The 72,089-nt window shown below is 43.2% G+C and overlaps 3 protein-coding genes and 1 long non-coding RNA gene across 7 annotated transcripts in view; 2 read left to right on the top strand and 2 right to left on the bottom strand.

Moving 5' to 3' along the window:
* Nucleotides 1-562: 562 nt before the first annotated feature.
* Nucleotides 563-9,523, bottom strand: LOC106578007 (uncharacterized). 2 transcript variants are annotated; one of them, XM_014156525.3, is made up of 7 exons: nucleotides 9,188-9,523; nucleotides 8,235-8,332; nucleotides 5,822-7,711; nucleotides 5,429-5,665; nucleotides 5,020-5,244; nucleotides 4,756-4,822; nucleotides 563-4,660 (listed from the first exon to the last, which is right to left on the bottom strand). In XM_014156525.3, exons 1-7 carry the CDS (start codon nucleotides 9,357-9,359, stop codon nucleotides 3,741-3,743), a joined length of 3,609 nt encoding a protein of 1,202 aa, XP_014012000.2. In that variant the 5' UTR covers nucleotides 9,360-9,523; the 3' UTR covers nucleotides 563-3,740. The 2 variants fall into 2 exon arrangements, with proteins under 2 accessions (XP_014012000.2, XP_014011998.2); XM_014156523.3 differs by having other exon boundaries at nucleotides 8,220-8,332.
* Nucleotides 9,524-9,962: 439 nt separating this feature from the next.
* On the top strand, nucleotides 9,963-17,595 carry LOC106578010 (uncharacterized). Of its 3 annotated transcripts, XR_014381433.1 has the most exons (7): nucleotides 9,965-10,626; nucleotides 13,822-13,945; nucleotides 14,051-14,295; nucleotides 15,230-15,553; nucleotides 15,692-15,761; nucleotides 15,872-16,039; nucleotides 16,326-17,595. It is a non-coding gene; the product is annotated as an uncharacterized LOC106578010 (long non-coding RNA). The 3 variants fall into 3 exon arrangements; XR_014381431.1 differs by having other exon boundaries at nucleotides 9,963-10,626; nucleotides 14,051-15,553; XR_014381432.1 differs by having other exon boundaries at nucleotides 9,963-10,437; nucleotides 14,051-15,553.
* A 23,305-nt stretch (nucleotides 17,596-40,900) lies between these two features.
* Nucleotides 40,901-53,933, bottom strand: LOC106578006 (uncharacterized). The gene is given in 8 exon segments (XM_082964584.1): nucleotides 40,901-43,236; nucleotides 43,238-43,649; nucleotides 43,745-43,810; nucleotides 43,978-44,206; nucleotides 44,369-44,605; nucleotides 44,868-46,754; nucleotides 48,789-48,913; nucleotides 53,620-53,933. Coding segments are annotated over 8 exon segments (3,570 nt in total). The 5' UTR covers nucleotides 53,792-53,933; the 3' UTR covers nucleotides 40,901-42,794.
* A 14,403-nt stretch (nucleotides 53,934-68,336) lies between these two features.
* The window catches only part of LOC106577829 (protein mono-ADP-ribosyltransferase PARP14), a 21,270-nt gene continuing 17,517 nt past the window's right edge, over nucleotides 68,337-72,089 (top strand). Inside the window, exon 1 of the mRNA XM_082965232.1 lies at nucleotides 68,337-68,698. Within this exon, the coding sequence (XP_082821358.1) occupies nucleotides 68,527-68,698 (172 nt within the window). The 5' untranslated portion in view covers nucleotides 68,337-68,526. The remainder of the gene's footprint in view (nucleotides 68,699-72,089) is intronic.

The following is a 72,089-nucleotide window of genomic DNA, read 5'->3' on the forward strand; positions in this document are numbered from 1 at the left end:
ACATGTGTACACACAAAAACCCAAACCAACACGCACGCGCACGCACACACACACACCCTTCCACCCAGCATCCTAATACATGGAGTATGAAGCAAGATGCATTTACACAGTCTTGACTTGTTTCAGTGAAGTGTCTTCCTCTCTCCAAAGTCGGCCTGTGTGTGTCTCTTCTTCTTCTGTTTACTTTATGGATGAACCTACTCGTCACTTCAGTTTATGTTGCCTTAGCAACATGTAAATCATAGGGAACATGGTGCAATTTTGGAGGCACTTCCTAGTCTGCCATCACATTGCATTACGTCACGTCAGCCTCGTTTGCCAATTAAACACAACAGGGACATTTCACTATTCTAAGTACAATATAATGACAGATATCCACTAACTAATCTGGTGCCATACTCATGGTCTACGCCCCAAATTGTACCCTATTCCCTATTTAGTGACTACTTTTGACCAGGGCCCATAGAGTTATGTTAAAAAGTAATGTACTATATAGGGAATACGGTGCAATATGAGACACAGACGTGTTGATCTCATTGTTAAAGGAAAAGAGCCAGAGTCATTTTGAAATAAGTTGCTTTTATTCATTCTGATAGAAAATCTTCATATAATATGTTCCGACTTATGTTTGATTAGTGTAAATACATAATCATGATTGTGAACAGACATGTACCTAATGTGCAAAGTATGTGAAAATTAAATTTAAGCGATAAATACATTGGAATAACTCATTTTCTATATGAAAATATAAATCGTTCAATAAGGATAGTTTGAAAGGTTTGATTGTTGATTGTCCAGTAAATAAAATACATTCACCCTATTTAAATATGCATATATTATTATATCAAGCGCTTTTTCTAAATGAAAAGGTTCAATGTTTCAGAGGTAACACAATAAATTATTCTCATACGGTCCTGATTGAAGGCAGTGATATCTTGGATCAACATAACAGCCATGACTATTCAAATAGCCATGTCCATTATGATACTAACTCTGTGAAGTACCACATTGTCTGCAAAACTCTGAATAAAGTGTATACTATGGCTGGGATTATATCAAAGGTGTATGATCTACAACCACACTGCACTGTCGTCAATGCACCTTTCAACACAACTTCCCTGACATTCATGGAGATCACATCCATGGTAAACCCTGTGATGTCAGCCCAAGCGTCAATTCATTGTACCTAAACTGTATGTGTAAACATGTATACGCAGGGCCCAGCTGTATAAGAGACCTTGGTCTCAGTCTGTGTTCCTTGTAGAAATAAAGGTATAATTTCTTTTTTTTATTACCTTTAAAGTCAAGTTCAGTGCTAGAAGATTTCATATACACTGCCTTCAGAAAGTATTCATACCCCTTGACTTATTCCACATTTTGTTGTTACTGCCTGAATTCAAAATGGATTAAATTGATGTTTTTATTCACCCATCTACACACAATTCCACATAATGACATGTTTTAGAAATGTTTGACAATTAATTGAAAATTCAATACAGAAATATCTCATTTACATAAGTATTCACATCCCTGAGTCAATACTTTGTAGAAGCACTTTTTGCTGCAATTACAGCTGTGAGTCTTTCTGGGTAAGTCTCTAAGAGCTTTTCACACTCATTTGCCCATTATTCTTTTCAAAAATTCTTCAAGCTCTGTCAAAATGGTTGTTGATCATTGCTAGACAACCATTTTCAGGCCTTGCCATAGATGTTCAAGTAGATTTAAGTAAATTCTGTAACTCGGTCACTTGGTAAGCAACTCCAGTGTAGATTTGGCCTTGTCTTTTAGGTTATTGTCCTGCTGAAAGGTTAATCCATCTCCCAGTGTCTAGTGGGAAGCAGACTGAACCAGATTTTCCGCTAGGATTTTGCCTGTGCTTAGCTCCATTCAGTTTTTTTTGTTATCCTGAAAAACTCCCCAGTCCTTATCAATTACAAGAATACCCATAACATGATACAGACACCATTATACTTGAAAATATGGAGAGTGGTACTCAGTAATATGTTGTATTGGATTTGTCCCAAACATAACACAATGTATTCAGGACAAAAGTGAACTCCTTTGCCACATTTTTATAGTGTTACTTTATGGCCTTATGAGAAAATAGGATGCATATTTTTATTCTGTACAGGCGTCCTTCTTTTCACTCTGTCAATTAGGTTAGTATTGTGGGGTAACTACAATGTTAGTGATTTATCCTCAATTTTCTTCTATCACAACCAATAAATTATGTAACTGATTTAAAGTCACCATTAACCTCATCGTGAAATCCCTGAGGGGTTTCCTTCCTCTCCGGAAATTCAGTTAGTAAGGATGCCTGTATCTTTGTAGTGACTGGGTGAATTGGTACACCATCCAAAGTGTAGTTAATAACTTCACCATGCTCAAACTGAGTCCATGCAACTTATGTGACTTGTTAAGCAAATTTGTACTCCTGAACCTATTTAGGCTTGCCATAAGAAAGGGGTTAAATACTTATTGACTCAGGACATTTAATCTTTGCATTTTTCATTAATACAAAATAATAAAAAATTAACAACATATCTCCATTTTGATAATTTGGGGTGTGGTGTGTAGGCCAGTGAAAATAAATATACATTTAATCAATTTTAAATTCAAATTGTAACACAACTAAATCTGTCAAAATTCAAGGGGTGTGAATACTTTCTGAAAGCACTGTACATGTGTATATAAATGTGTGCTTGTCAACAATGTGCCATTGAAAGGTATTCAGACCCTTTGACTTTTTCCACATTGTTTGACTGAGGGACCTTACAGATAATTCTATGTGTGGGGTACAGAGAGGAGATAGTCATAAAAAAATTACGTTAAACACTACTATTGCCCACAGTGTGAGTCCATGCAACTTATTATGTGACTTGTTAAGCACATTTTTACTCCTGAACTTATTTAGGCTTGTCATAACAAAGGGGTTGAATACTTATTGAAAACATAGCAAAACACCTGATTTCACATGTGGAAAATCACATGATTTTACGTGAAAATTCCACGATTTGCTAATTTTAATTCACATGTGAAATTTCACAATTGAAATCATGTGAAACTTATGCGTTTTTGGATCACTTCACATGTGAATTTTCATGTGATTACATGTGGATAACAATGTTCACATTAAATTTCACATGTGATGCTCTGCAATTAGCTGTTAGGAGACACACAGTGCTTTCAACATACAGTGTTTTTCTCAGCTCAATATACTCTCTATCTCTGCTTGTAATAATCTTTCTGCCTCTTGGAGCATCTCGTTGGTGTAGAACCCTCCTCCGTTATCTCTCACCATCTTCTCTATGGTGTTGAGTAACTCTGCTACTTGGCATTGGTTCCTGTAATGACCCTGCTGATTGGTGTTCCAGTATTTGTTGTCGATCACGTGACAGCGGCCTCCACATTTCTCCATTTCCCCTACCCCTTTGGACTAATAAACATTGTAAGACTCCAACCATCTGCCTCCTGTGTCTGCATTTGGGTCTCGCCCTGTGCCTTGATATGTTCAGCTGATGAATTCAATGATTCAATTTCTGCATTAAATTAAAAAAATATCTGCTTTTTACAAAACAGAAGAAAAAAACAAGGGACAAAAAGCTATTCCACAGTGGAATTTAACTGACTGATGTCTACATAGTTAGTCAGATGTTGAAACATACTTTTCCATCATTTATTTCAATGATTCCAAGTTTATCTGTTACTGTAACATTTCAAAAGGTTATCTTCTTGGTCATTCAGAACCTTCGCTTATAGCAGACAGCACTAGCTGCTTTTTTTGCAGCCTCCAGTACTGTCTCTGCCTCCTCTGCTGCAGTAGCTCCTACTATCCCTCCTCTTATTGCTCCTGCTGTTGTAGACGTCCCAAAGACAACTCCTGCAGCTATGCCTATCACTGTACCTATTAGTATACCTGTAATTTTGATCTGAAGTTTCTTCCTCACTTTTTCTTTAGCCTGTTTTCTCATCTCTTCCTCAGACATCTTTCCCTTTGACTCCTTCCTAAGACACTCTATCTCTGCTTGTATTAATCTCTCTGCCTCTTGTAGCATCTCGTTGGTGTAGAACCCTCCTCCGTTATCTCTCACCATCTTCTCTATGGTGTTGAGTAACTCTGCTACTTGGCACTGATTGTCCCTGTACTGACCCTGCTGATTGGTGTTCCAGTATTTGTTGTCGATGACGTGATAGCGGCCTCCACATTTCTCCACAAGCTTGTTCAGTTCAGCATTCTGTTGGACAAACTTCTCAATGGTCAAACCATTGAGCTGGTCTCCATGAGTGAAGAGGACTGTGGCATATTTGAAGGCCTCTGGTGAAAAATATGTCTCGATTTTCGCTACGGCTTCATTTTCGTGGACTGTGTACCGTTCCACTTTCAGTACAATGAGAAAGGCATGTGGCCCCGGAGCACACTCTGTTATACATTTGACTATTTTAGGTTTCAGCTCCTCTTCAGGGATGTCAGTGTCAAAGAATCCAGGTGTGTCAATCAGGGTGATGTTTCTTCCTTTGATGTTCTTGGTATGAGCTTTACATATCTGTGTTGAGGAGGTGGAGGAACTGTCTGAGAGGAACACATCATCTTGTCCGAAGATGGTGTTTCCAGCACTGCTTTTACCTCCTCCGGTTTTGCCCAGCAGCACAATCCTGATATCTATAGGGAGGGTTCATAATTATAACTTAAAATGGACAAATCATATACTAATAATGTCTTTGATTTAAAGGTGGTGGTGAAGTGTTGTAACTCACTTTGTAACTCACCAGCGCCCAATACGAATCCTCTGAGATGCAAAGCATTCTGGGCAGTCTGAAATGCCTGTAGATTAGAACGAGCAATACAACTGCAATGAAAGACTGTAATTGTTATTATTTAAAAAATATGTAATTATGGATGCTTTACACAGTATTATATAACAGCGTCAGAGAATCTGCAATGTGATTGGCTTAAACATATTGAAGTTAATGGACATTTTGTGTAATTCTATGATACCTTCTTTAAAAGTCTCTCCTCACCTTGGTAGAATTTCTGTCATTGGGATGGACGACAATGCGGACAAGGAAAGGGGTTCTGCTCGCTCGGTTCTGCTCGTACCCATGGATCTCTTCTAGCAAAACCTGCGTTGCCACATTCTTAGGGAACTGGAGAACCTCACCAGTTCCAACAACAGGGAAGGCAACGGAACGGAAGCCTCGGTTCTCACAAGAGGTCAGGATTTTCCTCACACCCTGCCTCAGAGCCTGAGACAGGACCAGAGGTCAAGGGTTAATGGAGGATCAAAGGTCACAACACACACACACACACACACACACACACACACACACACACACACACACACACACACACACACACACACACACACACACACACACACACACACACACACACACACACACACACACACACACACACACACACACACACCTGTACTGCTGGTCCTTGGGGGTTGTTGTCCCAGTGTGCACAGCTGAGGAAGAAGACACGGCCAGAGCTGAGACCAGACAGTCCCTCCACCAGAACGTTGTCACCAGGTGCAGTCCGTCCCCCTGATCCCCTCAGAAACGCTGTTCTCAGCGCCGGTCCAGCTGCATCCAACAAGACATTACCCACTCGGGAGGAGAGAGGGTCACTACCAACCATGGGGGACACCAGCGCATCCACCTAGAGAGAGAGAGAGAGAGAGAGAGAGAGGAGAGAGAGAGAGAGAGAGAGAGAGAGAGAGAGAGAGAGAGACCATTGAGTCAGTATGAAGTCAACATCATTCACAGAATGTTGTTGAATCAAGGCTGTGGCCATGTCAGTGTGTCTCTCTCTCACCTGCTGCTTCTCTATGGTTCCCTGGATGACCTCCACCTGGACACAGACCTCTGGAGCAGCTGTTCCCCTGGCGGAGGCAGCAGTGGTGTCTCTCTGAGGAGCATGTGTAGTGGTGGTGCTGGACTCTACCTCCCACCCAGAAAACTCCCTCTTACCCTGTAACAGCCTATCACAGGCCTCCTGCATGGCTCTCACTGCCTCTCCACTCACATCAATCAGAGTGACCTTGGTAAGGATGCGCTGTTCCCTCCCAAAGTCCCTCACTGCAGAGACTATGGCATCAGAGCACACCTTCAGAGGAACGCCAAATATACCCGAGCTGATGCAGGGCATGGCCAGGGTCTGGAGCTCCAAGGTCTCTGCCAGATCCAGGGCTGCCTTTACTGTCTTCTCCAGCAGAGGACGCTCATTCCCACCTACGCTGCCCCCTACTGGTCCCACTGCATGCAGCAGCATCTTACAAGGCAGATTCCCTCCTGTGGTCTCTACCACTGTACCTGTGGGCACTCTCCCTATCTGCCTAACCATATCCCTGCTGGCCCGCTGTACCTCAGGCCCCCCCGCCTGGCTCAGAGCTGCAGCCACGCCCCCAGCGTGATCCAGATCCTCATTGGCTGCATTCACCAGTGCGTCTGCCCATTCCTTGGTGATGTCACCCTGACAAACAACTACCTGCAGCCCCCCCTGGAGGTGATAGCTGGTGGCTGTGACGGTCTCCTTACGTCTTGGTCCGGCGCCTGCTTCACCGACTACGCCACCATGGTTCATTTGAGGGCGTCCCATGTCTCTTACACTGGACTGGTCTATCAGAAAGGCCCCGATCTCCTCCCTCAGCTCCTGAACCTCCTTCATGTGGCCCAGCAGCTGCACTCTACACCCAGGACCATACCTGGCTACCACCCTGCGTCTGCTCTGGTTCATCTCCTTTACCTTCGTCTCAAGCTTGGACATCAGTTCAGCCGGGGGGGCAGCACAGTTGGGCAAGTCGATCGTCTCCTCCCCAAACTCCCCCAGCAGATCCTTCTCAGCCTGGTCCAGTTTCCCAGAGGAGAGGGAGAACAGACGGAGCTCTGTGTCCCCCAACTCTACCTCCACATGGAGTCCCAACCCCAGCAGACTACTCAGGTTCCCAGGCCTCCCATACTCATCTCTCAGGAAGGACAGGAGGTGGGGGGGCACCTCAGGCACCACCTTCTCCAGCACCAGAGAGATCTTATCTGTAACCAACTGTCTGGCAGTCCGGACTTCACTTGCTGAACCCTCCAGCACCAGCTGAGCTGAGTCACCTCGTGTCACCTTCACCCCTGGAACAACCTCACCTAGATCCTTCTTTATCACTTTCCATAGAAGACAGAGCTTGGACTGTCCCAGACGACATGTGGTGCTGGTCTTCTCCTGCTTCCCTGAGCTCAAACTCTGAACCTGGAAGGCCTCCAGCTCCTTCAGCTTGGCCTGGACCTTGGCCACCTCCCCAACCACCACCGCAAACCCTTCCCCTGCCTCGCAGTAAACCCTCACATCCTTCAAACCTTGGGTACTTCTCTGCAGCAGAGACTGGAGCTTACGTGGGTCTACCTCATAGTGACATTGGTACCGCTCATGGAGATGTTTGAACAGTCTCTCTACCTGTACCTTCCATGGTTCCACCCCAACCCCATCTCCACATAACCCAGCTTGGTCTGAATCTCTGACCACTGCCCTCCCGTCCTCTGGATAGAGGTGGACAGAGCAGCCCAGAGAGGACAGCTGCTGTTGCAGGTCTCTTCCAGCCCCAGGGCTCTCCATCAGGTATCGCAGGAGGTAGGAGTCTAGATGGAGTTCATGCTCTAGGACACCAGGTGGCGATGTCTGGACAGGGAGGGAGGGATGGAATGGGAGGGACTGGTGACTCTAGAGTCAGAGAAAAAAGATGTAAGTCCTGGGGAATTCCACTGTTAATGATTATTATTATGTCTCTCTTTATCTACGTTTATTATTCATTTATTATTGTAGGTCGACCGTACAGCTGCGTCTGGATTATCTAATAAATCTAGCAACTGGTTTGGCATTTTTCCATTCAGTTTAATACAGCTGTTTTTAGTTAGAATGTATGCTCGTCATTCCTCATATTTTAAATTATTATGTTATGCTCATTATAATATCACATAAATCAAACATGCAATAAAATCAGTGCAGACTTTTTTGACCTCATTTGAAGGGATAATAAAGTTATTACCTGACAGACAGATCCATGATATATGACTAAACTTTATGTTTACTGGGATGTAAATACAACAACAGTACATTGATGTCTGTGTGTTTTGACCTCATGTTATGGAACAGAAATGTCGTATCTAACAGGTTATGTCACTCAGCTTGTAATCTATACTGTAGTTGTGTCTGTATAGTCTGGGCTCACCGCCTGACTGCTTACTGGGGAGCTTGTCTCCAGGCTGTCTCTCAGAGTGAGGGAGAGAGGTCCTCCAGGCATCTCCAACACATGATGAGCTTTCTGAAGTACCCTCTCCTGGACTGGAAGAGTTACACAGTCATAATGAGTTGTTGTTGTTGTTTTTGTTGTTGTCATGTTGTAGTAGTAGTAGTAAGAACAATAACAAGAACAACAATAATAATAAGTTGCACTATTTATTAAGCCTTTTGCATTCACTCCAGGACTTGAAGAGTTAAAGGCTACATAGGCTGGAGGAGTTGTGCTATAACCTATTAAGTAATATACTGTATGTATAGTACATCTATAAAGTTATGAAATAATCTTAAACATTATTAAAACAACAAGTTTCTTCCTTTTAAGATTGAAAAAGTAATGTAGAGTTAATCAATATAATGAAAAGCCAAAGTAATGCATTTGTGCATGCCTGTCTGCATACCTGTAGCCTGACTATATGAAAGTGAAACTTAAGCCTATACCAGATGTATTTGTTGCATATGTCAGCCATCCCTAGTTTCCACAGCCACGAAGTCATAAACCCTGCCTGTTTCTACAATGAATTTCCTTAATTTAAACCTGATTTCAAACCTAACCCTAACCTTAACCCTAACCTGAACCACACTGTTAACCTTAAACCAACACCAAAAAGCTATTTTTTATTTTTTAGGATTGACCATTTTGACTTTGTGGCTGTGGTAACTAGTGTAAACTGCATGTCTAACAAACATTCTGATTTGACAAATCCTCCTAGAAAGTTTAAATATTGTTTTAGCAAAATGTTGGCCTATTCAAATAATAACTAGTAATCAAATGGGCCATAGAATAAAACATATATATTGAAGAAAAATACTTTTACTTATGAACCGACATTGGCAAGAGTATATGTTAAAATAAAAAGACACTTAATATCCTATCACTTTGCCTTAACATTTTCATACCTTTCCGGTAAGTAAACGCAACCTTGTAAACTTTGTCACCAACTGATTGTACTGGTCCACAATCTCCGCCACCGGATTTACGTCGAATTTCAAAATACTTTTTTATCTTCTCTTTCTGTGATGTGTCCAGAGTCTGGCACTCGAAGAAAACAGGGTATTTGTAAACGTCCATATTATAAAGTAGCCTGGCTATTAGTCAGTCGATCGAGGAGAATAACTACATTGCTGCCACCACATACACCCACGCTTGGGCACGAATTCATATTCTTTGATCAGATTTGCATAACTTGATGAACTATAGAGATCGCCTAGTCGTCTATTATTGGTTCAGATTTAGTCCGCCCGGCCCGTACGGAAAATCAACGTCTGTGTTCACGCGCTGCTCGTTGTGGGGATTCGGTTGATCTGGCCCGGTCGCCCAGGTTTGCCGATTTTGCACCGGTTGAAACTGATTGCATTCGTTTTGGAACAGGGCTGCCTCCTGGCCCGGTTCAAAGCCCACAGTGATGTCGGCTCAAATCAAAAGTGGTGTAATTAAACATGCGGGGTAATGAGTAGGATTCTTTGGTTTCACATGTGAAAGTGATTGCTTTTTATAAAAAATAAAAGTTATCTGCCTTCCCAATTAAAACTAGTTTGAATATTCGAATATATTTTTATGGAAAAGAGATGTTGTATGTTTCTGGATGATGCAGCATGTTGCATTGTTGACAACATGACCAAGTGACAGACTTGAACCACTCTTGCCGGTTCAAGTCGGCTCAGCATAATCGAATCCGCCCAATGGTAGAGGGAAAAGCCACAGACAGTGAAGATCTGAAAGTACTTTTAAATCAGCTGTAAATCAGGAGGAGAATGCCTGTAGAAAGGTCGGTGACAACGCACGCACACACAAAACCCTCAGGCAGCCTAGCGGTTCAGAGTGTTGTAACCGAAAGGTCGCTGGTTTGAATCGCCCACCTGGCAAGGTGCACAATCTGCCGCTCTGCCTTTGAATACGGCAGTTAACCACCAACAACTGCGCCGGTGACAACTCCCTGTTTTATCCATGAACATTATAATGTTGTAGATTGCAATGCATCTTGGATCGCCGAACGATTAGTTTGTAACAGTAAATGTTAAGCAAACAAAATACAGGCATGATGATTTACAGCTAATAACGGTTCATCCTAGGCCCATTGGATTATGGGATTGCGCTGTCTTTCCGGGTGAATTCTTGTACAAGACCTCTACACCGAAGCAGCCATCAAGTGGGTTAAATCATCATTTACATTCATCAGCCATACAATGAGAAGACAATGTCTCGCTACATTACGTCTCCCAACGTAAAATAGCCTACAGAATCACATCGCTTATCGTAAAGAATTGGCCATTTGGGCACATTGCGCTTTCCACATGCCCCGGTAGCCTAGCGATGGAAGCGGACATCTGCAATTGCGGTCAGTAGACAACATGAAATGTGTTGAATTTTGAGGGACATTTTTGCATCGGGAGCCCGTGAATCGGTTTAAAAACGTCAATTGTGTCCTGCGAGCTTTCAGTCTAAAACCGTTATAATGAATAGCCTATTCCATGTTCTATTTTACCAAAATATTTTTGTACGTGAGCTAATAGCTAGCTGTGCTCTCCCTTAGTTAAATATTGGACATTTGTTTGAAACAAGATGGAATAGATTCTATATGTATTTTCGTTATGTCCGGTATGGCTCGAATGTGTAATCAGTCTGTCGGTTGGCGAGCCAGCTGCGTTATAGCTGTCATTTGAGGTGAATTTAGGTGAACTATTCTCAGTCACAAACGTTAGCTTGCTATTCTGAATTGAATTGTTTATATTTTGGGGATTTGGATTCTAGAAATAAATACAGGCTGCAGCTTGAACTGCGACAGCTGATTTGTTTCGTTTTTTTTTAATGATCCAGAATCAACCTTAGACAGTTAAAATGTTTCGGTGCAAATCGTGTAGGCATGCGTGTGCTTTCTCATACTGTGTCTTGAATGTCGCTGACTCAAAAAGGGCACCTAGTGTTGTATTTATAGGGACATACTTACTTTGCCTGAAGCTTTAAATAAAACAGTTACCTTCACTGTTTTAAAAGAGAGCTTCATCAACACTGTCCAAGGGGCCGCCTGCCTCTAGGTTCTCTGAAAAGTCATTCTCTGTAGACACACCATGGGTCTCAATAACATTTTCAGTTTGTGTTTCCAACACTGTCTCATATGCATGTTTGACAGAGCTGTTTTTGTGTGTTCTGGATATATTAGTTGCAAATGTAGATGTTTTTTCACACCCCCATAACAGGGCAACTCATTCCTCTGCCCTCTTGCAAATGTTCCTTCAAATGAGAAATAAATTCAGTCAAATGTAAACATCTCAACTGACAAATGTCTATTGGGCAAAATAAAATAAATTGTCTGCTGGTTGAAATGGAGCACTTTTCACAGATCTTTGATATCCCTTGTGGTCTCTGTATAAGTGAGACTTAAAGTCAGTAAATTGCCTGAATGCATGTGAACATTTGGGCACGCCGCAATTAAAAGAGCAATTGGGTGCATTTCTATGAAGTTTCATGTGCTGTACGAATGTTACTTGTTATTGTTACTTGTCTCTGCCATTCAGGCTATTATTGAAGACTTTCAAAATATTCATGACTTTGGTCAATCACATCTTCTTTCAATGCTCGAGGAGAAATTGGGTGTATTTGGCATGATGAAGGATATAAAACATGTAATTGAAGAGCTCCAAAAGGAGGATCTTCTCAAGGCCTGTAATGTTTCTTTACGAACAGATTCAATTATGTTGACCCTGTACCCTTGTATTTAGGCACTAATGAATCTGGGAAAGACTGCTTTGCCCAGTATGTCCCTATAAATAAAACACTAGGTGCCCTTTTGGAGTCAGAGACATCCAAGACACAGTATGAGAGAGCGCACGCTCACATTTCTGATAAGGAAATCTTTCAAGATATTTGGGATGGACAGAATATTGCAGACAATGCTTTATTTAAAACAGAAGCGTCGTCTTTAGTCCTTTTGGGATCAGGGAAAAAGAAACACGAGGTGCTTGCTCTCTATCTTACTCTAGGTGACATGTTGTCTCATAACAGGTCACATATTGATCTCATGCAACTAGTCCTTCTGTGCAGGGAGCAAGATTTGAATCATGTTGGACAGGAATGAGTTGTTAACCCAGTGCTAAGAGATCATAAGGCAAGAGGATGGTGGTGGTGTTTTAGCAGATGGACGGGTTTTGAGAGGTGCTTGATGTGCCATAGCTGGAGATAATCTGGGATCTCACAGTATTGGGGGCTTTGTGGAACATTTCAGCCGGAGTACATATTTTTGTCGATATTGTGATATTGACAGAGCAACATTTGAGTCTAATCCACTGTCAACTGGTTCAACAGGAACTGCCCAGTCCTATAAAGAACATGTACAGTACATAGAATCTAATGACAAAGACAGTGCAGGGGGTGTCAAATTTGATTATCTATTTAGTGAGCTTACTTACTTCCATGTTTGCCAGCCTGGACTGCCTCCTTGCCTTGGTCATGACCTCTCCGAGGGCATTGTCTCTTTTGACCTTGCAATGTTCGTTAATCATTTGGTCAATCAAGAGAAACATTTTACATATTTAGAATTGAACAGATGCATCAGCCAATTGAAATACCTTAGGAGTGATGGTAATGAAAAGCCTCCTGAGATAAGCCCTGGCAGTGAGAAGCTAAGTGGACATGCTGTACAAAACTAGTGTCTGTTGTAGGAGATCGGATCAAAAATCCACTAGATGGTTGTGTATGGCAGTTGATTTTACTCCTAAGACAAATGGTCGGATATATATGTGCATCAGCCATTACCGCTGGCCAGGTTGTATATCTTCAAGTCCTTATTGATGAATATATCCATTTCAGAACTGAGAATTTTCATGACAAACCCCTCAAACCAAAGCACCATCATCTCTGCCATTACCCCGAGCTTATCGTTAGGTTCGGGACACTTATTTGTCTCTGGACGTTGAGGTTCGAGCATACTTACTTCAAGCAGTGTGCATGGAAAATGCACAACTTTAAGAATCTACGTGGGACTCTAGCAGAGAGACACCAACTGTTCCAAGCCTATTTAAGTGCTGGCACTTTATTTCCGCCTCTCATTCAGGTAGACTTTTATGCCAGGGATTACAAGAAGAAGATTGAGGATTCAGTCGCTGCATTTCACTTCAAATCTGGCAACGCAGTTGTTTCAAATGATATCACTGTCAAAGGCACAAAGTACAGAAAGGGAATGTATGTTGTGGTGGGGAAAGATGAAGATGGATTGCAAATGGGTGAGATGAAGTTGATCCTGGTCCATTGCCACTCTTCTGTTTAAAACAAATGAGAGGCAGCAGGCTGGGCAGCTAGTTGATTTAGGTATTCACTGTCTAACACGAGTAGCCCAGGAATCAAACTTGATCTGCATTATGCATGAAGACCTTGTTCATTATTACCCCTTAGTAGAGTACAAGATATTTGGCAAATCAATAATAATCCTTCATCATTCTTCTTTGTTGTAGTCATGACAGAGCTAGGAGAGGAGATAAGAGAGGCAGTATTGTCAGTGCTACCATATTTGCCTGAGCAGACACTTTCATCTCTCCAGGACAAGCTAGCAAGTGTGGGAATAGAGGGAAAGCCAGACCTTCAATTTCTTAAAGAAGAAGCCCTACAGGATCACATCAGACCAATACAATGCCAGAAGCTGCTAAATGCATGGAGATTTGAAGGTATTGCATTTTGCTATAAGATTTAAAAGTACGGTACAGTTGAGAGGAAATATTTGGAATTGTATTACTTTAGATTTCTTAGTTTAGCAACTATTTTACTTTCAGGACAAGCAAGGTGTGACACAGCTGGTGCCATCGAGGATGCATCAACATTTGAGCCATCAAGCCCTTCCCCTTCACAGTCATCCTCCACATCCAGCACAACCCGGTCAACAACCAGTACGACCAGTACTGTAGACCTGGACATCTGGCCGGAGAACTTCACTGTCTGTTGGTGCAAAATGTCCATGAACCTGAGATCAGCCATCGCCAGAGGCACACAGCCAACCTCAGGAGAACAAAGAGAGATGGTGAGAATTACAGTAGATGCAATGACAGTACCCGAAAAGCGTTACTGATACAATGAAAGATGGCACTACAATTGGGAGTGGCTATGAATCCCTCTTAAAAATGAAGAGGAAAACATGCGTTGAGCATAAGAATTGTGATTATCCTCTAGTACGCCTAAGAAGGAGAAAAACACTCTCAGGCTCATCGACTGTAGTCAGTGCAAGAGGGCCAACTGACAAATACGGCTGTGTGAGATGGCAGCCTGACTTTCCCACAGAGGAAAATACAGCGGGGCTCCTGAGTGGCACAGCGGTCTAAGGCACTGCATCTCAGTATTAGAGGTGTCACTACAGACACCCTGGTTCGATTCCAGGCTGTATCACAACCGGCCGTCATCCGGGTATCAGAACTCAGGATAAGACCCAGGTGCAGACAGCTAGAGTCACAGATGTTTATTGACCTGAACAGGGGTTAGGCAAAAGACAGGTCAAAGGCAGGCAGAGGTCCATAATCTAGGGCAGAGTCAATAAGGTACAGGACAGCAGGCAGGCTCGGGGTCAGGACAGGCAGAGGTCAGAACCGGGGAAACAAGAAAACAGACTGGTAAGACGAGACAAGACAAGACGAACTGGCAACCAACAAACAGAGAACACAGATATATAAATACACTGGGGACAGTGAGGAAGATGGGTGACACCTGGAGGGGGGTGGAGACAAGCACAAAGACAGGTGAAACAGATCGGAGTGTGACGCCGGTGTAGGCAGTCATTGTAAATAAGAATTTGTTCTTAACTGACTTGCCTAGTTAAATAAAGTTTAAATTAAAAAAAATGTACAGAAGAAACTTTGGAGGCAAAGAGTAAGGAAAAGGAGCAGCTTTATTCCAGAGAAGGGCCGGCATGAGGTGACTGAGGACAACTCTCGCAGCTCACGCAAGCAACATTTTATTTACAGCGCTGTGCCATCAACGCTAGCCCAGCACCTAAGATAGCCGAGCTGAGGAGTAAGTGGTCGTACCTTTTCACACAGAAGGAACTCTACAACCACTTCAAGTTACTGATACATGTCTCAATCCTGGGAAAAAAAACTGATGCAACAATGGTAGAAAAACGAAAGATTATCATACAATACTTCCTCTACAATCCAACAAATGAAGAGGTTCGGCACATCCTGTCAATGTTTGAAAAGGGTGGAGCGACTGCAGTTGGCCCTTATGTTGTCCTCCTGCTGATGGCCCATTTCCAAGAAAGGACGGATGCATTCCTTCTACAGGCCGATGTGAGTTTTACATTCATCTGCATCTTATGCATGAGATAATACTTTTATATGTATTTTAGAAGTTTAACATGATGATGTGCCAAATGTTCAAAATATGTGAATTAAAAGTCATAGAATTTGTTGTTTTATGTCTTTCAGGTGTCAGACACAGCTACAGATGTGGAGGGATCAATTCCCCTTCCGGACTCACCAAGACTGATTCTTCAAGGTAGTGTATCCAATAAGACTTTCTGTGTGAGTAATTGTTTTTAGACAGGGCCTTAGAAGAGCAATGTTTCGCAGAGGTAATTGTGAGACATAAATGTGATCTGATTTCAGGAGACACAATGACTGCTGCCAAATGGATGATGAGCATTGAGAAGGAGGTCGTGATGCCAGTCCACTCCAACTTTGTGGCAGCGCTGGCAGCTTTTTTTTTGCCTCATTCTACACCTTCAATCTTCAGTACCAAACGGAGGCTTCACGCACCCTGGAGTTCATCCAAAGGTACACAAAAAATACAATTCTTCCTGGGGAGAATTCCATTTGGTGGGGGGCTTTAAACCGAGGCGTTTTGTATCACAGCAAGGTTTGGCAGGTTCATTTAATCAAGATATGTTGATAAGTTTGAAAGGCTCATTTGTCAGAGCATGAACACACAATGCAAAGCCATTGTTTGAACTGGGGACAATGTACAGAGGTAATGCAGAACACTTCAGACACCATTGAAGACATCAGGGTACATAATCATCTTTCAAAAAATTGGGTCTGGATGTGCTCTTTGTTTTCACAGATGTTTTGCTGGAATCAGTCCATCCACTGCCTCGAAGACCGCCACAGCAGAGGACATCAGCAAGAAAAGCTGAAAGGTAGTGGAGAAGACAATGGACTTTGAACAGCTATAGGCAAGCTCCTCTTGGGCATACATTTCATTTATTTTTGTCAATTGTGACCTACTCAAGTAAGTTTGGTTTGTCACTAGGTTTGACTCTTTTTTTGTGTTTTACAACTTAAGTGTTTGAAAATGATCCAGTATGCACTGAAATTGACACATTGTTGAGGAAGTAATGCTACTTTGGATGTTTGGAAATGTCTGGCATTTACTCAGAACTTGAGTAGGCAACCCTTATTAAAGCTTGAGTATGTCATTTTGGGAAGGGCATAATTAGAAATCTGGGAATAGGACAAAATATCCATTGACATTTTTTATAACCATTGTCTCACATAATTAAGAAGTCCAATTACCCTTCCCAAAACGACATACTGTGTTTAACCTGGGAGTGAAGGTAATAACAAGCCTCCTAAGATAAGGCCAAGCAGACATGTTGCACACAACTTTGTCGAGAGTAGGCTTACTACCTCTCTTAGTAGGAAACAAGATACATTAAAAAAAATAAAAAATGAGCTCAAAGCGAGCCAATGCAATTTTTGAGTTACCTGTGTCCGAAAGGTTACTTTTATTTCAAAAGCTAAGATACATACAGCAAACCAGGGCCTTTCTTTTCTGTAATTCTGTCACTTTCTATGCTGAACCAGTTATAAACATGCACCTTATTTAGGATGTTGATCTATTTTGAAGATTGATATATTTGAAACCTTTTTGTTGAAAAAAAATGTCTTTGCATCTGAATGAAGAATAGCCTTGTGACAAACTATCATTATTTTTTATGTCACATACAAGCTAGAATATCATTAAACATCATTTTGTGCAATTTTTCAATTTGTAAAGGAAGATGCTTCTCAGTTGTGTAGATGGAGTGGTTGCATCCATCCTAACTAATGATATAATGGAAACCCTTAATTTGGTGAAGTTATGTCATACCAATACTGTTCAGATTAACAATTGTATTCTATCCTGATGAATCATTTTCAGATGTACACTTTTTGATAGGTGCTAAGGGAAAAGTGTAGGTTTGTAATTGAGGCGTTTGTGATGCAGCCCATTTGGCTACGGTTTATTGGCATTTCCCACCGAGCATCGGTGAAGTTGTACTCTGGGCGTTTATTGATTGTGTTTATTGTCACTTTTTTGGTTTGTTTACATTAAACCATGCTTAAGAACATATTATTTGTATTGTGTTTACTTGTTTTTGTAATGCAAGTGTTTTAGAAGTTTACAGTACTATTGGCATATTTTATCTGTAAATGTCATATGCTACTGTAAAAGCACATACAAAAGATAACTAGTTTTACAGCAAAACACTGTAAAATAAATTTCAGTAATTTCACAGCCATTCGAGTTGCCAAGTAAATCCTGTACATTTTGTAGATACAAGTAATTACTGTGAAATAGAAACACAATAATTTTTGTAATTAGAAAGGTGTACAGGAACTGTAAAAATAATACAGCAAATTGCTGTTGTTATGAACAGTACGTTATTGTAGTACATCTACAGCAACATGTTGTAATTCTAATTTACAGTACTTTTTGATATTAATTTACTGTAATTTCTACAGTACATTTTTTACAGTGCAGCTCATCAGCAGCCTGCAGGAGGATAAATATGAATGGTCTTCTTGCCCAAGGAATGAGCCACCCAGCATGGCTGCCAATGTGATAAGGATGCAACCAGGGCCGACGAGGATGGTGGTTACTCATATGCAGGACATACATTTTTCTTTTGACTGTTCATCCCAGACACCATCCAGAAAATTATTCTGGACTGCACTACTTTGAAGGGAAGGCATGTTTTTGGAGAGAGATGGAAGGAGACGGACCAAACTCATTTACATGCATACTTTGGGGTTTTTATCCTTGCTGGTGTTATCAGAATCCCTGTGGGATGCAGAAACTGAAAGATAACTTATCCGTGGAACAATGTCCCTGAAAAACCGAGACACCAGACCAGCTCGGCGGCAGAGAGACAAGCTAGCTGCAATCAGGTCAGTCTGGGACAAGTAGGTGGACCACCTTCCCCTGTTTTACAACCCTGGGCCCAACGTTAATGTTGATGAACAGATTATGCCATTTAGGGGCCGCTGCCCCTTCAGGCAGTACATACCGTCTAAACCCCAAAAATATGGAATCAAGATCTGGGCTGCCTGTGATGTTGCTTCATCTTATGCGTGGAACTTGCGAGTGCATACGGGGAAACCAGATGGAGGAGCCCCTGAGAAGAACCAAGGTATGCAGGTTATCCTGGATGTGACACAGGGACTCTGTGGCCACAACATCACATGCAATAACTTTTTTACTTCCCACAAGCTGGGACAGGAGACGATGGTAGGAACAGTACGAAAAAACAAGCCAGAGCTCCCACCTCAGCTGTTGAATACACAGAACAGGCCTATCAATTCCTCTAAGTTTGTGTTCACTGCCGACACGTCCCTAGTGTACTACGTGCCCAAGAAAGGCAAAAATGTGTTCGCTGCCTAGGGATGGGAGAATCTGTGGCCAGGAACATCAAAAATCTGAAATCATAATGGATTACAATGCCACAAAAGGAGGGGTGGACAATTTAGACAAGCTGGTGACTGACTACATCTGCAAAAGAAGAACCCTACGCTGGCCACTTGTGATATTCTTCAACATCTTGGTGTTCAACGCCTTTGTCATCTGGATGGCGTTGAACCCAGATTGGAAGAGAGGGAAGCTTGAGAGAAGACAGCCAAATCCAAAGGAGGCAACATATCCCAAGGACCTCAGCTTCTGCAGTCATCATGAGGATGCTGATGCCCCATCCACCCGACCCACAGAACCAACAACTCCAATACCGGAAGTAAGTGTGAGTAATATTGTTGCATGTGTGTGAGTCTGACTCTCCTACCTTGGCCTGCTGTAACTATATATGCGAGTGAGTGAGATGTTAGTAAAATTCTTGAACTAAGTGTTTTCATCCTTCTAGATTGCAGCCGGTAGCAACAAGAAGAAGCGCTGCGGTGTGTGTGGGCTCAAGAAGGACAGGAAGACACAGTACAGTACACATGCATCAAGTGCAAGATATACATTGGCAAAGCACAGACACAGTAAAACTCTGTCCCTCGTGTGTAGACCGACCTTAATTTGTGTTCAATGGTGCTCATTTAGCATTTCCATAAAATACTGTATGTAAAATTTGTCCTTCCAATTTGTTCAATTCAAAGCAATAAACATCAATAGTGATGGAAACCTTGTTTCATTTATATTTGTTCAAGATAAACATGACTTATTCCACCCATGTCTTGATTCTAATAGATTTTTGTTTACAAATATCAAATGTTATTTAAAAAAAAAATGTATAGTGCTTTTATTGATAAATGTGATCTAGCAGAGGTAAATGGCGAATATTAACCATGTACGGTGTCTATATTGCTTGTAATTGATATAAGTCAACATCTAAGTATTAAGTATTTTTACGTAAGTTGTTATGGCTGTATTGTTTAAAAAACCCAATAATGTTGTGGCTCCATCAGACCCGTGAACACTGGGTGAATAACAAAAAACATGAACACCAAACAAGGATTAAACTGCATACTGTGCACTAATCATACTAATCAAGCATACTATTTACTACTGTTTAGTAAAAACTAATGCAGTAGGCTAATCATATCAGCATAGTGGGCTCATCCTACTGCGAATGCGCCATCTAATGCATAATTGTAACACCAGCCTTTGCTTTGGCTCCCCCTCCTGTCCAGCTCAGGCATTCGGCGTTGCATCAAACCTAGCCCTAACAAGTAGATGAAAGCTGAAATGAGTATGACATCCTGACATTTAAAGCATAGTAAATGTTCGAAATTTTACATACTTTAAAACTGTATTTTTTCCTCATACTCAAAATGTCTACTATTTAGAAAGCAAGAACGGTTATTCGGAAACGACCACAATCTCTGCTCTACTGTTTCATCTGCCCACTGAACAGACTACTCTGGCGAATTTCAGTGATGAATGGAGAATGGTGCTGGTTTAATACATTTAGATGAAAGGTACATCAAGACCATAAGCCAATCTCAAATAGGGCCATTGGACTAGTTAGCTGATTGTTGAGTTGCGGCTGTCAGTGAAAATAATCTAAAATAGTTATAGGCCTATCGTAATATTAAAAAAATAATAATTGCGGTTACAACACAAAAGAGAAAAGGAGACACAAAAAAACTATAATCAGTCTTTAGTTATCAAAGTTCTCACCACCCAATACTGGTACAGCAGTAGGCGTAGACTAGGCCTAGTCTATCTTGGCGCTAGCGATGAGCATTGGACATATTCTTGGCGAGTGCTCATATTCACCGTCTTTATTATTGGGTGAGTCAGTGCCACTGGAAAGTAGATTTTTTGTCTTCCAGGCCAGATGGACATCATATTGAACAATATGTGTCTCCCCTTTTCATAGGCCTACATTCGATGGTTGCGTTCAAGACAAGGGCATTTTTATTGATCTTTCTCAGTGTCAGCATTATTGCTGTGTTATTAAAGTCACTTTCCAGTGAAAACCTCACTTTTAAAAGTTCATATTCTGTTAAGTCATAGCCAAATAATGTTGTTGACTCATCCTATACTCATGTGACATGCGTCACCTAGATGCGATTGCCCCCAGGTGCGTCTCATTGTTGGGGTGTGGGGTTTGCCTTTTAAAATGCCAGTGTTTCCAGGTGCCAGCAGATATATTTAGACGTGTACAGGTTGGCGTACCTGGGGAGGATGAGAGCGGTGAATGTGTCTTCAGTCCAAATTCCAGTGTGGCAACCTGGTTGCCTAATCTTAAGTATGTGCTGTTCAGCCGATCTGCTCTCCTCCCTACGGCACACATCCCTCAACAATGCACTTTGTTTGTATGCTCTTGTTATATCAAGCTAATAACTGTGATCGAATGACTCACATTGTGACCAGATATCCTGGTCCCTCCCTGTATGCAAGTTATTTGAGGATATTCTTTCAAAATATTTTTAATTCACTTGGTGGTACCGCCTGTCAAGGATTTTAAAAGATGGGACAATGATTATTTAAGTGGTTTCTATGTCAATATCCGTCTACACTTGTGAGATATCCAGGTTCAATGTGTACCTGACTACCTCCGGAGATGGTCTGGAAGATTGGATCACAATCGGATCATAATGTATCTGCACAATCAGGATGCAGACACAATCAGGACAAAGGATGTAGGATGGAACCACGTATAAATGGGGCTTGAATGACTGTCAGTGAGTGACACTGAATGTACAACACATTATGAACACCTGCTCTTTCCATGGCATAGACTGACCAGGTGAATCCAGCTGAAAGCTATGATCCCTTATTGATGTCACTTGTTAAATCCACTTCAATCAGTGTAGTTGAAGGGGAGGAGACAGGTTAAATAATAATTTTTAAGCCTTGAGACATGGATTGTGTATGTGTGCCATTCAGAGGGTGAGTTGGCAAGACAAAATATTTGAATGCTGTATGGTAGTAAGTGACAGGCACACCGGTTTGTGTGAAGAACTACAATGCTGCTGGATTTTTCACGCTCAACAGTTTCCTGTGTGTATCAAAAATGGTCCACCACCCAAAGGACATCCAACCAGCTTGACACAACTGTGGGAAGCATTGGAGTCAACATGGGCCAGCATCCCTGTGGAATGCTTTGGACACCTTGTAGCGTCCACGCCCCTGATAGACTGAGGCTGTTCTGAGGGGAAAAGGGGGAAACTCAATATTAGGAAGATGTTCTTACTGTTTTGTACACTCAGTGTATAACAAGGGGAAAACTGCTGATACACAACCAAGTTTCCTCATATGTATCTATGTATGTACGGCACTGAGTAGAACATGTCCTGTACAAAGTATACAAATATGCCTCTAATAATACATGCAAGACTGCTAATAAAGTGGCAATAATTGTATTATATTCTCAAATATCGACAGTAGTTCTTTCTGACATACATTTCAATTTCAAGTTTTACTGTTACGGTAATACCACCCTGCATCCAACTGCTGGCTTGCTTCTGAAGCTAAGCAGGGTTGGTCCTGGATGGGAGATCAGATGCTGCTGGAAGTGGTGTTGGAGGGCCAGTAGGAGGCAGTCTTTCTTCTTGTCTAAAAAAAAGATCCCAGGGCAGTTATTGGTGACATTGCCCTGTGTAGGGTGCTGTCTTTCAGGTGGTATGTTAAATGGGTGTCATGAGTCTCTGTGGTCACTAAAGATCCCATGGCACATATTCTAAGAGTAGTGGTGTTAACCCTGGTATCCTGGCTAAATTCCCAATCTGGCCCTCATACCATCACAGTCACCTAATCATCCCCAGCTTACAATTGGCTCATTCATCTCCTCTCCCATGTAACTATTCCCCAGGTTGTTGCTGTTCTCAGCCAACTTACCTGGTAAAAAAAAGTATTTAATAACTACGGTGGTGGTTGATGCCATTTAACGTGAGGGAGGATGATAAAAAAATGTAAGAGCATGTCCTTATTTCTTTAACAGCATATTGGATCACTGTCATTCATATTCTATTCACCCAGCTCAATGTAACATCGATAGGTTTAGCCTACTACATGATACTGGACATTTCCCTATACCCATCATGAGGTTGCTACAACCTAGCCTATGAATGAACGTTTACAATGTGGGTGCACAGCTCGAGAGAAAATTTGAGTAATCAAGGTGACAGACATTGACACATTCAATACCACCTTGCACAGTCTTGCCTGTATCTAGCTGATGTAGGGTGTAATCATTAGTCCAACAGATGCAAGCCAGAGTTTCTATTGAACAAATTCAGGTATGTTTATCCCGTCCTGTTTGCTTCCGTATAAGAAATGCTTTTCAACAGAATTGGTGGAATGAATACACCCCTGATCACAAGCAAAGACAGTTCACTTTCACGCGCTCTCCTCCTCTCACCCTTTCCCTTTCTTTGGTGGACTTCAGAGCACATATCAGCTATCTGTGACCATGCGAACAAACATTTACATGCCAAACCTTCATATCATAACCACTAACCGGTACACACAGCCTACATCGTTGTAACCATATTAACTTCATAGTCAACATCGCTACTAGAACTAATGTGTAAGTAAACACCCTACAAGCATGCAGTGCAGTCAGCAGCAAGCAGTTTAGCAGTTACACTGGCAGGCCCCTGTGGCAATAAATTAATAAAACATAAAGTTTACCTTGACTTTGAAGAGTTCCAGTGTTGGATAGCCATAGCCAGCTAGCTAACAAGTAAGTCTGCCACTTCAGCTACATAAGAATTATAGTTCCTACGGCCTTCTAGAATAATGCTAATATTGTTTCTGTAACAGAACAAAATCAGGACAAACCTAAAAACCTATTTGAAATCCAGACCGGCTACAACCTACAAAGTAAAATGGGTGAGATTGTAAGAGGTACAGAGTAGTATTTCATTTACGTACATGCCTACATTCAAAGATACATTCTCTAATTAATATTACACTTTTGTGTCAAATAACCTGCATAAACTGAAAATATACTTAAATTATTGCCACCTTGAACAGTATGTATATATACAGTTCTATGATAATCATTACTGTATTGTTATAATACTGTACAAAACATTCCCAATCTGTTCATGGTTGTAATCAACTACAGCTTGTTTACATTTTATTTTAACCTGTCTTTGAGTAAATAACATACATTTTATGTTATGTATGTACTGTACGTAGCAAAATATATTGGTCCCACTTTACAGTATATTAAGTATCCAGAACTCTATGTATTTACATGGTATTGTAGCTAAGTCAGCAGGTACAGTCTAATTAAACAGTCTAGGTACACATCCTGAAATGCAGTCTGTTTGTGCTAACATTACACTCTTTGCCACTCCTTGCCATGTCAAACATAAACAAAATTGTTGGCATGACAACTGGTGGAAAGGAATGGAATGCTAGCACAGAACAGACTGAACATTTCTATTGTACACAGTGGTTTGCGAAAGTGTTCACCCCCATGGCATTGTTCCTATTTTGTTGCCTTACAACCTGGAATTAAAATAGATTTTTGGGGGGTTTGTATCATTTGATTTACACAACATGCCTACCACTTTGAAGATGCAAAATGTGTTTATTGTGAAGCAAACAAGAAATAAGACAAATTAACAGAAAACTTGAGCATGCATAACTATTCACCCTCCCAAAGTCAATACTTTGTAGAGCCACCTTTTGCAGCAGTTACAGCTGCAATTCTCTTGGGGTATTTCTCTGTAAGCTTGTCACATCTAGCCACTGGGATTTTTCCCCGTTCTTCAAGCCAAAACTGCTCCAGCTCCTTCCAGTTGGATGGGTTCCGCTGGTGTACAGCAATCTTTTAGTCATACCACAGATTCTCAATTGGATTGAGGTCTGGGCTTTGACTAGGCCATTCCAAGAAATGTAAATGTTTCCCCTTAAACCACTCAAGTGTTGCTTTAGCAGTATGCTTAGAGTCATTGTCCTGCTGGAAGGTGAACCTCCATCCCAGTCTCAAATCTCTGGAAGACAAACAGGTTTCCCTCAAGAATTTCCCTGTGTTTAGAGCCATCCATCATTCCTTCAATTGTGACCAGTTTCCCAGTCCCTGCCAATGAAAAACATCCCCACAGCATGATGCTGTCACCACCATGCTTCACTGTGGGGATGGTTTCTCGGGGTGATGAGAGGTGTTGGGTTTGCACCAGACATAGCGTTTTCCTTGATGGCCAAAAAGCTAAATTTTAGTCTCATCTGACCAGAGTACCTTCTTCCATATGTTTGGGGAGTCTCCCACATGCCTTTTCGCAAACACCAAACGTATTTGCCTATTTTTTTCTTTAAGCAATGGCTTTTTTTCTGGCCACTCTTCCGTGAAGCCCAGCTCTGTGGAGTGTATGGCTTAAAGTGGTCCTATGGACAGATACACCAATTTCCACTGTGGATCTTTGCAGCTCCTTTGGGTTATCTTTGGTCTCTTTGTTGTCTCTCTGATTAATGTTCTCCTTGCCTAGTCCATGAATTTTGGTGGGTGGCCCCCTCTTGGCAGGTTTGTTGTGGTGCCATATTCTTTCCGGTTTTTATAATGGATTTAATGGTGCTCTGTGGGATTTTATAAGTTTCGGATATTTTTGTACTTTTCCACAACTTTGTCCCTGACCTATTTGGAGAGCTCCTTGGTCTTCATGGTGCCGCTTGCTTGGTGGTGCCGCTTGCTTAGTGGTGTTGCAGACTCTGGGGCCTTTCAGAACAAGTGTATATATACTGAGATCATGTGACAGATCATGTGACACTTAGACTACACACAGGTGGACTGTATTTAACTAATTATGTGACTTCTGAAGGTAATTGGTTGCACCAGATCTTATTTAGGGGCTTCATAGCAAAGGGGGTGAATACATACTGTATGCACGCACCACTTTTCCGTTTATAATTTTTTTGAATAGTTTTAAACAAGTTATTTATTTAATTTCACTTCACCGATTTGAACTATTTTGTGTACTTCCATTACTTGCAATCCAAATAAAAATCTATTTAAATTACAGGTTGTAATGTAACAAAATAGGAAAAACGCCAAGGGGGTGAATACTTTTACAAGGCACTGTACAGGTAACTGCCAAAATAATGGAAACACAGGTGTGGTTCCTGAGTTAATTATGCAATTAACATCCCATCATACTTAGGGTCTTGTTTAAAAATGCTTGTCAGGCCATTATGTTGGCTACATAACTATGCCACCTTAGGATGAGTGGTCAATTAATGGTTTGATGAGCATGAAAATTACGTAAACCATATGCCATGGCCGTCTCAGTCACCAGATCTTAACCCTATGGAACACTAATAGGAGAGTCTAGAGCGGCACTGGAGACAGTGTTTTCCACCACCATCACCAAAACACCAAGTGATTGAATTATCTTGGAAGAATGGTGTCGCATCCCTCCAATAGAGTTCCAGACAATTGTAGAATCTATGTGACGGTGCATTGAATCTGTTCTGGCTTGTGGTGGCCCAATGCCCTATTAAGACACTTTATGTTGGTGTTTCCTTTATTTTGGCAGTTACCTGTAGTTTTCGTTATACCTGTATATCTACAAGGTGTTGAACTGTAATAACTCTTCAGTCACACACTTGGCCCAAAACAGTACACACACGCACACACACACACGCACACAAGATCTATTCTAATCCATCACATCAATTCAATTCTGATTAAATAATAGACCTAGAGATGAACACATGCATGTGTAGGCAAGGGCAATTTCAGTGTAGGAAAGGATGAAACAGTGTGCCACCAGTAAGTACAGATAGTAACGTTAGTATAAACCCCCTCGCACGGTCCTCGCATCCGGACAACTTTCTCATGGCTTCTGGAGGGAAACGCTGTAGGAATGCTCAACCGGTGTCTCTTATTCAGCCGACAGAAACTTTCAACCGGTTCTCCCCATTAAGCGAGTCGGAGTCGGAGGCCGAGACTTCTCTGGTCTCTACTCCTCCCGTTGTGGGGTCTGAGACGCCGACGGCTCCCACCATTAGCTCTGACAAATTGAAAACCCTAGTCATTGGCGACTCCATTACCCGCAGTATTAGACTTAAAACTAATGATCCAGCGATCATACACTGTTTACCAGGGGGCAGGGCTACCGACGTTAAGGCTAATCTAAAGACGGTGCTGGCTAAAGCTGAAACTGGCGAGTGTAGAGAGTATAGAGATATTGTTATCCACGTCGGCACCAACGATGTTAGGATGAAACAGTCAGAGGTCACCAAGCGCAACATAGCTTCAGCGTGTAAATCAGCTAGAAAGATGTGTCGGCATTGATTAATTGTCTCTGGCCCCCTCCCAGTTAGGGGGAGTGATGAGCTCTACAGCAGAGTCTCACAACTCAATCGCTGGTTGAAAACTGTTTTCTGCCCCTCCCAAAAGATAGAATTTGTAGATAATTGGCCCTCTTTCTGGGACTCACCCACAAACAGGACCAAGCCTGGCCTGTTGAGGAGTGACGGACTCCATCCTAGCTGGAGGGGTGCTCTCATCTTATCTACGAACATAGACAGGGCTCTAACTCCTCTAGCTCCACAATGAAATAGGGTGCAGGCCAGGCAGCAGGCTGTTAGCCAGCCTGCCAGCTTAGTGGAGTCTGCCACTAGCACAGTCAGCGTAGTCAGCTCAGCTTTCCCCATTGAGACCGTGTCTGTGCCTCGATCTAGGTTGGGCAAAATTAAAAATGGCGGTGTTCGCTTTAGCAATCTCACTAGTATAAAGACCTCCTCCATTCCTGCCATTATTGAAAGAGATTGTGATACCTTACATCTCAAAATTGGGTTACTTAATGTTAGATCCCTCACTTCCAAGGCAGTTATAGTCAATGAACTAATCACTGATCATAATCTTGATGTGATTGGCCTGACTGAAACATGGCTTAAGCCTGATGAATTTACTGTGTTAAATGAGGCCTCACCCCCTGGTTACACTAGTGACCATACCCCCCGTGCATCCGGCAAAGGCGGAGGTGTTGCTAACATTTACGATAGCAAATTTCAATTTACAAAAAAAAAACAATGATGTTTTCGTCTTTTGAGCTTCTAGTCATGAAATCTATGCAGCCTACTCACTCACTTTTTATAGCTACTGTTTACAGGCCTCCTGGGCAATATGCAGTGTTCCTCACTGAGTTCCCTGAATTCCTATCGGATCTTGTAGTCATAGCAGATAATATTCAAATTTTTGGTGACTTTAACATTCACATGGAAAAGTCCACAGACCCACTCCAAAAGGCTTTCGGAGCCATCATCGACTCAGTGGGTTTTGTCCAACATGTCTCTGGACCTACTCACTGCCACAGTCATACTCTGGACCTAGTTTTGTCCCATGGAATAAATGTTGTGGATCTTAATGTTTTTCCTCATAATCCTGGATTATCGGACCACCATTTTATTGCGTTCGCAATCGCAACAAATAATCTGCTCAGACCCCAACCAAGGAGCATTAAAAGTCGTGCTATAAATTCTCAGACAACCCAAAGATTCCTTGATGCCATTCCAGACTCCCTCTGCCTACCCAAGGACGTCAGAGGACAAAAATCAGTTAACCACCTAACCGAGGAACTCAATTTAACCTTGCGCAATACCCTAGATGCAGTTGCACCCCTAAAAATTTAAAACATCTGTCATAAGAAACTAGCTCCCTGGTATACAGAAAATACACGAGCTCTGAAGCAAGCTTCCAGAAAATTGTAACGGAAATGGCGCCACACCAAACTGGAAGTCTTCCGACTAGCTTGGAAAGACAGTACCGTGCAGTATCGAAGAGCCCTCACTGCTGCTCGATCATCCTATTTTTCCAACTTAATTGAGGAAAATAAGAACAATCCGAAATTTCTTTTTGATACTGTCGCAAAGCTAACTAAAAAGCAGCCTTCACAAATGGAGGATGGCTTTCACTTCAGCAGTAATAAATTTATGAACTTCTTTGAGGAAAAGATCATGATCATTAGAAAGCAAATTACGGACTCCTCTTTAAATCTGGGTATTCCTCCAAAGCTCCATTGTCCTGAGTCTACACAACTCTGCCAGGACCTAGGATCAAGGGAGATACTAAAGTGTTTTAGTACTATATCTCTTGACACAATTATGAAAATAATCATGGCCTCCAAACCCTCAAGCTGCATACTGGACCCTATTCCAACTAAACTACTGAAAGAGCTGCTTCCTGTGCTTGGCCCTCCTATGTTGAACATAATAAACGGCTCTCTATCCACCGGATGTGTACCAAGCTCACTAAAAGTGGCAGTAATAAAGCCTCTCTTGAAAAAGCCGAATCTTGACCCAGAAATTATAAAAAACTATCGGCCTATATCGAATCTTCCATTCCTCTCAAAAATTTTAGAAAAAGCTGTTGCACAGCAACTCACTGCCTTACTGAAGACAAACAATGTATACGAAACGCTTCAGTCTGGTTTTAGACCCCATCATAGCACTGAGACTGCACTTGTGAAGGTGGTAAATGACCTTTTAATGACGTCAGACCGAGGCTCTGCATCTGTCCTCGTGCTCCTAGATCTTAGTGCCGCTTTTGATACCATCGATCACCACATTCTTTTGGAGAGATTGGAAACCCAAATTGGTCTACATGGACAAGTTCTGGCCTGGTTTAGATCTTATCTGTCGGAAAGATATCAGTTTGTCTCTGTGAATGGTTTGTCCTCTGACAATTCAATTGTAAATTTCGGTGTTCCTCAAGGTTCCGTTTTAGGAACACTATTGTTTTCACTATATATTTTACCTCTTGGGGATGTCATTCGAAAACATAATGTTAAATTTCACTGCTATGCGGATGACACACAGCTGTACATTTCAATGAAACATGGTGAAGCCCCAAAATTGCCCTCGCTAGAAGCCTGTGTTTCAGACATAAAGAAGTGGATGGCTGCAAACTTTCTACTTTTAAACTCGGACAAAACAGAGATGCTTGTTCTAGGTCCCAAGAAACAAAGAGATCTTCTGTTGAATCTGACAATTAATCTGGATGGTTGTACAGTCGTCTCAAATAAAACTGTGAAGGACCTCGGCGTTACTCTGGACCCTGATCTCTCTTTTGAAGAACATATCAAGACTGTTTCAAGGACAGCTTTTTTCCATCTACGTAACATTGCAAAAATCAGAAACTTTTTGTCAAAAAATGACGCAGAAAAATGTATCCATGCCTTTGTTACTTCTAGGCTGGACTACTGCAATGCTCTACTTTCCGGCTACCCGGATAAAGCACTAAACAAACTTCAGTTAGTGCTAAATACGGCTGCTAGAATCCTGACTAGAACCAAAAAAATGTATCATATTACTCCAGTGCTAGCCTCCCTACACTGGCTTCCTGTTAAGGCAAGGGCTGATTTCAAGGTTTTACTGCTAACCTACAAAGCATTACATGGGCTTGCTCCTACCTATCTTTCCGATTTGGTCCTGCCGTACATACCTACACGTACGCTACGGTCACAAGACGCAGGCCTCCTAATTGTCCCTAGAATTTCTAAGCAAACGGCTGGAGGTAGGGCTTTCTCCTATAGAGCTCAATTTTTATGGAATGGTCTGCCTACCAATGTGAGAGACGCAGACTCAGTCTCAACCTTTAAGTCTTTACTGAAGATTTATCTCTTCAGTAGGTCCTATGATTAAGTATAGTCTGGCCCAGGAGTGTGAAGGTGAATGGAAAGGCTGGAGCAACGAACCGCCCTTGCTGTCTCTGCCTTGCCAGTTCCCCTCTTTCCACTGGGATTCTCTGCCTCTAACCCTTTTACAGGGGCTGAGTCACTGGCTTACTGGTGTTCTTCCATGCCATCCATGTGAGGGGTGCGTCACTTGAGTGGGTTGAGTCACTGACGTGGTCTTCCTGTCTGGGTTGGCGCCCCCCCTTGGCTTGTGCCATGGCGGAGATCGTTGTGGGCTATACTCGGCCTTGTCTTAGGACGGTAAGTTGGTGGTTGGAGACATCCCTCTAGTGGTGTGGGGGCTGTGCTTTGGCAAAGTGGGTGGGGTTATATCCTGCCTGTTTGGCCCTGTCCGGGGGTATCATCGGATGGGGCCACAGTGTCTTCTGATCCCTCCTGTCTCAGCCTCCAGTATTTATGCTGCAGTAGTTTATGTGTCGAGGGGCTAGGGTCAGTCTGTTACATCTGGAGTATTTCTCTTGTCTTATCCGGTGTCCTGTGTGAATTTAAATATGCTCTCTCTAATTCTCTCTTTCTGTCTTTCTCTCGGAGGACCTGAGCCCTAGGACCATGCCTCAGGACTACCTGGTATGATGACTCCTTGCTGTCCCCAGTCCACCTGGCCGTGCTGCTGCTCCAGTTTCAACTGTTCTGCCTGCGGCTATGGAACCTTGACCTGTTCACTGGACGTGCTTGTTGCACCCTCGACAACTACTATGATTATTATTATTTGACCATGCTGGTCATTTATGAACATTTTAACATCTTGACCATGTTCTGTTATAATATCCACCCTGCACAGCCAGAAGAGGACTGGCCACCCCTCATAGCCTGGTTCCTCTCTAGGTTTCCTCCTAGGTTTTTGGCCTTTCTAGGGAGTTTTTCCTAGGGAGTTTTTCCTAGCCACCGTGCTTCTTTCACATACATTGCTTGCTGTTTGGGGTTTTAGGCTGGGTTTCTGTACAGCACTTTGAGATATCAGCTGATGTACGAAGGGCTATATAAATACATTTGATTTGATTTGATTTAGTGCCTCCTACCACAGAAGTTATGGTAATTTTGAGGTAAACTTGGCACAGTGGCAGTCTAGTGTAATAATGGGTCGATCAGCTAACTTGAAGTCAGTGACTTGCTCCGTGTCTTTAGGCTAAAAACCTTACCTTATAACATGGAAGTTTACACATACCCTATTTTGTTCGAGGGCTAGAATTTGGACCCATCACAAAAACGGAAAATAAAAAATTACTTTGAAATTCGCCGTAAATCCAGCAGAGATTGCGTACCAGTAGAATCAATTGGTGACAATGTTTACAGGATGACATTTATTGACCGGACTGGTATAAACATATTTACGCTAAGTGATCAGGTACTGAGGTCCTTATTTTTACTATATAGCCTACTCTTAACGAAGTCGGTACAAAAGTTAGTCATTTTTTTCACTATATTCTATACTATATGGATACAATTTCAATATTTATTATTTTAATATACTTCAGTAAAACAATAACATTTAAACCAATGAGGATTTGTTAAATCAGAATGTTTTGGCTGAAGTTTCACTTTTACATAACCACATTGCACATAAGCAGACAGGCATGCAGGAATGCATTACTCATCAATACATTTATAAAGTCTACAGTATAAGGAAACATGTCGTTTTAATATCTTTTAAGATGAATTAAGGACTTTAAAGTTGTACATAGTTTACTTTACATACTGCTACAACTCCTCTAGCCTCATTATGCATAACATTTCCAGTCCAGGAGAGGGTAGTTCAGAACCTTAATCATGTGTTGGTGATGCATGCAGGGACATTTCTTTGAGAGGTAGCCTGGAGACTCCACCCACAACATCCTCCACAGACACAACTTTACATTTAGCTCTTATCCAGAGCAACTTCCAGGAGCAATTAAGGTTGAGTGCCATGCTCAAGGGCACATTGACAGATTGATCACTTATTCGGCTCGGGATTCAAACCAGCGACATTTCAGTTACTGGCCCAATGCTCTTAACTGCTAGGCTACCTGCTGCCAAAACAGCACATACAGTACATACTGCCATGACAACAACAACAACTCATTATGATGCTGTAACTCTTCCAGTCCAGGAGAGGGTACTTCAGAAAGCTCATCATGTGTTGGAGATGCCTGGAGGGCCTCTCTCCCTCACTCTGAGAGACAGCCTGGAGCCTCCACCCACAACAACCTCCCCAGGCAGCAGTCAGTCGGTGAGGCCAGACTATACAGACACACCTATACAGTACATGCAGAGTCACATAACCTGTTAGATAAGACTTTTATGTTCCATAACATGAGGTCAAAACACACAGACGTCAATGCACTGTTGTTGTATTTACATACCAGTAAACACAAAGTTTAGTCATATATCATGGATCTGTCTGTCAGGTAATAACTTTATTATCCCTTCAAATGACGTCAAAATAGTCTGATTTTATTGCATGTTTGATTTATGTGATATTATAATAAGTAACATAATTTAAAATATGAGGAATGACAAGAACATACAGTCTAACCTAAAACAGCTGTATTAAACTAAATGGACAAATGCCAAACCAGTTGCTAGATTTATCAGATAATCTAGACACAGCTGTACATTCAACCTACAATAATAAATAAATAATAAACGTAGATAAAGAGAGACATAATAATCATGAATTATTGAATTTGAATGGAATTCCCCAGGACTTACATCTTTTTTCTCTGACTCTAGAGTCACCAGTCCCTCCCATTCCATCCCTCCCTCCCTGTCCAGACATCGCCACCTGGTGTCCTAGAGCATGAACTCCATCTAGACTCCTACCTCCTACGATACCTGAAGGAGAGCCCTGGGGCTGGAAGAGACCTGCAACAGCAGCTGTCCTCTCTGGGCTGCTCTGTCCACCTCTATCCAGAGGATGGGAGGGCAGTGGTCAGAGATTCAGGCCAAGCTGGGTCATGTGGAGATGAGATCCGGTTTAGGGTGGGACCATGGAAGGTACAGGTAGAGAGACTGTTCAAACAGCTCCAGGAGCAGTACAAATGCCACTATGAGGTAGACCCACGTAAGCTCCAGACTCTGCTGCAGAGCAGTATCCTGGGTTCGGAGGATGGGAGGGTTTACTGCGAGGCAGGGGAAGTGTTTGCGGTGGTGGTTAGAGATGGGGCCGAGGTTCAGGCCAAGCTGAAGGAGCTGGAGGCCTTCAAGGTCAGGGTCTGAGCTTAGCGAAGCAGGAGAAGATCAGCATCACCTGTTAAGCTCCGTCTTCTAGGGGAAGTGATAGAGAAGGATCTAGCTGAAGTTGTTGTTCCAGGGGTGAGGGTGACGTGGGGATTCAGTTTAGCTGGTACTGGAGGGTTCAATAAGTGAAATCCGGAAAGCCAGACAGTTGGTTACAGATGAAATCTCTCTGGTGCTAGAGCGGGTGGTGCCTGAGGTTTCCCTCCACCTCCTGTACTTCCTGAGGGAGGAGTATGGGAGGCCTGGGGCCCTGGGCAGCCTTCTGGGGTTGGAAGACCAAGTAGAGGTGGAGCTTTGGAACAAAGAGCTCCATCTGTTCGCCCTCCTGGAAAATGGACCAGGCTGAGAGGGATCTGCTAGGGGGAGTTTGGGGAAGAGAAGATCGACGTGCCCAACTGTGCCCCTTGCTGGCTGAACTGAAGTCGAAGCTTGAGAAGAAGGTGATGGAGATGAACCAAAGCCAGGTACGGTCCTGGGTGTAGAGTGCAGTTGCTGGGCCACATGAAGGAGGTTCAGGAGCTGAGGGAGGAGATCGGGGCCTTTCTGATAGTCCAGTCCAGTGTGGAGGAGACAGTGTGTCTACCTTACCCGGAGATATCTGACCACCTACCAGAACTGCTGGAGAGGATTGGTGTGGAACACACTGGGGTGACCCTCTACCCCTCAGCCTCAGCCATCCACCCCACTGTGGTGCTCTGTGGACCCTCTGTCCGGGTGGCCCAGGTTAGGGACAGGTTGGGCCCCGCTCTGGCCTCCCTGGTACACTAGACAGTGACCATAGATCAGCGGGGCGCGCCACGCTACTTCCAGGGCCTGGGAAAGGTGTACATGGGGGTAGTGAGCGGTTCGCAACAGCTGCACAACCACGGTGGCATTGCCGGTGAAGTGGTTTGATTGTTGATTGTCCAGTAAAAAAATACATTCACCCTATTTCAATATGCATATATTATCATATCAAGCTCTTATTCCAAATTAAAAGGTTGAATGGTTCAGAGGTAACACAATAAATTATTCTAAAACGGTCCTGATTGAAGGCAGTCATATCAGTAACTCTGTGAAAGCAACAAATTGCTGCAAAACTCTGAATAAAGTGTATACTATGGCTGCGATTCAATCAAAGGTGTATGATCTACAACCACACTGCACTATCGTCAATGCACCTTTCAACACAACTTCCCTGACATTCATGGAGATCCATGGTAAACCCTGTGATGTCGGCCCAAGTGTCAATTATCTTTAAAGTCAAGTTCAGTGCGCTTTTCATCAATGAGCCATTGATTATATCCCGGCCAATGCTAGAAGATGTCATATTGTCACGCCTGCTTCCGCTCCCCCTCTATGGCGCTTGAGGGTGCCAGGCTGCCCTTCATTACGCACACTTGTCACCATCATTATGTGCATCTGCGCTCATTGGACACACCTGGACTCCTTCACATTTGTTGATTGCCCCTATATATCTGTCTGTTCCTCAGTTGGTTCCTCATGTCAGCATTACTGTCGAAATGTCATTTTGTTCCCCCTGTCCAGACGATTTTCAATTAGATTTAAGTAAAAACTGTAACTCAGCCACTCAGGAACATTCACTTTCTTCTTGGTAAGCAACTCCAGTGAAAATTTGGCCTTGTGTTTTAAGTTTTTGTCCTGCTGAAAGGTTAATTAATCTCCCAGTGTCTGGTGGAAAGCAGACTGAACCAGGTTTTCCTTTAGGATTTTGCATGTGCTTGGCCCCATTCCTATTTATTTTTTATCCTGAAAAACTCCCCAGTCCATTTCAATTGCATCCATGCCCATAACATGATGCTGCCACCACTATACTTGAAAATATGGAGAGTGGTACTCAGTAATAATTTATGTTGTATTGGATTTGCACCAAACATAACAATTTCTATTCAGGACAAAAAGTTAATTTCTTTGCCAAATGTTTTGCAGTATTACTTCAGTGCCTTATAGCAAACAGGATGCATATTTGTATTCTGTACAGGCGTCCTTCTTTTCACTCTGTCAATTAGGTTATATTTTGGAGTAACTACAATGTTGTTGATCCATCATCAGTTTTCTCCAATCACAGCCATTAAATTCTGTAACTGTTTTAAAGTCCCCATTAGCCTCATGATGAAATCCCTGAGCGGTTTCCTTCCTCTCCGGAAACTGAGTTAGGAAGGACGTCTGTATCTTTGAAGTGACTGGGTGTATTGATACACCATCCAAAGTGTAATTAATAACTTCACCATACGCAAAGGGATAAAAATATATATATATATTTTTTTACCAATCTACCTATAGGTACCCATCTTTGCGAGGCATTGGAAAACCTCCCTGATCTTTGTGGTTGAATTTGTTTGAAATTCACTAAACAATATTATTGCACACAGAGTAAGACCATGCAACTTATTATGTGACTTGTTAAGCAACATTTTACTGCTGAACTTATTTAGGTTTTCCTTTCGAGGTGGCTGGTAGCCTAGTCATTAGAGCATTGGGCCAGTAACTGAAAGGTTGTTAGGTCAAATCCTTGTGCTGACAAGGTAAAACAGTTCAGCTTAGACATTTTTATTAATAATACAAATTTAAAAAAAACATACCTGGACTTTGAGATTGTGGGGTATTGTGTGTAGTCCAGTGAAAATAATTCTCAATTTTATACATTTTCAATTCAGGCTGTAACAACAAAAATCTGGAATAAGTCAACTGGTGTGAATACTTTCTAAAAGCACTGTACAGTGCTTTCAGAAAGTATTCAAAATGTGTATCTAAATGTACGCTTCTCAACAAATGTGCCATTGATGAAGTCCCGACCTATGTAATAAGATGTCATATACAGTGCATTCGGAAAGTATTCAGACCCATTCCACACTTTGTTACATTACAGACTTATTCTAAAATGTATTAAAACAAAAAGGTCCTCATCAATCTACACACAATACCAGGAATGAACAAGCAGAAACAGATTTTTAGAAATGTTTGCTAATTTATAAAAAAAATAAAACAGAAATACCTTATTTACATAAGTATTCAGACCCTTTGCTATGACACTCAAAATTGAGCAGAGATGCATCCTGTTTCTATTGATCATCTTTGAGATGTTTCTACAACTTGATTGGAGTCCACCTGTGGTAAATGAAATTGATTGGACATGATTTGGAAAGGCACACACCTGTCTATATAAGGTCCCACAGTTGACAGTACATGTCAGAGCAAAAACCAAGCCATGAGGTTGAAGGAATTGTCCGTAGAGCTCCGAGACAGGATGTGTCGAGGCACAGATCTGGAAAAGGGTACCAGAAAATGTCTGCAGCATTGAAGGTCCCTAAGAACACAGTGGCCTCCATCATTCTTAAATGGAAGAAGTTTGGAACCACCACGACTTCCTAGAGCTGGCCACCCAGCCAAACGGAGCAATCAGGGGAGAAAGGCCTTGGTCAGGGAGGTGACCAAAAACCCAATGGTCACTCTCACAGAGCTCCAGAGTTCCTCTGTGGAGATGGGAGAACCTTCCAGAAGGACAACCATCTCTGCAGCACTCCACCAATCAGGCCTTTATGGTAGAGTGGCCAGACGGAAGCTACTCCTCAGTAAAAGGCACATGAAATCCCGCTTGGAGTTTGCCAAAAGGCACCTAAAGACCATGAAAATCAAGATTATCTGATCAGATGAAACCAAGATTGAACTCTTTGGACTGAATGCCAAGCATCACGTCTGGAGGAAACCTGGCACCATCCCAACGGTGAAGCATGGTGGTGGCAGCATCATGCTGTGGGGATGTTTTTCAGCGGCAGGGACTGGGAGACTAGTCAGGATTGAGGGAAAGTTGAACGGAGCAAAGTACAGAGAGATCCTTGATGGAAACCTGCTCCAGAGTGCTCAGGACCTCAGACTGGGGTGAAGGTTCACCTTCCAACAAGACAATGCAGGAGTGGCTTCAGGACAAGTCTCTGAATGTCCTTGAGTGGACCAGCCAGAGCCCGGACTTGAACATGTCAAACATCTCTGGAGAGACGTGCAAGTAGCTGTGCTGCGACGCTCCCCATCCAACCTGACAGAGCTTGAGAGGATCTGCAGAGAGCAATGGGAGAAACTCCCCAAATACAGGTGTGCCAAGCTTGTAGCCTCATACCCAAGAAGGCTCGAGGCTGTAATTGTTGCCAAAGGTGCTTCAACAAAGTACTGAGTAAAGGGTCTGAATACTTATGTAAAGGTGATATTTCAGTTTTGGATTTTGAATAAATGTGCAAACATTTATAAAAACAGTTTTTGCTTTGTCATTATGGGGTATTGTGTGTAGATGGATGAGGGAAAAAAACTATTTAATACATTTTAGAATAAGGCTGTAATGTAACAAAATGTGGGAAAAGTAAAGGGGTCTGAACACTTTCTGAAGGCACTGTATATGTGTATCTAAATGTGTGTGATCTGATACACAACACCACAGTGCAGTGGTTCTCAAACCACCCCCAGACATTTCACAATGTTGTTGTAGCACTGAACTATTGATTTGAAACTGAATTGAATGAATATTGCATTCAGTTTTAAAATTCAATTGCTATTTAATAAAAAACATTCAATATTTATATATTCAACCACCTGTTGTTTACCTATATGCATAGGCCCACTCCCCATGCCTTACCAGAGGCTGCTGTTCTATCCTGCTGATACAGTGTATAACCCACGACTCGGTGAAACATAAGATATTACAGTTTTTAATGTCCCCGTTGGTAGGATATGCGTGCTTTCAGTTCCAGCGACTGAACGTTACCTAGCAGGACGGAAAGCAAAGGCAGATTAGCCACTCATCGCCTGATCCTCACCACGCACCCTGATCTCTTTCCACAAAACCTATGTTTCCTTCTCCAGCGAATGACGGGGATCTGGACCTTGTCGGATGTCTGTAGTATATCCCTTCCGTCCGACTCATTGAAGAAAAACTTTTAGTCTAATCTGAGGTCATTAAACCCCTTCAACTCATCCAGAACGCCGCAGCCCGTCTGGTGTTCAACCTTCCCAAGTTCTCTCACATCACCCCGCTCCTCCGCACACTCCACTGGCTTCCAGTTGAAGCTCGCATCTGCTGCAAGACCATGGTGCTTGCCTACGGAGCTGTGAGGGGAACGGCATCTCCGTACCTTCAGGCTCTGATCAGTCCCTACACCCAAACAAGGGCACTGCGTTCATCCACCTCTGGCCTGCTGGCCCCCCTACCTCTGCGGAAGCACAGTTCCCGTTCAGCCCAGTCAAAACTGTTCGCTGTTCTGGCACCCCAATGGTGGAACAAGCTCCCTCACGCCAGGACAGCGGAGTCAATCACCACCTTCCGGAGACACCTGAAACCCCACCACTTTAAGGAATACCTGGGATAGGATAAAGTAATCCTTCTAACCCCCCCCCCCCCCCCACCTAACCCCCCCCCCCCAATTTGTAAGTCGCTCTGGATAAGAGCGTCTGCTAAATGACGTAAACGTAAAATGTAAGGTCAGTAACCGCAGTTCTGATGTCCAGAAGCTCTTTTCGGTCATAAGAGACGGTAGCAGCAACATTATCTTCAAAACAAGTTCAGAACAACGAAAAAAATATATAAAAATATCATGGTTGGTTAAGAGCCTTCTCTTGCCGTAAGCATCAACATCGACAACACGGAAATAGTAGATAGCATCTACTACAGCCAAGAGTAAAACTGAATATCATTTTACATTTAAGTCATTTAGCAGACGCTCTTATCCAGAGCGACTTACAGTAGTGAATGCATACATTTCATAAATTTTTCCCCTGTACTGGTCCCCCGTGGGAATCGAACCCACAACCCTGGCGTCGCAAACACCATGCTCTACCAACATGCTCTACCAACTGAGCCACACGGGACCTACCCTTGTAGTTGTAGAATTTCGAACCTGAGCACGGTGGAGCCTGGATTACTACATGTTTCCCATCAATGGAGCCAAGACAGTTGGGGAAATTCCACCTATCCAGGAACTCAGCAGCGATGGCCCTCCAGTCGTCCTCCTTGGGGACAGGCATGTATTCACCAACCAGACAGTCCCAAATGGCTTGTGCCACAGAGGGGACAATGCCTGCCACCGTGGACTGTCCAACACCGAAGCTGAATCCAATGGTCATGTAGGAGTCCCCTGTCGCCAAGAATCTAAAATATAATACAAAATAATTATCAATATTGTGTGTAACTTGAATTCCACCCACATATTATATGTACTCATATAGCTACCTCATTACTGTTTATTCTGCTCTACTAATTATGGGTTATCCTATGTTGAAAGCAGGACACCTTTGGAACCTTTTTCTCTAAGAGTGTATATGAGTCCAATAAGAATGTAATGAATGACTGTAACTATCTTGAACAACAATGGGTCCTGGAGAAGACTAGCCTACCTTCATCAGGGCAGAAGGCACCTCAACGTTCTTTTCATTTGGTAACATTGCATAATTAAACAAGGATTACAAACCAACTTTGGGAAAAGTTATAGTCCTAATTAACATTCTGTAAAAGTACATCTGATGTCAAATAGGGACTTTTAACTAGAGAGCCCTTTAGCTAGCTAGGTTGCACATAAAAACAATGTATCAAATATCAATCAATTATGGTATCAAAGGCTTTAAAAATGTACTTGAATTTAGCTTACCTGAGACAAATCGCCAGGCGTTCAACTGGGCTGATGGACTCCCGGTAGTTGGTATCCATCCGGGCGATCCTGGCTCCAACCACCTGGAGCAGGTGATCGAACTGGCTTCGGTCCAGACAAAAGTAACTTCGGGATTTCCTCTCCAAACAGTCGAAGCTTTTGAATGAGACAGTGGAACTCCCCTGCCTGCTTTCGGGACTTTAACCACCTCTGGACCCACACAGACCTGGGCTTTCGGCAGGGCTGGTCCCGGCCCAACAGCGCGATCAAGACCACCTTCCTCAACGTTGGTCTCATTGTTGAAAGAGCCTACTCTGCTATCTTGACTATTTATTATTGCATTTCGCTCCAAAACTGCATTTTAGAGGGAAATTATATTGTAAGTGTTGATGATTAGTTATTTGAGAAGGAGACCAAGTCAAGACGTTGGACCGGGTGATTCAGTTTATAGTAAGGCAGTTTATTATGAGACAAAGATATTTGGCAAAGCATGCACGGACTCCTTCGTTTAGCTCATAGGGAACTAACAGAAGAGAGCCCCGAAACATAGTGTGCATCTAATTTATACAATGAAATGACAGTGTGTTGACGTTGAGTCTAGTAGGTCCGCTCTCCTGACTGGTCGATGAGTGGAGGGACGGTCCATTCTCCAGGTGGTGTCGACTTCCCATTGGCCGTTGGCAGTGTCCTTTGTCCTCGGAGTCCAACACACCTAAGTGTGTGTGTGTGTGTGTGTGTGTATTTCTGGTAATTCGTGTCTGGGTGCTTGCGATATTCATGGAATGTTGTTCTTTACACCAGTGGTCAGTTCGTGTGGCTAGGGTGCTTTCATGTCTTGACATTTTTGTGTGAGTGCTTAGTCCGCCATCAGTCTCTGGGTGTGGTCGTGATTGGTATCAGTTGGTTGCTTAATATGTCTCTGGAGTTTTGTTGTGTGCTGTTGTGAAACATGTTGTGCAAATGCCCTCCTTATATATCATTAGGTAAAACGTTAGATTATCTTTATTACAAATGCTCTCATAATTAATTTGTGGATGTCACCGAATAAATAATATACTTGGCAAATAAATGAATAAAAAATGTAAAGAAATTCTACAGTCAATCTGTTTTATTATGTTATCCCACTTTTTTTTTTACTGGATATGTGTGCAACAAAAATTCAACATTCACATGTTGCTACTTTCTGTCAAGTTTACGCATACCATTTGATGGATACGTTCGATAAATCCAACATATGCACCACACAGAACGCACTGCAACTGCCTCTGAAACACAATGCTGCAAGGCAAACGCAGCGTTCCATCGGAAATGAATGTACTTCTGGTGTTTCAAAACGCAATGATACAGTCGGTGTGTTCGAACCGTTAGGCTGGGTTTCTAGATAACACTTGTGACATCGACTGACGTAAAAATGGCTTTATAAATACATTTGATTGATGGATTGATGTTCTGAATTCTGTCGCTGTAGATTTCAAAAGTGCTGATTTTTTTTTTTATATTGACTACATCCATCCTAATTCGCTCATTGTTTTAATCGAAATTACGGATTGCATCTTATCCGCTCGTCGTACCCTTATGCCATAGTTTGTACATCTCAATTGTCAGTAGAAACCACTGGTAAGGATTCACTCCATGGTGCTGAAAAGAAAGCTCTGCTGTTGGGACAGCTTTATGTAGGCCTCAACCGTTTGTGGGCACCGTTTGTCATAGTGCTATGAATCTATTGTTTAGTGTTGTGTTGTGGCTTTGCTGGCATGCATCAAAACATTTTTTGGTTTGTTTGCCCCACCAAGATTGACATGCTAAAACGGCACTGATTTGGAGAACTGAACTTGAAAACAGAATCTAAATGCATCTGTGAAGTTGAATATATTAAACTTTGATTAACTTGAAATGATTGTTTATAAACTTGATACACAGACAATGAATGCAATAATTACCAGATTGAAACTGAAAATATAAATATTGAACTTGAATGTTCAATTAATTGACATTTTGAACTGAATTACATATTTATTCAATACAGTTTCAAATGATTAAACACAGGTTCAAATGATCAATTCAATTATTCAATTTGTACATTAAACATGAAAAAATATTAAACTCAAATTGAATATCCTAATATTCATGCAGTTTAACCATAACCCTGTTGTCTGCTTTTAACAAAACAGAAAGAAAAAGAAATGGGACAAAGAGCTATTCAACAGTGGAATATAACTGACTGATGTCTACATAGTTAGTCAGATGTTGATACATACTTTTCCACCTTTTATTTCAATGATTCCAAGTTTATCTGTTACTATAACCTTTCAAAAGGTTTTCTTCTTGCACATTCAGAACCTTAGCTTAAAGCCTCCAGTACTGTCTCTGCCTCCTCTGCTGCAGTAACTCCTACTGACCCTCCACTGACTGCTCCTGTTGTTGTGGATGTCCCAAAGACAACTCCTGCAGCTATGCCAACCAACATCTGTTAGTGTCCCTGAGAGTTTGATCAGGAGTTTCTTCCTCACCATTTCTTTAGCCTGTTTTCTCATCTCTTCCTCTGACATCTGGCCTTTTGACTCCTTCCTAAGACTCTCTATCTCTGCTTGTATTAATCTCTCTGCCTCTTGTAGCATCTCGTTGGTGTAGAACCCTCCTCCGTTATCTCTCACCATCTTCTCTATGGTGCTGAGTAACTCTGCTACTTGGCACTGATTGTCCCTGTACTGACCCTGCTGATTGGTGTTCCAGTATTTGTTGTCGATGACGTGACAGCGGCCTCCACATTTCTCCAAGCTTGTTCAGTTCAGCATTCTGTTGGTCACCATGAGTGAAGAGGACTGTGGCATATTTGAAGGCCTCCGGTGAAAAATAAGTCTCGATTTTCGCCACGGCTTCGTTCTCGTGGACTGTGTACCGTTCAACTTTCAGTACAATGAGAAAGGCATGTGGCCCCGGAGCACACTCTGTTATACATTTGACTATTTTAGGTTTCAGCTCCTCTTCAGGGATGTCAGTGTCAAAGAATCCAGGTGTGTCAATCAGGGTGATGTTTCTTCCTTTGATGTTCTTGGTATGAGCTTTACATATCTGTGTTGAGGAGGTGGAGGAACTGTCTGAGAGGAACACATCATCTTGTCCGAAGATGGTGTTTCCAGCACTGCTTTTACCTCCTCCGGTTATACCAAGCAGCACAACCCTGCTGTCTATAGGGAGGGTTCATAATTATAACTTCAAATGGATCAATCACATACTAATAATGTATTTGATTTAAAGGTGGGGGTGAAGTGTTGTAACTCACCTTGCTCTGGTCGAGCGCCCAATGTGAACCCTCTGAGATGCAAAGCATTCTGGGTAGTTTGAAAAGCTGCAATGAAGGAATGTAATTGTTATTATTAAAAAATATGTCATTATGGATGTATTACACAGTATTATATAACGGCTTCAGATAATCTGCAAGGTGATTCGCTTAAACATATTGAAGTTAATGGACATTTTGTTTAATTCTTTGAGACCTTCTTTAAAAGTCTCTGCTCACCTTGGTAGAATCTCTGTCATTGGGATGGACGACAATGCGGACAAGGAAGGGAGTTCTGCTCGCTCGGTTCTGTTCATACCTATGGATCTCTTCTAGCAGAACCTGCGTTGCCACATTGTGAGGGAACTGGAGAACCTCACCAGTTCCAACTATAGGGAAGGCAACGGAACGGAAGCCCCGGTTCTCACAAGCAGTCAGGATTTTCCTCACGCCCTGCATCAGAGCCTGAGAGAGGACCAGAGGTCAAGGGTTAATGGAGGTTCAAAGGTCATAACACACACACACACACACACACACACACACACACACACACACACACACACACACACACACACACACACACACACACACACACACACACACACACACATACACACACACACACACCTGTACTGCTGGTCCTTGGGGGTTGTTGTCCCAGTGTGCACAGCTGAGGAAGAAGACACGGCCAGAGCTGAGACCAGACAGTCCCTCCACCAGAACGTTGTCACCAGGTGCAGTCCGTCCCCCTGATTCCCTCAGAAACGCTGTTCTCAGCGCCGGTCCAGCTGCCTCCAACAAGACATTACCCACTCGGGAGGAGAGAGGGTCACTACCAACCATGGGTGACACCAGAGCATCCACCTTCAGAGAGAAACAGACACAGACAGACAGACAGACAGACAGACAGACAGACAGACAGACAGACAGACAGACAGACAGAACGACAGACAGACAGACAGACAGACAGACAGAGGGGGGGAAAAGACAAATAAATAAAGTAAAAGGGGAAGAGAAAAAGAAAGTGTAAAAGAGAAAGGGAACATTGAGTCAGTATGAAGTCAACCTAATTCACAGAATGTTGTTGAATCAAGGCTGTGGCCATGTCAGTGTGTCTCTATCTTACCTCCTGCTTCTCTATGGTTCCCTGGATGATCTCCACCTGGACACAGACCTGTGGAGCAGCTGTTCCCCTGGCGGAGGCAGCAGTGGTGTCTCTCTGAGGAGCATGTGTAGTGGTGGTGCTGGACTCTACCTCCCACCCAGAAAACTCCCTCTTATCCTGTAACAGCCTATCACAGGCCTCCTGCATGGCTCTCACTGCCTCTCCACTCACATCAATCAGAGTGACCTTGGTAAGGATGCGCTGTTCCCTCCCAAAGTCCCTCACAGCAGAGACTATGGCCTCAGAGCACACCTTCAGAGGAACGCCGAAAATCCCCGAGCTGATGCAGGGTATGGCCAGGGTCTGGAGCTCCAAGGTCTCTGCCAGATCCAGGGCTGCCTTTACTGTCTTCTCCAGCAGAGGGCGCTCATTCCCACCTACGCTGCCCCCTACTGGTCCCACTGCATGCAGCAGCATCTTACAAGGCAGATTCCCTCCTGTAGTCTCTACCACTGTACCTGTAGGTACTCTCCCTATCTGCCTAACCAGATCCCTGCTGGCCCGCTGTACCTCAGGCCCCCCCGCCCGGCTCAGAGCTGCAGCCACGCCCCCAGCGTGATCCAGATACTCATTGGCTGCGTTCACCAGTGCGTCTGCCCGTTCCTTGGTGATGTCACCCTGACAAACAACTACCTGCAGCCCCCCCCGGAGGTGATAGCTGGCGGCTGCGACCGTCCTGTTAGATCTTGGTCCGGCGCCTGCTTCACCGACTACGCCACCATGGTTCTGTTGAGGGCGTCCCACAACGCTTACACTGGACTGGTCTATTAGAAAGGCCAAAATCTCCTCCCTCAGCTCCTGAACCTGCTTCAGGTGGCCCAGCAGCTGCACTCTACACCCAGGACCATACCTGGCCACCACCCTGCGTCTGCTCTGGTTCATCTCCTTCACCTTTGTCTCAAGTTTGGACTTCAGTTCATCCAGGAAGGCACTGTTGGGCACGTCGATCTTCTCCTCCCCAAACTCCACTAGGAGATCCTTCTCAGCTTGGTCCAGTTTCCCAGAGGAGAAGGAGAACAGATGGAGCTCTGTCTCCCCCAGCTCTACCTCCACATGGTGTCCCAACCCCAGCAGACTGCTCAGGTTCCCAGGCCTCCCATACTCCTCCCTCAGGAAGGACATGAGGTGGAGGGACACCTCAGGCACCACCCGCTCCAGCACCAGAGAGATTTTATCTGTAACCAACTTTCTGGCTGTCCGGACTTCACTTGCTGAACCCTCCAGCACCAGCTGAGCTGAGTCACCACGTGTCACCTTCACCCCTGGAACAACCTCACCTAGATCCTTCTCTATCACTTCGCCTAGAAGACGGAGCTTGGACTGTCCAAGTTGACAGGTGGTGCTGATCTTCTCCTGCTGCACGGAGCTCAGACCCTGAGCCTGGAAGGCCTCCAGCTCCTTCAGCTTGGCCTGGACCTCGGGCCCCTCCCCAACCACCACCGCAAACCCTTCCCCTGCCTCGCAGTAAACCCTCACATCCTCCGAACCCAGGGTACTGCTCTGCAGCAGAGTCTGGAGCTTACGTGGGTCTACCTCACAGTGGCATTTGTACTGCTCCTGGAGCTGTTTGAACAGTCTCTCTACCTGTGCCTTCCATGGTCCCACCCCAACCCCATCTCCACATGACTCAGCTTGACCTGAGCCTCTGACCACTGCCCTCCCATCCTCTGGATAGAGGTGGACAGAGCAGCCCAGAGAGGTCAGCTGCTGTTGCAGGTCTTTTCCAGCCCCAGGGCTCTCCATCAGGTATCGCAGGAGGTAGGAGTCTAGAGGGAGTTCATGCTCTAGGACACCAGGTGGCGATGTCTGGACAGGGAGGGAGGGATGGAATGGAAGGGACTGGTGACTCTAGAGTCAGAGAAAAAATGTGTCAGTCCTGGGGAATTCGACTGTTAATGATTATTATGTCTGTATTTATCTAAGTTTATTATTAATTTATTATTGTGGGTCAACCGTACAGCTGCATCCATTTGTCCATTTAGTTTAATACAGATTTGTTTGGCTAAAATGTATGTTCTTGTCATTTCTCATATTGTACATTTATACACTGCTCAAAAACATAAAGGGAACACTTAAACAACACAATGTAACTCCAAGTCAATCACACTTCTGTGAAATCAAACTGTCCACTTAGGAAGCAACACTGATTGACAATACATTTCACATGCTGTTGTGCAAATGGAATAGACAACAGGTGGAAATTATAGGCAATTAGCAAGACACCCCCAATAAAGGAGTGGTTCTGCAGGTGGGGACCACAGACCACTTCTCAGTTCCTATGCTTCCTGGCTGATGTTTTGGTCACTTTTGAATGCTGGCGGTGCTTTCACTCTAGTGGTAGCATGAGACGGAGTCTACAACCCACACAAGTGGCTCAGGTAGTGCAGCTCATCCAGGATGGCACATCAATGCGAGCTGTGGCAAGAAGGTTTGCTGTGTCTGTCAGCGTAGTGTCCAGAGCATGGAGGCGCTACCAGGAGACAGGCCAGTACATCAGGAGACGTGGAGGAGGTCGTAGGAGGGCAACAACCCAGCAGCAGGACCGCTACCTCCGCCTTTGTGCAAGGAGGAGCAGAGCCTGCCAGAGCCCTGCAAAATGACCTCCAGCAGGCCACAAATGTGCATGTGTCTGCTCAAACGGTCAGAAACAGACTCCATGAGGGTGGTATGAGGGCCCGACGTCCACAGGTGGGGGTTGTGCTTACAGCCCAACACCGTGCAGGACGTTTGGCATTTGCCAGAGAACACCAAGATTGGCAAATTTGCCACTGGCGCCCTGTGCTCTTCACAGATGAAAGCAGGTTCACACTGAGCACGTGACAGATGTGACAGAGTCTGGAGATGCCGTGGAGAATGTTCTGCTGCCTGCAACATCCTCCAGCATGACCGGTTTGGCGGTGGGTCAGTCATGGTGTGGGGTGGCATTTCTTTGGGGGGGCCGCACAGCCCTCCATGTGCTCGCCAGAGGTAGCCTGACTGCCATTAGGTACCGAGATGAGATCCTCAGACCCCTTGTGAGACCATATGCTGGTGCGGTTGGCCCTGGGTTCGTCCTAATGCAAGACAATGCTAGACCTCATGTTGCTGGAGTGTGTCAGCAGTTCATGCAAGAGGAAGGCATTGATGCTATGGACTGGCCCGCCCGTTCCCCAGACCTGAATCCAATTGAGCACATCTGGGACATCATGTCTCGCTCCATCCACCAACGCCACGTTGCACCACAGACTGTCCATGAGTTGGCGGATGCTTAAGACCAGGTCTGGTAGGAGATCCCTCAGGAGACCATCCACCACCTCATCAGGAGCATGCCCAGGCATTGTAGTGAGGTCATACAGGCACGTGGAGGCCACACACACTACTGAGCCTCATTTTGACTGGTTTTAAGGACATTACATCAAAGTTGGATCAGCCTGTAGTGTGGTTTTCCACTTTAATTTTGAGTGTGACTCCAAATCCAGACCTCCATGGATTGATAAATTGGATTTCCATTGATTATTTTTGTGTGATTTTGTTGTCAGCACATTCAATTATGTAAAGAAAAAAGTATTTTTAATAAGATTATTTCTTTCATTCAGATCTAGGATGTGTTGTTTAAGTGTTCCCTTTATTTTTTTGAGCAGTATATTTTACTCGTCATAACATCACATAAATCAAACATGAAATAAAATCAATGCAGACTATTTTCACCTCATTTGAAGGGATAATAAAGTTATTACCTGACAGGCAGATCCACGATATGTGTTTACTGGGATGCAATTACAAGTCTAGTGAATTGACGTGTATTTTGACCTCAAATTATGGAAGATAAATGTATTATCTAACAAGTTATGTGACTAAGCATGCACTTTATAGGTGCAGCTGTACTGTATAGTCTGGCCTCACCTCCTGACTGCTGACTGGGGAAGTTGTTGTGGGTGGAGGCTCCAGGCTGTCTCTCAGAGTGAGGGAGAGAGTTCCTCCAGGCATCTCCAACACATGATGAGCTTTCTGAAGTACCCTCTCCTGGACTGGAAGAGTTACAGCATCATCATAAGTTATTGTTATTATAGTAGTAGTAGGGATAATATAAATAACAACCCTAAAATTGACAACATATTTTTATCTTAAAAGCGCCAAATGGGGTCATATTTTACCACATTGTATTGATTGTAAAGAGACACGGTCAAGCATTTACATCTTATTTTATTAAACTTTAGCAATTTACAGAAATTGTTTTATTTCCCCAAAATAAGATTATTTTTTTTTCAATCACTTTTAGTTACATTTGTTGTTAAAAAATAGATGCTTTTGTATGTTTTTCATGTTTTGAACAGTTATTTTGATACATTTCATCCATAGCAACATGAACATTGTTCTGTTATTCATATAAAAAGTGTCTGCGATACTCAACGGGCTGAGAAATTAGCGTTTGAGCAACAAAAAAATTACGGGTACAACCTACAGTAAGAACGGCCGGCGATATGGGCAACGGTGCCATCAGACTTTTGACTCTGACATTGTAATGCTAGGCTATCAACTCAATTCCAATTTAATCTGAAAGATGAGACTCAATTTGGTACAGAGACACTGACTGGAATCTAAAAATGCATTTACATTTTTTTTTAGGAGGCTGCCACACCCCATAGGTACCAAAACTGCTCCATATCTAAATATTTTCAGGGTACATACAGTACATGTACATCTGCCTCTAAGTCAAATCTGGTGCTTTTATCACAAAGTGCACTACTGAGTCAACATTTTCAGTTTAGCTGCACATTACTATTATTCCAAATACATTCTTTTTCATGGCTCCATAATAACACAGACATCATAGTAAAAATGCTTTTTGTTGGTAACTAGTTGCTTGACAAAGCCCCGAAATCTCAAAATGTTCAAAGGGTGAAAAGAATTTACCCCTTAATAATAATAATAATATTTTTTTCACTTTTGAATGCATTCATTTGTTTTGACAACACATCCTATTATTTTTTCCAATAGACCTATGAAAATGAATTATATACAGTGGGGGAAAAAAGTAGTTGATCCCCTGCTGATTTTGTACGTTTGCCCACTGACAAAGAAAGGATCAGTCTATAATTTTAATGGTAGGTTTATTTGAACAGTGAGAGAGAGTATAACAACAAAAATATGCAGAAAAACACATGTCAAAAATGTTATAAATTGATTTGCATTTTAATGAGGGAAATAAGTATTTGACCCCCCCTCTGGCATTCTCTCAACCAGCTTCACCTGGAATGCTTTTCCAATAGTCTTGATAGTCTTGAAGGAGTTCCCACATATGCTGAGCAATTGTTGGCTGCTTTTCCTTCACTCTGCGGTCCAACTCATCCCAAACCATCTCAATTTGTTTGAGTTTGGGTGATTATGGAGGCCAGGTCATCTGATGCAGTATTCCATCACTCTCATTCTTGATCAAATAGCCCTTACACAGCCTGGAGGTGTGTTGGGTCATTGTCCTGTTGAAAAACAAATGATAGTGCCACTAAGCGCAAACCAGATGGGATGGTGAATCTGTCTTGTTATGGTCTAATGCAGAATGCTGTGGTAGCTATGCTGATTAAGTGTGCCTTGAATTCCCCCCCAAAAAATCACAGACAGTGCCACCAGCAAAGAATCCCCACACCATCACACCTCCTCCTCCATGCTTCCCGGTGGGAACCACACATGCGGATATCATCCGTTCTCATACTCTGCATCTCACAAAGACACAGAGGTTGGACCCAAAAAACACATCAGACCAAAGGACAGATTTCCATCGGTCTAATGTCCATTGCTTGTCTTTCTTGACACAAGAAAGTCTCTTCTTCTTAGTGTCCTTTAGTAGTGGTTTCTTTGCAGCAATTCAACCATGAAGGCCTGATTCAGGCAGTCTCCTCTGAACAGTTGATGTTGAGATGTGTCTGTTACTTGAACTCTGCATTTATTTGGGCTGCAATTTCTGAGGCTGGTAACTCTAATGAACTTATCCTCTGCAGCAGAGGTAACTCTTAGGGCTGGGCGATATGGCCAAAATATCATATCATGGTATTTTTCACATTTTTGTCAGTATGACGGTATTTGATGGTATTCATTAATAAAAGTTCTAAATTTGCTTTATGAGTAGTGCGTGACCCTAGGGCGGCAACACATATATTCTAAATTATTTCAATGGATCTTTCTCCATTATAATTGTTTTATACTGTTCAATTCAACTTCAACTTAAAATAATTTCCTGCATTTCCATCAATTTCTGCATTTCCTGCAATCATTTGAGATCATTTCCACACTGCCACGATATGGGAAAAAATACTCGGCCTTATTTTTAACCAAATGTTGCAATTGCGATTTAGATCAAAACACTTGGGTGAACTTTTGGAATCATGGAAATAGCGCCCGGCCCTAGTAACTCTGGGTCTTACTTTCCTATGGCAGTCCTCATGATAATAAGTTTCATCATAGCACTTCATAGTTTTTGCGACTGCACTTTAAGATGTCTTAAAGTAATGATGGACTGTCGTTTCTCTTTGCTTATTTGAATAATATGGACTTGGTATTTTACCAAATCTTCTGTATACCACCCCTACCTTGTTACAACTCAACTGATTGGCTCAAATGCATTAAGAAAGGAAGAAATTCCACAAATTAACTTTTAACAAGGCACACCTGTTAATTGAAATGCATTCCAGGTGACAAACTCATGAAGCTGGTTGAGAGAATGTCAAGAGTGTGCAAAGCTGTCATCAAGGAAAAGCGCAGCTACTTTGAAGAATCTCAAAAACAAAATATATTTGTATTTATTTAACAATTTCTGCCCTTCTAGAACGGTCAACTATAAGTGTGGTTGTTGTGAAGTGGAAATATCTAGGAGCAACAACAGCTCAGCCTCCAAGTGGTAGGCCACACAATCTCACAGAACGGGATTGACTGAGTGCTGAAGCGAGTAGCATGATAAAAACAATCACCTGTCCTCAGTTGCAACACTCACTGCCTCTGGAAGCAACGTCAGCACAAGAAATGTTCGTCTGGAGCTTCATGAAATAGGTTTCCATGGCCGAGCAGCCGCACACAAGCCTAACATCACCATGCGCAATGCCAAGCGTCGGCTGGAGTGGTGTAAAGCTTAACGTCATTGGACTCAGAAGCAGTATAAAAAAAGCATTCTCTGGCGTGATGAATCACGCTTCACCATCTGGCAGTCTGATGGACAAATCTGGGTCTGGCTGATGCCAAGAGAACGCTACCTTCCCCAATGTAAAGTGCCAACTGTAAAGTTAGGTGGAGGAGGAAAAATGGTCTAGGGCAGTTTTTCATTGTTCAAGCTTCTTAATTCCAGTGAAGGGAAATCTTTACGCTACAGCATACAATGACATTCTAGACGATTCTGTGCTTCCAACTTTGTGGCAACAATTTGGGGAAGGCCCTTTCCTGTTTCAGCATTACAATGCCTCCGTGCACAAAGCAAGGTCCATTCAGAAATGGTTTGTTGAGATCGATGTGGAAGAACTTGACTGGCCTGCACAGAGCCCTGACCTCAACCCAGTGTTGCCAACTCATTTTCAGGGTAAGTTTCTAGAGGCAGGTTGATTTGTTGCTAAAAGTTGCTAAATGACGTTGTGATGTCATTGTGTGACAACGTAAAACTGCGTCATTACGTAGAATACACAAAAACGTTACTCAAATTGACTGGCCATCTCGGCAAAAAATATGATTTGACATTGGTTCAGGTACAGACGCCCACTCTTTTCTGTACAATTTTGATTGAGACATGTTGATTGATGTTGTAAGTTCTGTTCAAGATCAAACATTCCTGACCAACTATATTCATTGGGTTTGTCCCGTCGAACCCGTACTACTGCTGCTGCAGTCAGCCAACAATGATTTGCAATTTTCTGAAATTGCTGCTGGCCTGCTGCTGCCTGTGCACGAGCTGAGCGCCTGCTACTGACGTCACTCACAATGCACTTTTGCAGGCAGGCACGTGTGTTGTGACTGGGTGTGTGACAGAGAAAATCGTTTTTGTGTCATTTGGAGGGAAAATGAGTGCATTTTAGCATTTGAGTCACTTTTCAAAAGTTGTTAAAAGTTCCAAATACATTTTTAAAAGTAGCTAAATTTGTTGCTAGGTGCTGTTTGAAAAGTTGCCAGAGTAGTCTGAAAAGTTGCTAAATCTAGCAACAAAACTGCTAAATTGGCATCACTGCCTCAACCCCATCGAACACCATTGGAATAATTGGAAGGCCGACTGTGAGCCTAATTTAAAGTGCAATATGTAACGTTTTGGGGGACACACCCAAATTCCCATAGAAATGCGAGATATAGAGATATCATTGCGTTTGATAGCAAGTTTAAGAAGAGGTTGATCTGTTCGATGTGTGCTATTTCTATGCGTCCCATTCTTTCATGTAGTTTTTTCTTCTTTTACTTTCAGTTTTGTGCGCCAGCTTCAAACAGATGAAAATAAAATATTTTTGTTTATGGAAAATATATTTCACGGCGGTTTAGATGGTACAAAGATTCTCTACACTATTCATGTTTGTTTTGTCACAAACTGAAATTAGGCTAACTATTAGAACTTTAACAAAAAAACGGTGGAGCGATTTCTGCATAGTCCAGCTTTAAATATGAAAGTGAAACTGTTACACAATTATCTACAGGAAAACATTTAAATATACTTTTTTACGTTTCACCTCTAGTTTCAAGTACAGTTCAAATAGCAAACTCAACATTTCTATACCTGTCCGGTCAATAAATGCGATCTTGTAAACGTTGTCACCAACTTTGTCTATCGGTCCGCAGTCTCCACCACCAGATTTACGGTGAACCTGAAAGTACTTTTCTATCTTCTTTTTCTGTGCTGGATCCAGACTGTGAACCTCGAAGAAAACGGGGTATTTGTAAACTTCCATATTGTAACTTAAAGTAGCCTATTCGCTTTCTTATAATAGCTACTGTACAAGCGCTCAAATCAGTTTGATTCGAACAGCACGACTGCTGTAAACTTGTCAACGTACGCACCTGACAGATGACGCGCGCGACTACCCCTTCTTGCAAAAGGAATACACTTTTTTTGTATTGTACTTGGGACCACAGACCTTGGACGCGATCAAGCGGATCACTTTTGTCAATTCACCGCCTTTCAAAGTGTCCCTTACAACAAAAAGATTGCAACTGCAGTAAAAGTACATTAACAGTCGACTGAGGTATTTTGGACACAGTAATTGCGGTATAACTGAAGTGTACTGCAGTTGAACTGCAGTTATACTCCACTCGAACTGCAGTTACACTGCAAAATAATTACAGTAAAAAAAGTGTTTAATGCTACACTCTAACTGCAATCTTTTTTTCGAAAGGGATGCTGCATTATGGGGATAAAAATGGTCAGACTTGCACCAACAGGTGGAATGAATGAACTTTACAGAAATCATGTGATCAAAGGTCATGAAGTTTTGACTACAGTTGACTGCAAGTTTCTGCAGTTGCTCTTCACGAACTTCATCCTGGGGCCATCACCTGCATTGTGGGGCTCTATTGCAGGGGTCTCCCTCCTGTAGGTTTCCACTCCAACCCCAGGTGTAGCTAACCGGGTTAAAACAAATTTCTCATCAATCTACACACAATACCCCATAATGACAAAGCGAAATATAAAATTAACCTTAACTACATAAGTATTCAGACCCTTTGCTATGAGACTCACAATTAAGCTCAGGTCCATCCTGTTTCCATTGATCATCCTTGACATGTTTCTAGAACTTGCTTGGAGTCCACCTGTGGTCAATTCAATTGATTAGACATTATTTGGAAAAGCACACACCTGTCTATATAAGGTCTCACAGTTGACAGTGCATGAAAAAACCAAGATGGTGCCGGAGAAGAAGGCTGACATTTAACGTGTGCCTATCCAATTGTGTTTTTTCGTTCGTTTCTTTGCGTTGTTTGTAACTTATTTTTGTACTTATTTTGTACATAATGTTGCTGCTACCGTCTCTTACGACCGAAAATAACTTCTGGGCATCAGAACTGCGATTACTCACCACGATCTGGCAAAATCCTGTTTTGTCCTTTAATGAGTTCGACGAGCTCAACGTGAATGACATACTGCTTTCCCGGGAACAGGCCCAGATCTCATAATTTGCGTAAAGAGAAGGCCGAGAAAAAGGGTCCGGAGGGCGGGCTGACTTCTGAGAATTCGTAGGCAATCGAATAAACTCCCACTGCCTTCCATTCTGCTAGCAAACGTGCAATCTTTGGAAAATAAAATCGATGACCTACGTGGAAGATTAAACTACCAACGGGACATTCAAAACTGTAATATCTTATGCTTCCCGGAGTCGTGGCTGAACGACGACATTATCAACAAACAGCTGGCTGGTTATACGCTGTATCGGCAGGATAGAACAGCGGCGTCTAGTAAGACAAGGGAGGCGGACTATGTATTTTTGTAAATAACAGCTGGTGCACGATATCTAACGAAGTCTCAAGGTTTTGCTCACCTGAGATAGAGTTTCTCATTATAAGCTGTAGACCAGACTATCTAACTAGAGAGTTTTCATCTGTATTTTTCGTAGCTGTCTACATATCACCACAGACTGAGGCTGGCACTAAGACCGCACTCAATGAGCTGTACTCCGCCATAAGCAAACAGGAAAACGCTCACCCAGAGGAGGCGCTCCTAGTGGCCGGGGACTTTAATGCAGGGAAAATTAAATCGGTCTTACCAAATTTCTATCAGCATGTTAAATGTGCAACCAGAGGGAAAAAACTCTGGACCACCTTTACTCCACACACAGAGATGAATAGAAAGCTCTCTCTCGCCCTCCATTTGGCAAATCTGACGATAATTCTATCCTCCTGATTCCTTTTTACAAGCAAAAATTAAAACAGGAAGTACCAGTAACTTGATCAATAAAAAAGTGGTCAGATGAAGCAGATGCTAAGCTACAGGACTGTTTTGCTAGCACAGACTGGAATATGTTCCGGGATTCCTCCAATGGCATTGAGGAGTACACCACATCTGTCATTGGCTTCATCAATAAGTGCATCGATGATGTCATCCCCACAGTGACCGTACACAAAGTACATACCCCAACCAGAAGCCATGGATTACAGGTAATATCCGCACTAAGCTATTTTTGGACCCTTGTCTTCACTGAAAACAGGTACTGACAGGAGTAGCAATATGAGTCTGTCAGATGTCGTCACGTTGATGGGGATGGTGATGGAGGCTTTGGTGGTCCACACAACGAAGAAGCAGGTGTCCCTTCCAGTGATGTGGAGCTGACCTTGGACCTGGTGCCAGTAAGGATGGTCTTCATGGAGGCTGTAAGACCCTCCCTCCTTGATATATAAACTCTTCGACTTAACTGCCTTTTCAATGGTAAGGTCTCTTGCTCCATAGGGACACTTGACCTCCACCACTGCTGTGGTGCCCACCAGGCCATTCGATGAGGCACCCAGGATCCCAGACCCCGTGACCCAAAGCCCTGACTCCTGCATATGCAGCCTCCTGCTGCTCCACCGACAGTGCCATGCCAGCCAGGATGCCTGCATGCCCCAGGTGCCCTTGTTTTTTAATAATGTCCGCTACAGACAGGGATGTCGGGGAGAGTAGCGGTTGTTCTGGCTCAGGTTCAATTAGACATGCTATTTCACTGAATCTGAAGATCCTCCTCTGTGGGCTCTCGGGACAGACGGTTGTAGTCTTCAGCCGGGTACAGGTCCTCCACTGACTGCACCTGGTTTGTCACGGCTGGCTTCCTCCACTTGTATTCCTCATCTGTACAGCTGATATTGTGAACCTCCAAAATAGGCTGCATGGCTACACTAATGAGCTCCACGGAGGCATTCACATGTGGTAGAGAGAATCCCCTGATCACCTATTGAGACTTGCCAAGAGGAACGATGTTAAGTGGCACATGCCCTTCAATGCCTGACTTTGAAAACCTTGAAATACATTTGTTGTAAGAAATGTGCTATATAAATATAGTCCAATTAGATTGATGACATTACAACTGTAGAATATTTAATAAACTGTCATTTTCACATGAAGTGCAGTTTTTCCATAAAATCCCAAGTTATCAATTCAAAGTTCATCACTTGACATATCATTCATATAGGGGGAAGCATCCTATAAATTAATACTGTGAATAAATAAATACTGTGCCTATGAAGATGTCCCTGGTCATTAATCTACAACACAGGCTGGATGTCTAAACAAAGTCAATTCTGAATATCAATAGATATTTAGATTCATTCTACTAAATTACAACATTCTAGAACTGAGTTATCGAAGTCTGGTATCCGGCGTAATCTGGTTAATGGTTATATAATTTAGTAATAGTCTTTTTCCTTGTAGAATGTTGACAGCTGTATAGAACACATTGTGTTGCTAAGATGCTCAAACCTAACTTAATAGCTACACTCACCGACACAGGAGAAACTTTATCCCTCATGCTGGCCCTGAGCAAACCTCTAAGTTGTCTCTCACTATAGCTGCACTTCTCCACATGGCCAGACTTAGTGATCTTCTCTCCTTTTAATGACAGGTAAAGTAGGTTATATTAGACATTCAACAGACATTTGCCATTAAATCTCTTGTTCACAATAACTTTTTCATTGATTGTCATAGAAACATCAAAACAAGTGGTAATTATTCTAAAAACATCAGGGAAAGACACTCAAAGAAGAGACTGATATTTTAATTGGAGAAAGGGGAAGGATGGACATCAAGAAGAGGACAACAGACTGCAGAGAATATTTAAAACATTTCATGATTAATCCTGTCATCATGGCTTCACCCTATAATTAAAATTGTCAACCTAAGTTAGTTTTAGTTCTGTAAACCATTTATCAACAGTATCTACTGAATATCAATTGCTTAAACAGTAGGCTGCATTAAATCTGCATTAGGCAATACACTCACACAGCTAATTATCAAAGCTTTGTGAAAAAATAAGAGCACGCCAGTGGGACTTTTGACAATGTGCATCACAGTCCACAACATTAGCTTAGATGTACAGCTGAGGGATGGGGCTGGGGAAATGTCACCCCTTTTCCAGTGAATGAATGTTGAATGTCAATACTTCATCTTATAATCCACCTACGGGGCAGTTTTTCAAACATTTAAAACATGTATTTTTCTATATTTTCAATAAAGCACTAACTCAAGTTGAACTGGAAGAGGTGGCTGACTGGAAGAGGTGGCTGACTGGAAGATGTGGCTGACTGGAAGAGGTGGCTGACTGGAAGAGGTGGCTGACTGGAAGAAGTGGCTGCAGCTATGATCCATGTTGTGTCTACAACCGTCTCCAGAATCCCAGTGAAGGGTCCAGGCTGACCCACCCTCCAATTTTCCTGGTAGCCTAATGCAGAATAAGAACAATGCATCTCCCACTAGTGGCCAAGACATGAAAAGCAGAAAAGTCCCATGAGTCCGCCGGTGGGATTTGGACATATTTAGAGGAAACGGGGGTCTGAACGGAGAAGGGCCGGGTGTACTGGAGCGGGTCGAGAGCTTCAAGTTCCTCAGTGTCCACATCTCTAAGGACCTGTCATGGTCCAAACACACCAACACAGTCGGGAAGAAGCCACGACAATGCCTCTTCCCCGTAAGGAGGCTGAAAAAAACTTGCCATGGGCCCACAGATCCTCAAAAAGCTAAACAGCAGCACCACTGAGAGCATCTGGACTGGCTGCAGCACCGCTTGGTATGGCAACTGCTCGGCATTCGACCGCAAGGCGCTACAGAACTTGACGTGTCCTCTTCACGACTGTCTTGGTGTGTTTGGACCATGACAGTTTTTTGTTGATGCGGACACCAAGGAACTTGAAGGTCTCAACCTGATCCACTACAGCCCCCGTCGATGAGAATGGGGGCGTGCTCGGTCCTCCTTTTTCTGTAGTACACAATCATCTCCTTTGTCTTGATCATGTTTACACCCGTTGTTTACAAAGGATGTGACAATTACAGTTGGATTTTGATTTGATGATCATATGAAATTGTATTTCGTGCCTATCCATATGTAACATATTTTTTTGGTGAAAGATGTCTAGACTAGGTATTAGTGGAACTAGATGTTTGTGCTGGTTAACCACTGACTTGAACTATAGACTGAAAGGAACATGAGACAGATTTCCAGTTTAATAGTGTTTATCAGTCAGACGTTGCATTACGTCTGTTGGCAGGAGTAACAAAGATACAGCAGTGGCAATTATCACAAAAAATACATAAGGGAGAATAACAAGATCTCATGGCAAACATAGGAGTTAACAGTTGAAATGTTATCATGCACTAAAATGTTTAATTATTCTTTTTTAGAGGGCAGGAATACGACTCTTCATTTGAAAAGATAGAGTCAATGTCCGTGTGAAAAAATTATATTAGCATAATCATAAAATCCCCATCAGAATCTGTCGGTTTAAGCTAGAGATATCAGTTTTTTTGCATGGGCTAAGTCTCAATCCTTGCATCCGCCGATGTCAGCCTTCCGCATCTGCGGTGAAAGGTGGCAGAGCTACAGAGGTGTTTGTCAGACCAGGAGACATTATGAAATTTGGTCTTCTCACGAAAATGTCTCTCGCGTCTGAACAGTTTGGGCTACAAACTATTATGACCCCTCTATGGAAAGATGAGACACTCACAAACACAATATATATATAGATAGGACAGATACTTCAAAACAAACTTCCTTTTGGTTTATTTTTTGAATATATTTTTTCCATGTATGAATCTGTTATTCAATTTGTTTCTATGGGATAATAGCAGTATATTTCATCCCAAAAACGTTTAAAACTTTTTTTATACCTACGGGGTCGTAATTCTAAAAGCTAAATGATCCTTGGTATTACCAAATAATTCAATATGTTAGATTAGTAGAAACCCAGCCCCGGGCCCTTAGACTCTAGGGGGTTAATGTTCCTCATCAACCTAACAAACCAAATCCCCTTATAGATACCTTGGTCCAGTTAAACTTGTAACATGTGGGATACAGCATTCATGTTTGTGGAGTTATTTTGGCAGGGACAGGTCACTCAGTGTTGTCTCCATAAGTACATCGAAACAAAACAGTGGTCCGGGCACTGGACAGATAAAGGGACCTATTCATTATATATTTATGTACATCACTAATTGCACACCATTGTGCTCAGTAATTACACACCATTTGAAAGAGCGACAAGGCTCTCAGTAATTTTGCTGGTCTGTGACCCACTAGCACCGCCCCCGGTCAGAGGAGATGGGGAATGATTCAACCTCAGAGTTAAACACAGGGAAACTTTATTGACATACATAGGCAGACATGGAAAGTAGAATGGTAGTGGTTCTGTAACAGAGGCAATGAATATAACTTTTTATTTAATTTTATTGAACCTTTATTTAACTAGGCAAGTCAGTTAAGAACAAATTATTTTTACAATGACAGCCTACCCCGGCCGAACCCGGACGACGCTGGGCCAATTGTGTGCCGCCCTTTGGGACTCCCAATCACAGCCGGATGTGATAAAGCCTGGAATAAAACCAGGGACTGTAGTGACGCCTCTTGCACTGAGATGCAGTGCCTTAGACTGCTGTGCAACTCGGGAGCCCCCATACCAAATGAATACACCAGGGCAAGAATGCACAGATACAGAACCTTACAGAATAGTGCAGATTTCCTCACAAATGGTTTACTTCTTTGTAAAACAATGTTTGGAATTTAATCGAATATGTCGGTAGCCTACAGCAGACATATTTGTTTTCTCTTATCAGCAGAAGCCATTTCAAATCAAGTCAAACTTTATTTGTCACATGGGCCGAATACAACAAGTGTAGACTTTACTGTGAAATGCTTACTTACCAGCCCTTAACCAACAGTGCAGTTCAATAAGAAAATATTTACCAAGTAGTCTAAAATAAAAAGTAATAATAAAATGTAACACAATAAGAATAACAATAACGAGGCTATATACAGGGGGCACCAGTACCAAGTCAGTGTGTAGGGGTACAGGCTAGTTGAGGTAATCTGTACATGTAGGTGGGGGCGAAGTGACTATGCATAGGTAACAAACAAACAGCGAGTAGCAGCAGTGTACAAAAGGGAGGGGGGGGGGGTTCAATGTAAATTGTCCGGTGGCGATTTTATGAATTGTTCAGCAGTCTTGTGGCTTGGGGGTAGAAGCTGTTGAAGAGCCTTTCGGTACTAGACTTGACGCTCCAGTAACGCTCGCCGTGCGGTAGCAGAGAAAATAGTCTATAACTTAGGTAACTGGAGTCTCTGACAATTTTATGGGCTTTCCTCTGACACTGCCTATTATATAAGTCCTGGATGGCAGGAAGCTTGGCCCCAGTGACGTACTGGGCCATTCGCAGTACCCTCTGTTGCGCCTTACGGTCAGATTCTGAGCAGTTGCCATACCAGGCGGTGATGCAACCGGTCAGGATGCTCTCGATGGTGCAGCTGTAGAACCTTTTGAGGATCTGGGGACCATGACAAATCTTTTCAGTCTCCTGAGGGGGAAAAGGTTTTATCGTGCCCTCTTCACGACTGTCTTGGTATGTTTGGACCATGATAGTTTGTTGGTGATGTAGACACCAAGGAACTTGAAACTCTCGACCCTCTCCACTAAAGCCCCGTCGATGTTAATTGGGGTCCTGTTTGGCCCGCATTTTTCCTGTAGTCCAGGATCAGCTCCTTAGTCTTGCTCACATTGAGGGAGAGATTGTTGTCCTGGCACCACACTGCCAGTTCTCTGACCTCCTCCCTATAGGCCGTCTCATCGTTGTCGGTGATCAGGCCTACCACTGTTGTGTCGTCAGCAAACTTAATGATGGTGTTGGAGTCGTGTTTGGCCGTGTTTGGCCAGTGTTAAGGATCAGCGTAGCAGACGTGTTGTTGCCTACTCTTACCACCTGGGGCGGCCCGTCAGGAAGTCCAGGATCCAGTTGCAGAGGGAGGTGTTTAGTCCCAGAGTCCTTAGCTTAGTGATGAGCTTCGTGGGCACTATGGTGTGGAACGCTGAGCTGTATGAACAGCATTCTCACATAGGTGTTCCTTTTGTCCAGGTGAGAAAGAGCAGTTTGGAGTGCCATTGAGATTGCGTTATCTGTGGATCTGTTGGGGCGGTATGCGAATTGGAGTGGGTCTAGGGTGTCCGGGAGGATGCTGTTGATGTGAGCAATGACCAGCCTTTCAAAGCACTTCATGGCTACCGATGTGAGTGCCACGTGGCGGTAATCATTTAAGCAGGTTACCTTCGCTTCCTTGGGCACAGGGACTATGGTGGTCTGCTTGAAACGTAGGTATTACAGACTCGGTTAGGGAGAGGTTGAAAATGTCAGTGAAGTCACTTGACAGTTGGTCCGCGCATGCTTTGAGTACATGTCCTTGTAATCCGTCTGGCCCAGCGGCTTTGTGAATGTTGACTTCTTTAAAAGTTTTGTTCACATTGGCTACCGAGAGCGTTATCACACAGTCATCCAGAACAGCTGGTGCTCTCGTGCATGCTTCAGTGTTGCTTGCCTCGAAGTGAGCATAAAAGGCATTTAGCTCGTCTGGTAGGCTCGTGTCACTGGGCAGCTCGCGTTTGGGTTACCCTTTGTAGTCCATAATAGTTTTCAAGCCTTGCCACATCCAACGAGCATCAGAGCCGGTGTAGTAGGATTCAATCTTAATCCTGTATTGACTCTTTGCTTGTTTGATGGTTCGTCTGAGGGCATAGTGGGATTTCTTATAAGCGTCCGGATTAGTCTCCTGCTCCTTGAAAGCGGCAGCTCTAGCCTTTAGCTCGATGCAGATGTTGCCTGTAATCCATGGCTTCTGGTTGGGATATGTATGTACAGTCACTGTGGGGATGACGTCATCGATGCATTTATTGATGAAGCTGATGACTTATGTGGTGTACTAAATGCCTTTGGATGAATCCCGGAACATATTCCAGTCTGTGCTTGCAAAACAGTCCTGGAGTGTAGCATCCGCGTCATCTGACCACTTCCGTATTGAGCGAGTCACTGGTACTTCCTGCTTTAGTTTTTGCTTGTAAGCAGGAATCAGGTAGATAGAATTTTGGCCAGCTCCATGCACCAGGCCTCCTGTGCGCCCCTGTCCAGTCCGTCCTGTGTCGGCCCCATGCATCAGGCCTCCAGTGCGCCTTCACAGTCCAGAGCTTCCGGCAACGGTTCCCAGTCCAGAGCTTCCGGCGACAGTACCCCGTCCAGAGCTTCCGGCGACAGTACCCCGTCCAGAGCTTCCGGCGACAGTACCCCGTCCAGAGCTTCCGGCGACAGTACCCCGTCCAGAGCTTCTGGCGACAGTACCCCGTCCAGAGCTTCCGGCGACAGTACCCCGTCCAGAGCGTCCGGCGACAGTGCCCCGTCCAGTGTCCGGCGACAGTGCCCCATCTAGAGATGGCCTACAGTCCGGAACCGAGTGAGACGGCCTACAGTCCGGAACCGAGTGAGACGGCCTACAGTCCGGAACCGAGTGAGACGGCCTACAGTCCGGAACCGAGTGAGACGGCCTACAGTCCGGAACCGAGTGAGACGGCCTACAGTCCGGAGCTCCCAGAGTACAGTCCAGGGTCTACAGTGACATGCTTCAGGCCAAGGTATTTAGTAGGGGTGGACTGGTCAGGTGGGGTTATTTGTTATTATAGTTTGGTCAGGACGTGGCAGGGGGTGTTTGTTTTATATGGTTCGGGGTGTGTGTGTATGTAGAGGGGTGTTTGATTTATGTAGTCCGGGGTTTTGGTCATTGTTCTATGTTTGTATATTTCTATGTCTGTTCTAGGGTGTTTTAGTTTTGTGTTTACATAATTGGGATTAGGACCTTTAATTGGAGGCAGCTGTCTATAGTTGCCTCTGATTGAAGGTCCTATAATTAGGAATGTGTTTGTCATGGGATTGGTGGGTGGTTGTTCTTTGTACTGCTGTGTGAGCCTACAAGAATGTTTGTTCGTGTATTGTGTTGTTTATTAGTCGTGTTCACAAGAAAAGTTAAGATGAGCACTCAACCCGCTGCGCCTTGGTCCATTCACTACGACGATCGTGACAGTGGTAGGCATGTTGTGTAAATCAAATGATACAAACCCCCCGAAAAGCAATTGTAATTCCAGGTTGTAAGGCAACAAAATAGGAAAAATGTCAAGGGGGGTGAATGCTTTCGCAAGACACTGTAGCAAGTTTGTATGAAGGTCTGGTTATTAAATGGGTAAATAGTTAAATACTAATGTGCTTTAAAACGCTCTGGTGACAAACAAACTTTGCTGCCTTGTTTCTAATCGTCCACATGGCTGGGATAACCCTATTCAAGTAAGTAAATACATTTCGAAAATGTTTAAAAAAACAATGTATTATTAGCTAACTAGCTTCAGTGCAGGCTAACTCAAATTAGCTGCTAACGTAGCTAGCTATCTAGACAACTGTACATACTGTATAGATAGCTACGTAGCTAAGTGAATTAAATATCACCAGCTACCTAACTTCATATTAGCTAGCTATCTTGATTTATTTATCACTGTAAAAAAAACTCAAAATGCATTTGTAGGTAGCTAGCTAACAGCAATGGAGGAGGGGAAAGAATAGCAGCCCCAAATGTCAAAGTGAGAGAGTAGGCTATTCTGGATAGGGCAGGTACTGTTGTGTAGTTCCAGTCCCTAGAGGTGAGGACAGAGAATACTAAAATAATATTCAGTGCGGTCTAATTTGAATATAATGAAGTCTGTATCTTGTGAGGTTTTCTGTCATCAGATACAGAGAGCTATGAAAGCCTGTCTGCAGATGAAGAGGTCCCAATGAAGAGGAGTGGTTCTCAGTCCTGGTCATGGGGACTCAAAGGGGTGCACATTTTTGGTTTTGTCGTAGCACTGCACAGCTGATTCAAATGATCAACTCATCATCAAGCTTCAAGTGGTATTTATGTATTCATTTGTTACGCTATCCTTGATATGATCCTGTTATTGTCACATGCTACACATGCACATGTGTGTGCACATGCGTCCATCAATCCAATGTTATCATGATTTGTTAAGGGATATTATACTTAAGTAATCCACAATGACCTGGTGATGTAAAAGTCTAATAATGACATTATCTTCCATATTCCTACAGATACCTTGTAACTGGAGATTCCTTCAAAACAATTGCCTACAGTTACCGTGTAGGGCACTGCAAGGATGGGTGACCAGCGCCATCTGGGACTGCTTCCTGGAGGAATTCAGGCGTGTGAAGGCTACCTGTGTCCTGCATAACTTCATGAGGATGGACACGAGGACCAGGAGGGGATCTGCAGGTATGTTAACATGACCTTTATGAATTATGAAGCCTTCATGCGTGTTAAGTTTTTGTTTTATCACATAAATGATTCAATATTCACAAAAAGTTACATTACCTAATGAACACCATCTCACAGAACAAAAAGTATAAGATCTCCTAAGCCCGTGTTTACAACATATCTTATTTTCTGTGTTTATCCAAAAACCCTACAAACACAAACATTTTCCAAAGGCTTTGTCCAACAGACCATGGCGGAGTTAGTGCCTACAAAAATACGCCATTACTATGGCCCTCTTTTGAAACATTTCTCTAACCATAACCTGCCTCCAACATCGTTTTAGAGAATTTGCCTGTTCATCCAACTGGCCACACAACCGCAGACTACGTGTAACCATTCCAGCCCAGGACCTCCACATCCGGCTTCTTTACATGCAGGATCGTTTGAGGGTGGGATGCTGAGGAGTATTTCTGTGGGGAATAAAGCCATTTTGTGGGGAAAAGCTCATTCTGATTGGCTGGGCCTGGCTCCCCAGTGGGTGGACCTGGCTACACCCCTGCCCAGTCATGTGAAATCGATAGTTTAGGGCCTAATGAATTTATTTCAAGTGACTGATTTCCTTATATGAACTGTAACTCAGTAAAATCTTTGAAATTGTTTCATGTTGCGTTTACATTTTTGTTCAGTCTAATAAAAACCACATAAAGGCTTCATAATTCATAAAGGTCATTGTATTATTTATTATTTCATAGAACAAAACGTATAAGATCTTGTAAGCCTGTGTTAACCTCAGACCTTATTTTTAGTGTTTATTCCAAAACCCTACTCATTCCTAATACATTTTTGAGTAGGGATGGCTGAACAAACCAGAAGTAACTCATTTCCAGGTTTTAGGACTACAAGCTGGCAAGCTCTATATGGCGTGCTTCAAACTCAAAATACGTCCGGCTCCATAGGAATATGAGGATGATGTCAGCACTACCACTATCTACCTGTTTTAATGGGCGCGTTTGAGTGGTAAGTCTAAAGCAACCTACTGTAGATGAAAGTTAAGGAGGGTGACTGAAACGCCCACCATTTGGTGCAACACAAACCTGGTGGAAAGTGTGGTGAAAAAGAGAACACGGTATGTACTACTGAGTTTTGATGAAGAGTTTTTACCAGATAAAGTAAAGTTAAGGGGTCAGTTATCCCGTGAAAGCTTTTGTCCTGAACTCATTACGGTGTTTTAGGTGTCAAGCTTATGGTCATGTGGCAGCAGTGTGTAGGTGGGAGATTCATAGATTCGAGAAGTATGCAGGAGGACATGAGACAAAGGAATGTGCAGCATCGATGGGAAAAATTGTGTGTGTAAACTGTAGGGGTACCCAGGGTGCTGGAGATCAGAGGTGTCCAGTGAGAGAAAGGCAGGTTGAGGTTGCCAGGATCAGAGTAGTGCATGACGTGTCTTATGCTGAAGCAGTGAAGAGGGTGGTAGAAGAAGATGGGCCCAGGGTGAGGGATGCTAAAAGGATCCTTGTCAGTAGACCAAGGTCAATAGAGAGTGCAGGGCCGGTTCCAGGCATAAGCAACATAAGCGATCGCTTATGGTAGTGCTTCCCAAACTCGGTCCTGGAGCACGCCCTGGGTGCACGGTTTTGTTTTTTTACCCTAGCACTACACAGCTGATTCAAATAACCAACTCATCAAGCTTTGATTATTTGAATCAACTGTGTAGTGCTAGGGCAAAAACCAAAACGTGCAACCCCTGGGGGCCCCAGGACCGAGTGTGGGAAAACCTGGCTTAGGGCCCCCTAATCAAAAGAATAGTATAATATACTAGGTGCAATTTCGAAATTTGGTAATGCATCAGCAGTTTTTCTCTTGTTATGTCAAGTCACTGACAGTCACTCAATTAACTGTCAGCTAACAGTTTTTAGATTGGTAGTTAGTCTAGACAGCTATCTAAACTTGTACATTTTTCTCTCCACCCCATCACAAAATGGGTAGAATTGCACACAATTAGCTGAAAAACAGCAACAAATGATCTGTAAATGTGTAGAATTGCAGGAAATTGACTTTAAATCAAATGATTCTCTCCACCGTCAAGAGGGGGGCCACTAAAATGTTTTGCAACAAGATGAGGGGCCCCCCCAACCAAATCTCGCTTAGGGCCCCCAAAAGCCTGCAGCCGCCTCTGAGAGAGTGATAGGAATAAAGTGATTCACTATTATTATTTATTTTGTCATGGCCATGATTGTCAACTGTACCGCAGGAATGGAACGTGAATCACAGAGGATAGATGTTGTGGTGACAACTGCAGAGACGTGCTTGGGTGTATGAGAGTTTACTGCACATGAGTTACAAGATGTTTTGAACGATAGTGTCCTGTCCTCCCAGGTGTAGGATCAGATCGGGCCAGAGTAGTGTAATAGTGATTTGGTTTTAATGGGTGTAGGGTTAGTTGGTAGGGCAATTCTTTATAATAGAGAATATTAAGCTAAAACACCAGTGGAGGCTGGTGGGAGGAGCTATAGTAATGGCTGGAATGGATTAAATGGAATGGAGTAAACATGTGGTTTCCATATGTTTGATGCCGTCCCATTTATTCCATTCCAGCCATTACAATTAGCCCGTCCTCCTATAGCTCCTCCCACTACCCTCCAATGTGATACACAGCCAAAACATTAGGTGGCTGCATGCACCTACAACATTTGTTTGCGGACAGCCATAATACCAAAGAGAAGAAGAAGAACGTCGAGGAGTGAAGTCAGGGGAGGTGCATCTGTGACAGCCAAAAGTCGGACACAAATGTAGTTTTCCAACAGCAAAGCTCAGATCAACATGATCTGAGCTTTGCTTTATAATGTTGACCCCCAAATCGCACCCTCACAAACTGAAATCATATGTGCGTTGAAGGAATTATACAACAAACAAAGTGATGAGGCTGTTTGTATGTGGCTGCCGCTGCTATGCAAGTGGACTGTGTATGCAGGTGTTCAGGAGTGTGTTAATTCCGCCGATTCTGTTGAAAAATGTTTCTTAAACGGAAGGAAACAAAATGGGGATAGACCTGCCTGAATTTGTCCAATAGAAACTCTTGTTTTGTTTGCAAAACATAACGTTTTTCAACTGTTTGGACTAATGATTACAACCTAGATCAGCTAGGTGAACACTTGACAAAACTGCTCCGCTTGAATGAGCCCAGGTCTATGTTGCCAAGTAGAATCCAAAAAGGTGTGTTCCTTTTGCGAGAGACGTGCTCGCTTCAGCCTACATTGATTGGCAAGTTCACCAGCAAAAAAAATAAATGACAGTAGGCCTGATGATCGGTAAACGGTTGTGGTGTTCGAATGAAACTGATTTGAGCCCGTGTACAGTAGCTATTATAAGAAAGCGAATAGGCTACTTTAAGTTACAATATGGAAGTTTACAAATACCCCGTTTTCTTCGAGGTTCACAGTCTGGATCCAGCACAGAAAGAGAAGATAGAAAAGTACTTTCAGGTTCGCCGTAAATCTGGTGGTGGAGACTGCGGACCGATAGACAAAGTTGGTGACAACGTTTACAAGATCGCATTTATTGACGAAGCAGGTATGAAAATGTTGAATTTGAACTGTACTTGAAACTAAATGTGAAACGTAAAAAAGTATCTTAAAATCTTTTCCTGTGGATAATTCTGGAACAGTTTCACTTACACATTTAAATTGGCTACATGCGTAAACATAACACACCCTGCTCACCCCATCCCCATTATCTCTGTCCTATCATAACGTATAGTTCACCCAAATTACAAATGTACATACTGGTTTCCATACCCTGTAAGCAGTCTAAGCAGTTTCCACAATGTTTAATATTTGTGGCACAAATCCCATTCAAGTCATGTGACCGATATTAACCAGTTGGTTTTATAGTCACACATTATGACATTCAACAGACAAACAGACATTCATCAGACATTCAACAGATATTCGCCAAAATCAATTTCAAATTGTAAAAGTCAATAACGAATTAATTGATTGTCACAGAAACATAAAAATAGATATGGTTTATTCTATAAATGTCTAGCATACTTTTACAACCTTTGTTTTGAATAAAAAATCCAGTTTTGATTTGATGGAAATACATCAAATCTTTCAAACAAAATGTTATAGCTGTATAAATCAATAACTAATTCACCCTTTGTCACAGAATCATCATACTAGGTGTGATTGATTCTATAAATGTCTAGCATACTTTTACAACCTTTGTTTTGAGGAAAAATTCCAGTATAATTAAATAAACTTCAAAGCGCTGGCAGTGCATTCAGACTTCTATCTCCCGAAACATGCGCATAAGGTGAAAATACATGCAAGCCATGCATACTTGCAGAGCTTGTGCACCTGTTTACATGGTTCTGTTCCTGCTTCAGGTGATAGAAATACTACCATCACTTTGATAAAGTGATTTAATTATACTTTCCTGTGGATATATTGTCTCGCATTCCTACTGTTGAAAGGACCAACAGCGGTAACACAATTTTTTGCCCAACGTAGAATTAGATGCAATTCAGTGTCGGGTTTCGCGGGAAGTGGAAACAGTGCCAGTGAAACTAAACGAAAGCATGGATTTCTGTCATGCCTTTACCATAGACTGCTTACAGGCTAGCGAAACCAATGTCATTTTGTAATTTGGGTGAACTACCCGTTTAAGGAAGCTGTTGCGCTATCACCTTAAACATTTTATTATATATATATACACACTGTATATAGTTCATGGGATTCGATAGGTCTATTGCAAAAAATAAATGTGATGTGTTGTCAAAACAATTCAATGCATGCAAGAGGCTGAATAAATAGTTTAAATATTATGGTATATTATTATCCCTTAAAGCACCAACAAGGGTCAAGTTTGACCCCAAGTATCACGTTCACCGTCCTCAAACTCCCTGTCATAGATCAGCCAAGGCGCAGCGTGCCGGTAATTCCACATATTTTTATTGAAGTGAAACCGAACAAAACAAGAAACAGGTAAAACAGAAAACATTGTGACGCAACTGAGGCGCACACAAAACACTCACAGAAAGAATAACTACACCTGGGGAAAAGGCTGCCTACGTATGATTCCTAATCAGAGACAATGATAGACAGCTGCCTCTGATTAGGAACCATACTCGGCCAAACACAAAGAAATACATGACATAGAATGGCCACCCCACATCACACCCTGAGCTAACCATAATAGAGGAAATAAAACGTCTCTCTCAGGTCAGGGCGTGAAAGTACCCCCCTCCCCCCCACCCCCAAAGGTGCGGACTCCCGGTCGCAAACCTGAACCTATAGGGGAGGGTCCTGGTGGGCATCTACCCATGGTGGCGGGTCCGGTTCGGGGCGTAGCCCCCACTCCGCCCGCTGATCCCTCCGCTTTTGTGTCACCGGAGGAACCAGACCGCGGATCTTTGCCGGAAGCTCCGAACCGTGGATCGTCGTAGAAGGAACCGGACCGAGGGTCATCGCCGGAGGTTCTGGACTGCAGACCGCCGCTGAAGACTCCGGACTGCAAACCGTCGCTGAAGGCCCCGGACTTCGGACCGTCGCTGAAGGCTCCGGACTGCGAGCCGTCTCAGGAGGCTCCGTACTGCGGGCCGTCTCAGGAGGCTCCCGACTGGGGACCGTCGCTGCAGGCTCCGTGCCATGGATCGTCACTACAGTCTCCGGGCCATGGATCATCACTGGAGGCTTCGCGCCATGGATCATCCCTACAGGCTCCGGGCCAGGGATTATGACTGGAGGCTTCGTGCCATGGATCATCCCTACAGGCTCCGGGCCATGGATTATGACTGGAGGCTTCACGCCATGGATCATCCCTACAGGCTCCGGGCCATGGATTATGACTGGAGGCTTCGTGCCATGGATCATCCCTACAGGCTCCGGGCCATGGATTATCACAGGAGGCTTCTTACGTGGAGCCGGAATAGGTCTCACCGGACTGGGGAGACGCACTTGAGACTGGGTGCGCAGAGCAGGCACAGGGTATACTGGGCCGTGGAGGCACACTGGAGGTCTGGAGCTTAGGGCTGGCACAACCCGTCCTGGCTGTACGCTTACTTTAGCCCGGCAAGTGCGGGGCGCGGGCACAGGACGAACTGGGCTGTGCAGGCGCACTGGCGATACAGTGCGTAGAACTGGCGCAGGATATACTGGGCCGAGAAGGCGTACTGGAGACCAGGAGCGCTGAGCTGGCACAACCCTTCCTGGCTGGATGCCAACTCTAGCACGGCAACTGCGTGGCGCAGGCACAGAGCGCACCAGGCTGTGAATGCGAACTGGCGACACCGTGCGAATCACCGCATAACACGGTGCCTGACCAGTCCTACTTTCCCCACGGTAAGCATGGGGAGTTGGCTGAGGTCTCCACCCTGACTCTGCCAATCTCCCCGTGTGCCCCCCCCCCCCCCCCACACAATTTTTTTGGGGGGTGCTTCTCGTGCTTCCGTCGATGTTGATTCTCCCCAGTCCAGCTCGTCTTCCCAGTAAGCGCACGCAGCTTGGCTTTCTTGTGGTGGGTAACTCTGTCACGTTCACTGTCCTCAAACTCCCTGTCATAGAGCAGCCAAGGCGCAGCGTGCCGGTAATTCCACATAGTTTTATTGAAGTGAAACCGAACAAAACAAGAAACAGGTAAAACAGAAAACAACGTGACGCAACTGAGGCGCACACAAAACACTCACAGAAAGAATAATTACCCACAACTACAGGTGGGGAAAAGGCTGCCTAAGTATGATTCCTAATCAGAGACAACGATAGATAGCTGCCTCTGATTAGGAACCATACTCGGCCAAACACAAAGAAATACATGACATAGAATGGCCACCCCACATCACACCCTGAGCTAACCAAAATAGAGGAAATAAAACGTCTCTCTCAGGTCAGGGCGTGACACCAAGGGGTAAAAAAAGGGGTCATTTTTTAAACCCTTTTCTTTTATTCTTTGAAAATTTGTCAAG

The sequence above is a fragment of the Salmo salar genome, chromosome 18 (genome assembly GCF_965601325.2).
Source record: "Salmo salar chromosome 18, fSalSal1, whole genome shotgun sequence".
Classification (NCBI taxonomy): domain Eukaryota; kingdom Metazoa; phylum Chordata; class Actinopteri; order Salmoniformes; family Salmonidae; genus Salmo; species Salmo salar.

Excerpts from the sequence above, each read along its gene's own strand:
- LOC106578007 (XM_014156523.3), bottom strand. The coding sequence starts at position 9,359 with ATGGACGTTTACAAATACCCTGTTTTCTTCGAGTGCCAGACTCTGGAC. Across the intron at positions 5,245-5,428 it reads CCCAAGGACCAGCAGTACAG|GCTCTGAGGCAGGGTGTGAG; the intron begins GTGTGTGTGTGT and ends GTCCTGTCTCAG. Across the intron at positions 4,661-4,755 it reads GGGCGCTGGTGAGTTACAAA|ATATCAGGATTGTGCTGCTG; the intron begins GTGAGTTACAAC and ends CCCTCCCTATAG.